The sequence below is a fragment of the Lontra canadensis genome, unplaced genomic scaffold (genome assembly GCF_010015895.1).
Source record: "Lontra canadensis isolate GAN:19392208 unplaced genomic scaffold, GSC_riverotter_1.0 scaffold21, whole genome shotgun sequence".
Taxonomy (NCBI): Eukaryota; Metazoa; Chordata; class Mammalia; order Carnivora; family Mustelidae; genus Lontra; species Lontra canadensis.
Window position 1 is genome coordinate 22,334,742 of NW_022631015.1, and position 72,089 is coordinate 22,406,830.

Consider the following 72,089-nt stretch of genomic DNA (forward strand, 5'->3'; position numbering starts at 1 on the left):
GTATCATCCTGCTGATACAGGCCAGCGTCCCCAGTGCCCTGTACACTCCTTTCTGTGAACGTGTGTGTTACCCAACTTAACCCCATCAGTAGGAAGGTTTGTGTCACCACTGCCATAATCAAGATACAGAACTGTCCCACCAACACCACCAAGGAAATCCCCCGTGCTCTCCCTTTCTATGTAGTTGGCTTTGGAAGTGAAATCACTCAGCAAGGTTTCTTACTATTGGGTGACGGATATTAAGGAGGGCACTGGATGTAATGAGCACTGGGTGTTATGTGCAACTGATGAATCGTTACATTCTACCCCTGCAACTAATAATACAGTATAAGTTAACTAAATTGAATTCAAATTTAAAATTTTTTAAATTTCACTCACTGTAACATGCATGCCAGAAAGAGTACATAAGTGAAAAAGTGATCAACTTACGGAACCTTCACAAGCTGAGGACACCTCGTGACCAGCACTCAGAGGAAGAAACAGAACACTGCCAGCCCCCACCGGTGCCCCTGCTGGAATGACTAGCATTGTTTTGTTGGCAAAGATGTATTTATTATGGAGAGAGAAAGAGGGAGCAGACATGCAAGGGGGAGGGACGGAGAGAGACTCTCAAGCAGACTGTGAGCTGAGCATGTTGAGGGAGGTAGGAAGTGGCCAGCTGTGGGCCTGGACGCATGGTTCTGCGAAGGGCCAGGACCCGCTCCTCTGATGTCCACAGAAGCAGGAGCGAGGGGCGCGCCTTCCGCCATGGCTTTCTTGGCGCACACCGACGTCTCACAACAGCCTTATGACTTCTCCAACCATTTGGAAGCGTGAAAACCGCCACTGGTGCATGGGCCGCACAGGACAGGTCGCGGGCCAACTGGCCGACTCCCACCAAGGGGAGCCCCGCACAGGAGGCATGAAGTACCCCCCCAGCTCCGAGGCGGCGTTACAGAAATACACTTGATTTAGTCTCCTACGTGCTTTCCTGCCATTAAGACCTGGTCTGACCCGGGAAATAACGTACAGCACAGGGCGGCCTGGACCGTCCGGGACCCCCGTCCTCCGGCTGGCGAGCCTCCAGTGCTGCGCGCCTCGCGGATCTTCCATCACAAACACAGCTGGCCTCTTAGCCCCCGGGTCACATCCTCTTGCACTGACTGGTAGGGTCTCGTGGGCAGCCCTCCCAGGAACAAATGGTCCAAAAGGCCTGCCAGGATTTGCTGTCCACCAGCTGAGGGTGGGAGGTCCTTGTGTAGTCAGGGAGGAGGGTGAAAAGCAGGGGCTTGACAGCTTAAAAAACCTGCATTCAGTTCCCAGACCTAGCACTCTTTGGCTGTCACCTTGCACAAGGTACTTAACCTCTCTGGGACTCCAGGTCGTTCCCTGCAACATGAGAATAATCACATCTACTTTCCAAGGTTGACTGGAAGGACCCGATGGGCATCTCTAGTATGTGTATTACGCATATAAACACTGAGCACACGCTCGCTCCCGTCTTCATCACTGCACTCCATCCACCTGCTCTTCCGCAGTCCTCGAGGCCAGAAAGTCCTGGTGGCGCACAAAACCCCCCACTCTGCTCACGAGGCACCCCAGATACTGAGTTTATGAAGATAAATTCTGGCGTAAAAAACATCACACATTCCAGATAGCAGACTGAACTGACTAACAGTGTGGAAAGAGGAAACCTAAGCAAAGAAATTATGTTTTAAATAAAACAGTCTTACACTTACAGTACGTTCCCCAGAAAGTACAAAACTGCAAGCAAGATGATCTCACGAGGATAAATACGACCAGAGAGAACAAAAGCACTTGCAAGCTTCATTTTGTTCAGAGGGACCAACAGGAACTATCTTCTCATTTGTTCCCACCCTGATGGTTTAACACGGGTTGTTTAATCCTCTTGCTTTTCCACTTAATCGTGGTAAAGCCATCCCAGTTTCACAGAAACTTGTGTACCAGGATACTCTTCAGGTGTGTTCCCTCCTGAGGCCACAACACGGGTTCAGATCCGTGATGGGCCCCACCTCTACTCTAATCTCTCCAAAGAATGCTAATGGGCCCCTCCCGGGCCACCCATCTTGGCTGGGTAGAGAACCTACCTTAAGGCTGGGTAGAGAACCACCATGAGCCAGCCACCTCCGTAGGCTACGGTTCACCCCACGTCACTGCTCTGTGGCATTCTGTGATTGGGAATAGTTTTTTTCCCCCAAACATTCAAATAAGATTTGGTTAAAAAAAAAAAAGTTTAATATATTTTTTAAACATATGAGGTGAATGTCTATGTCAATTTGTCACCACGGAAAGAACCTGTAGGCCAATGATCATGAACATACCATCCTAATTAAGACAGACTGTATTTCTGATTTTGAGACTATATACAAAGTTGCTGAGTCATTATTCCTATCTATGGCAATCCAAATGCACGGCCTATGGACATGCTCAATAAATGCTCCATCAGTTAATAATCACTTTTATCATGCCTAATGTACACTGGGGCTAGGAGAGGCTTCAGGGTAGTTTTTTTGTCTAGAAGAAAGAAAAGGCAAAGAATGTTGCCATGCAACCTTCAACTTTAAACCTACAGGTCACTAAGCCCCCACGTCCCTTTCTGTGCCTCTGGTCCTCGTCCTGTGATTCTCACTCAGCTCTCGGATTCCCAGGAGCTGCTGTCCACAGAGGACACAGAAACAGTGGTTGGCCATAGCCAGGAATAAAGGTCCCGGGGGTTTCTGCTCTGTTCGGGTGTCTCGGTCAGCACAGAAAACTTGCTACACAGAAGACAACCCACACCTCCAATAAGCTATTGTAACAGACACAGCAGCCTTGGGACTGTGGGCGCCCGACCAGAGAAACCATGTCTGGAAAATCGTCCTTGAAGGCAATCACAGCTCCCAGGAGAAATGAGACTCTCTAAACGTGTTTAACTTATCTAGAGGTCTGCAGATAGTCGCAGGTGTCCATCCTTACTTTCACAAAGGTACTATAAACACTGTGCCAGCTACAAAGCACAAACTCTTTTAAGTACATACCTCGTATCTCACCCAAACTGTATCCCTATCAGCAAGCATCTCTGCTAAAAGAGCAACGTTAATGTTTTGTTTCATATCTCAAATGCTCCAAGAAAACAGATCTTTTAAACGCAGGGACACACATCCAGGCCGCTGTGAAAGGACCGTAATGCACGATTCTCACAGGAGTTAGCTCTGTGTGTTAACTCCCATTCACCAGTCCTGGATTCAGGGATTCCTGGGGGTAACCTTTGAGTTTACAGCTGCTTCCTTATCTGTCCTTTGAGCAATAGCTGAAGGGAGCGCCATTTCTGAGGGACCCATTCATGGAAACCTTTGGATTCCCTCTTTCCATCCTCTCTCTGCTGAAGATGGTGTCCTGATCACTGTCAAACTCCGACTCGGACACCATCAGGCTGGAGTTGTGCTCCGTGCTTCGGTGTTTAATACCTGGGGAGAAGCAGACAGATGCATCTTGGGGGAAATGGCCTTTTCACTCCCAGCTGCTGTTCTGGTCGTAGGTCCCATGCACCCAGCTGTGCTCTCTGCACCTTCAAAGCAACACTCACAACACGGCAGGGGCTAGAGGCCCTGGTGAGCAGCAACAAGGGCTTTGAGTCAGCCCTGAGCTTGAGCCCAAGCTTTGACACTTACCGGCTAGCTGTGTGGCGCTGGACAAGATGCCTAACCTCTCTGGGCTTTCAGTCTCCAGCACCATCAACACTGGGAGACTGCAGGCACGCACTCCACAGGTTCGGGGTGCAGACTCCGTGAAACAGTGCGAGTGAAGCTGAGGCCCAGCAGTTAGCACTCAGGAGGCGCTCGCTAAGTGAGAGCTGTTAGGGTTTTACGATTTGGTTCCATCAAAATATTTTGGGTAGAATATGTGATTGCCTGTGGTCAAACTAAGAGACAGAAGTGGTAAAAGACGTGACCTCTGCTCTCAGAGAATATCTATTATAGTATCTAGCTAAGTGTTTAAGACAAAGGGTTTAAGACAAAGACTCATGAGAAGACAGTTCAAAATAGGCATAAATGTTGAAAAATCAACCTCACAGGGATCAAGAACGGATACGCGCACACCGATCGGCCGAATTGCTTCAGGCCGGGATTTAGACAGAACCCAGGAGGGCGTGAAGTGTGCCGAGGGGCACCAGAAATACTGGGAGAAGCAGATGGCCCGGCCCTACCTGCCACGGGCCCTCGCTGGCTCAGTCACTCCCGGCCAGTGGCTAAGCTTTCCTATGTCTCAGTTTCCTCTACTGTGAAATGGGGATCATCACAGTACATGTCGCAGAGCCGCTGGCCGCCCTGGGATTAAATGGGTAATGTGCTTGGAACAGGATGTAGTACGTCTGAAACAGTTACAGTTACTGCTCTCAGATCTTGAGGGTCTGAAGGGGTCATCAGAGTGTTGGGGACAGGGGACAAGAGACTAGGCGAGACGGTGGGTGGAGTGGGAACAAGGCACCAACAATAGGTTTAGAGCCCGGCAGGAAGAATGGGGGTTGGGACATGAGAAGGACAAGGTTACTCTAGGAGGAAGGGGGTGACATAATGCAACCTGAAAGTGTGCTGAGAGGCACCTGGGTGGCTCAGTTGTTAATCATCTGCCTTTGGATTGGGTCTTGATCCCGAGGTCCTGGGATGGTTAGTTTCCCATGCTGACCGGTGAATAGTTCATTTATTTCTGTTCAAGTAGGAATATCTGTGTTTATAATGATAAGCCCTGAAGATTTAAATGCTGAATGTTGGAAGCTTAGCAGTTGCAAGTTTACACAACAAATGGGGCAACAGGCCGAAGAAAAGAAAGCCCAGAAGATATCGAGGGTAATTTCTGTCATTTGGCCCCTTAACGATGTTGGGGAACTTAGCAATGGTAGAAAAAAATATTAAAAAAATAAAGATCAACTTCCGTCTTGAATTTCTTTGACTCAGGGTTTTCCTAAAATTTTTGAAACCATAGTTAAACTTGAGGTAGCTACTCAACCTTTATTTTGTAGCAGAGAATTCTAGAGATAGCTATTTTCCTTAAAGCTTTCCTGTGTGGAAGTTTTGGAAGTTGACTCTACTTCATTAATTTTGTGGGTCTGAGATCACTTTTCTGCAAATGGCAGTAAAGCTGTTTTGCTCTTATGTCAGAAATCAGTCCCCACAGATCGGCAAAAGAGCCATTTTACTGCTAAACAGAGGGAGTTTTGCACTGTCTTATGTAAACACAGTTCATGTAAGAAAAATGTGAATTTCCAGTGGTACTGATTAACTAAAGCATTCTATCCAAAAATGCAAACAAAAATAACAAAACACAGATAAAATTAATTCTAATATAAACTCTGTTTTTGGCAACTCAGCACTGATGGCAGATGAGGTATCTTTGCATCTATGGTTATAAATTAAAGGCTAGATTTATACTTATTTTTATATTAAAACATTTATTCACCACCTGCTATGCGTGAAGGACAGTGGAACCTGATCACAGTGATGGCCTCGGGGCTCGAGGTTGACACAAGTGTGGTTTTCAGGTTGTACTCACACTATAGCTAAAGAAGGATCACTAGCTAATATTAGAGCAAGTAGTAATTTAGTGATAGGGGTCTCCAGAGGTTAACAAGGCCATCCATGTGCATTTTAGCTGAACCAATGCCTAAACATCCCCGTGGCTGAGCGTTTCCATATCATGAAACTGTTTTCATAGGGAAGAAGATTCCCCCCTTCACAGATGGTCTAATGCATGCTGTCAGTACTTCCTTTGTTGTGTTTTTTGTTTTGTTTTTTAGATTTTATGTATTTATGAGAGAGAGAGAGTGTGCACGATCAGGAGGGAGAGGGAGAGGGAGAGAGAAAATCTGAACCAGACTCCAAGCTGAGCCCAGAGCCTGATGTGGGGCTCGATCCCATGACTGTGATATCATGACCTGAGCCAAAACAAGTTGTTGTCGGATGCTTAACCAACCGACTGAGCCACCTGGGCACCCTAATACTTTGTTTTGACCTAAAGGCTGTGATGAATGAAACCCTTAAGGACCTGTACACACAAACCACTCTTCCTTTCAAAACTGGTGCAAGAAGGGGCACCTGGGTGGCCTGCTGGTTAAACATCTGCCTTTGGCTCGGGTCATGATCCCGCGGTCCTAGGATGGAGCCCTGCATTGGACTCCCTGCTCAGCAGGAAGCCTGCTTCTCCCTCTCCCACTCCTGCTGCTTGTATTCCCTCTCTTGGTCTCTCTCTCTGTCAAATAAATAAATAAATCATCTTTAAAAAAAAAAAAAAATTAAGCCCTCTGAGCTCTTAGGTCTAAAGCCGCTGTATAAAGCTGGTGTCCCACGATGTGATGAGAGGCGAGCGCACACGTGCACTGATTAGGTGTGTCCTCGGGTCCGTTTCCCTGCCAGAGCCCCTGGCCACACTCCCCGGACGTCAGCCACGCGGACCTCGGTGCTCGGCCAGTCCCGTCCGGGCTGCTGCGGGATCACCCTCTCCGGCCGGGGCTCTGTGCTCCCCTGGGCCTCTCTCCGTGTCCACGCGGAGGGCAGGCACTCAGCATTTACTACGGACGTTTTGCATCTCACGACTCTGAAAGTGATTATGTCCCTCTGAGAGGATGCAGTTACAAATGCAGCTTAGGAAGGACCCATACGAGCGCTAAACAGCCTCCGACGGCCAGGAAGGAGAGCCAGCAAGCTCGCGGGGTGGCCGGGAGGTGGCTCAGAGCATCGGGGTCTGCGCTTTGTGGCGACAGTGTTGTGTGGAAGCTGGGGTTCACCCACATCTGGCTAGTCCGCTAAGGGCAGGACTCCAAGCTGGAGCCTGCCGGTCATCTGGGCGCATCTCTCGGGGAGCAGACCCGCAGGGCACAGTGTTCAGAGGCGAGCTGGTGTGGAACGCTGTCACACGCCCCACACCCCCCACACCCCAACCACGAGAGAAACACCTGCTGGAAAAGCAGTCTTTGCCTGCGGGCATTCGACAGGGGCTCAGCGGACGCGAGGCCTCTCCGTCCCTCACCCGGTAAGGCCTCTAAGTGCGTCACCAAAATCTCACGGAATCTGGATACAACTATGCCGCCGTCGCCTCTCCGTGGGCCAGATGTAGGTGCTTCTTCCCGGAAACTCAGACTCACTGTTCCTTCCCCATTAACTTGCCGGCTCCCGCCCGTCGTTCCGCCTCCCACCAAGGCAGGGCTCATGGGCACCTGCACCCAGTCCACTCAAGGCCCCAGGAAGCATCCCACAGGCCATCTTACCGCGCTTGGGCCTCAGCTCCATTCTCTCCTGCTCGTCCACACTGTCCAGGATGGTATACTTGGTTTTCTTTCTTATTTTAGTCCTTTTTCGTCTGAAAGGAACAACAAAAAGCTCGACTCAGATTCTTAGGGAACCGGGAGCCAGGAGTTAAAACAGTAGAGGAAATGCTCGGCCTTGAGAACGCCGGGCTTGGCACCGGTGGGAACGCTGTGTGCACACGGCCAGGTCTGCGTTCCCGGCACCTGAGGCACCACGCGGGTCCTGAACACACACAGGAGCGGCACGGCCACACCCCCGGCGCCCACCCACCTGCGGGCTCCCGGCTAAGCCCGGGGCTGACGAGTCCAGGCCCCCGAGGGCCGTCCTCTCAGCACCTTCGTGCTGGCACAGCGAGCTTTCCCGTGAGTGATTCTTCGCTCAGAGAAACCTGGATGCCCACGCTGGCCCCCTGAACCTATACTGGCCTAGAAGGTCCAAAGATGCAAAGATGATGGAAACTAGCAACTAGGGGGTAACAAATCAACCAACCAGAAATATAGCAGATTCCTAAAATTAAGTGGCAACAACCCAGGATTTCATTTTCCACAACGCATGAGAACAACTGGGCTGGTCCTTTGTGTGTCATCCCGAGCTTCAGGGGATTATGTGAAAACACACCTCAAAGCCGTGGGGAGGTTATGCTGAGGACAGTTTTCCACAGGCGGGTGACTAAGAGCACGGGCCCCTGAGCCTTGATTGAGTGCTCACCAGCTGTGACTGCAGGTTCCCACCGGTAAAATGGGAGTAAAAACAGTCCCCTTTTGTACGGTTGCTGGGAGGACGGAATAGTGTAGAGAGCGTACCCCTGACAGAGAATGGCAGATACTTAATATTACTTACTAATACTTAAAATGGCCACAGTCAAACACTTTCTTCATCATCACGGTCATCTGCTTAATACATATGGCCACAAAACTGCACAGTGTGTATTTCTTAAATTTTTCATTTATTTTTATTTTTTGCAGAACTTTGGAAGTGAAGCACAGCAGGGTGCCCATGGTCCCAAAGGGCTCGAGAAAGCTTCCTGGGATTTAGGCCTCTGAGTGCCTGTGCTCCCCTTCCCCAGCCTTCTGCGATTCACTACTGGGATCTCCATAGGGAAAGCAATCGCAAATAAAACCAAGAAGATAATATAAGCAGTTTCAAAATATAACTATTAATTACGATCACATCTTTTTTTTTTTTTTTTAATCATTATCTTCTTTGGAGAGCATTTAGTGTTTTGTGTAGGATGGTGGTGTTTTGTGTAGGAGGTCTTCCCGGGACTTGAGCAATCACTGTCCCTACAAATGTCCTCACAGAGGACTGGGCACAGGGTTCTGGAAGATTCAGACCAGGAGGCAGCTCAGAGGCTTCTCGGAGGTCAGCACCCCCCAAAAAGGAAGAAGGAAACACCTAAAGCAAAATTCCTCTTCCATGATCCTACTGCCTGGATTAAAGTTTTGCATTTATTCAACAGGATTGAGATCGAGTCCACTGTTGCGTCACACACAAGAAGCAAAATCTAAATTTGCATTGTACGCTTCTAGAACTCCTCCCTCTCCTGAGGGCTGAAGGGCTACTCCAGGAGTGTCTCAGTGAACAAAGGTGAGACAAAGAAAATAACACTAGACTTGATACAGAATCCCTGAGCCTTCAGGGAAGAGGAAAGCTGCGTAAGGAAAAGCGGCCGCTGGGATTATTGCATTTATCCGCCCCACACCCAACATGGGTCTTGGACTCATGACCCTGAGATCCAGAGTCCCATGCTCCACCAACTGAGTCAGCCAGGCCCCCTTATAAAGGACTCTGAAAGCCTAGTTTGTCTTCATGTAAAAGTGATTGTCAAATGGTTCAGTAGCTTAACAAACCCAAGCCAAGGCTACTACAGCTGTCGAGTCCCATTTCCTGGTGTGTCTTTATCCCATGAAAAAAGGAGCGGCCACGTACCTCCTGCAGTAGAGGCAAAGCCAGGGCACGCCCCCGGTCAGCCCGAGGACAGTGAGAGCCAACGCTGCCACGTAGAACACACTCCACTCTGGAAAACAAGAAAGCCAGAGCAGACACGGTTACACGCTGTTCACAAAACAACTTTATTTCTGTGTTTCACGATGTATATTAGCGAGTTCTTATGACCAAAGGCCATCTGTGGCCTCATTGGTCTGGCTGCAGAGCATAAACAAGGTACAATATAAACAAATCAGGAACAACTTAAAAGTACCCTACTTTTGCCCAACTGGGTCAGGGACCTCCTGGGGTCTATTTCATGCTGACTTAAGGACAGAATTGTCAAAACCAAATTAATTAAAATGTATGCTGTGAACACCCATGTATGACACACCAAAATATTAATTCCATAATCACAAAAAGCACAGCTCTCCCCACCAAAATAGCTCTGGCTCAGTTTTTAAACAGGCAAATAAAATATCTGTCTGGCTGCCTAGGACACGAAGACACTTTTTAGAGCCAGACAGTAATTCACAAACTACCTGATCTGTATTCCTCCCACATTCTCGTACAAATCCAGTGTAAAAAGCTTTGCAACAGCAATTCCGGACAGAGAAACCAAGGGCCCAAAGACAAAGGATTAACTCCATTAAATACCTGCTCCTTGGAAAAACCATCCAAGGGCTGGCTATTTTCAAATTTCTCAGCCATATACGTCCAACCTGGATCCCCACGGCAACAAAATTACTCTTGGAAATAGACTGGCATTAAAATGGATTCCTCCCTAGAGGACACATCAGGGCACCGGCAGGGCCAGCGGAGACGGAGGCTCCCATTGTTGGTGCAGCCCCGGCAGACATCCCGGAGGAGTGGGCCTGACTCTGCTGTTCATCCACGACCAACAGGCCCACACCAGGAAACACTTCACCAGAAGGCCAACCGAGCCCAAGCCAAGGCAGGGGCACCCGGACAACGGCCCCAGAGGCACAAAGCAACGCTCTCAGCAAGGCTGGGTACAGTTAGCCAATTGTGCTCTGCCCAGGGGGGTTTTTATCAGGAAGTTTTATGGAAGAGCCTAGGTCCACAGGCCTGGTAGGTGTGGGGAGGATCTTAATTCACTCCTCCTTGGCTTCAGGTGAGGAGAGCGGAAGGTTTACAGTGGCCGAGTGGGGCAGATATTTCTGGTATTGCAAAAGGCTGTGTCCCCACATTATTCGGCCACAGCCACCCCCGCCCCGGACTCACCGCAGTTGCTCTCCCCATCCTGGAGGTAACGCTGAATCAGGTTCTCCATCCACAGCTGGGAGCACACGCAGCGCTTCGTGATGGGGTCACAGTGGCCGTGGCCTGAGCACTGCAGAAGGCAGCCTGCAAGAGGTGGGCGAGGCTGAGGCCAGCACAGCGGCGGGCAGAAGCGGGGCCTGACTTCCGCCCACTGTGGTTCTGCATTAGCTCGGCCCCGACAGACACATCTTGCCGAGTCAAGAGCCTCTATGGCCTAGAGGGGGCCCAGGGTGTCTCTCCCATCAGGAAGCAAATGGCAGAAAAAAAAAAAAAAAATCCACACCAGGTGACAAAAGCCTTAAAAATGTAGCCAATACATTTTTTTCCCTGGACCTCACACTGGTGTGACCAAGAAAGATGGCCTCTGGCCTAAGAAAGATACATGCTAAGAATTTATACATTCTAAGAAAATAATTGGGGATATACACAAAGATTTGTCTACACTTAGAGCATTATGTATGGTCCGCCTCAAGTCCCCGAGTAGAGGACTGCCTGAGCACACCCAGGATGGAGGGCTCTGCATCCCTAAGTACCCTACTGAGGGACAAATCGTCAAAGATTTGAAAACAATGATCGAGATTTGATTTGAGGTTAAAAAACAGATTAAAAATATTTATCCATTATCCCGATTGTATCACATGTTTCCAGAGATGGACGAACTGGAAGGAAATGCATCAGATACTAACGAAAGTTAGGTTTGGAGGGTGGGGATTCTAGGCTCAAGAACCTAGAGAATTAAGTTTTTTGCCTCTCTGGATTCCAAATTTCCTATAATAAGTAAGGCATTACTTTTGTAGTTAGAAAAAAGGGATTATTTTAAAAATTACGTTAGTGTATGTTAGCCTTACGCACGTCGATTCCGGACAGACATCCGACACAAGCTACACCGTACTGCCCAGCATCGAGTGTCTCTCGTGATGCTCACAGTCCTCGGCGCCTGCTGGAACGGCCGCTTCAACATCATGAGGGATTCACGTTCCTTATAAGGTCGTGACTGAGAACTTGGACAAAGACCACATTTCTGACTACACCCATGGTGCCAGGACAGGTGAGCAAGCAAGGAGCTTAGACGGAGATACAGTGGAAGGCACTCAGAAGTCACCCTGCATTTCCAGCGGTCTATGAAACACCACTGTCACACCAGTGTGAGGTCCAGCGGAAAAACTGTATGAACACAGCTTCTCCGGCCCCTACCACTGTCTTTACCACTGTCCTGACTGCTTAAATATGAAATTTCTGACAATGACCATTATCTGGAGTATAGTTTTAAAAACCCACCCATGACCACTGTTGGTCTTGCTTCCCTCAGAGACAAAGAGCAGTTGGCAAACGTGTTGGAGGAAGCCCACCATAGAACTAAACGTACAACATGTTTCTGGACGCTAACGTGAAAATGGTCACACCTCACTCCTCTTTCCACGCCAGTGAAACTTAGCCATGCCTGGCAAGGCTGAGTCTGATTCTTTTATAATATTCCCAGAGGAATTATCCCATAGGCATATTCTTGGAGGAATGAAGTTTGATATTTAATTTCTAATTAAATCAATATTGGACTTCATGCCCAGTCAGTCCAAAAAGACTATGTGACCTCACCTCTGTCCTGTCAGACTGCAAACAGATCTTAGATCCCCTCCCCCGAGAAATCTGCCACTTCAACCTCAATGGGCATTTAGGTTTCTGTAAGATTCTCGATGCAGTGAATTTGATGGGATGTTTTGCTCAGCGCCACCCAGTTCTGAATAGATAGCCAATATTTATATTACTTGGCCCCTAAAAGAAGGCACATTCCCATAGGAGACATACCTGCTGTGTCGATCCTCAAGACTTTAAAAAGCAAGAAATCAGCCTTCTCTTTTGAGAGCCGTCTGTGCAAATTTCGGACCACATCAGCAGCTTTGAGAACCTTGAAAGGCGGCCCACTCTGGATGTAAAACACAATGATGGTGCTGCAGAAGACAAGGGGAGAGGACAGCCACGCGGTCAGGTGGCGGCCGAGAGGACAGGTCTGCCCTGGCCCTCTGACCAGTGAGCGTCTTGACTGCCCCAGCTGGGTGGGTTGGCAAGGACACAGGGCATCTCTCGTAGGCCAAGGAACTGATCCGTGTTTATTCACAAATACAGACTCCTCATTCCCAGAGCTGTCTAGTCACTGGGTGACAGACACACCTCTAGATTAATGGGGCAATATGCTGGTGTGTGGAAAGAGACTCAGCCGTCCACAGGGCAACGTCAACTTTTATCTTGGACTGAGATAGAATTTACTTGCACCGGCACTCGCCCTTCTCAACGGTACCACTCCGCGGCATTTGCATATTCACTGCACTGGGCCACCATGGCCGCCATGGGACTCCAGAACATCGCCATCCCTTCTGGACAGAACCCTGTGCCCATGAAGGAGCGACCCTCCATGCCTTCCTTTCTCCGGACTCTGGCAACAAATCGTTCTCTTTCCGTTTCTCCTGGTCTGACTGTGCGTTTGCTACACACGTCACGCACGAGGCGCTCTGCTGTTTGCTATAAATGACACACACACAAGGCGCTCTGCGTCCTGCTTCTTCCAGCGAGCGTGCGGTGTTTGCGGTTTATCCGTGTCGTTCTGTGCACCATGACTTCCTTCCCCTTGATGCCAAACCCTAGTCCGTTGTACCGACATCCCTCACTGCATTACCCGTTCAGCCACTGATGACGTTCACACTGTCCCCCCTTTTTGGCTGTATGGATTCGGCTGAATGTGTAAATGTTGGTGTGCAAGTTTGTGTGCGGACACACACTGATCGTTTCTCTTGGATATGGACCTAGGAGTGGAGTCGCTGGGCTGCACGGTAACTGCTCAGCACTGGTTTCTACACCGGCCGCCCAGCTCTGCATTCCCACCAGCAACGCAGAGGGTTCCGATTTTTCCGCATGCTCACCAGTATTGGTTCTGGTTCGTTTTCTGGATTAGAGCCACCCCAGTGGGTGTGAGGTGCTTCTCAAAGGGGTTTCGCTTTGCATTTCCCAATAGCTCACGATCCAGAGCACCTTTTCATGTGCTGATTAGCCATTCCTAAATCTTCTCTGGAGACCTTTCTATTCAAATCTGTATTGGTTTTCGAGGTTGCCATTAAAACTGCCATGAACTGGAGAGCTTATCACAACAGAAGTTTATTTGCAGTTCTGGAGCCTCGAAGCTCAAAATCAAGGTGTTGTCAGGGCCATCCTGTCTCTGCAGGAGCTAGAGGAGAACCTGTCCCACACCCTTCTCGTGGCTCTCGATGGTGGGCGCTCTGTGCTTGCTGAGGCATCCACCTCACCTCTGCCTCTGTTGTCACATGGTCATCTCCCTGTGCGTCTGTTTCTGAGTCTCTTCTTATAAGGACACAGTCACACTGGGTGAAGGGCCCACCCTACTACAGCAGTATGACCTGATCTCAACTATCTCTGTCTGCAGAGATCTTGTTTCTGCAGAGGCTCACACAGGTAGTAGAGGTCAGGACGTAAATGTAGCTTTTGAGGAGACACAGCTTTTGAGGAGCCTACAAGTGTTTGTAGCATGAAAGGCTGCTGGATTTTATCAAATGCTTTTTTCTGTGCCTACTAAGATGATCATACGGCTTTTATCCTTTATTAGAGGACAAAAGGGTTTATTACATTTATTGACCTCCCCTGCATGCTTGGGAAAAATCCCATGTGGCCATGTGTCTACTACTTTTAATATGTTGCTGCACGCAGTTTTTAAGTATTTTTTTGAGCATTTCTGCTTCTATATTCATAAGGGATATTGGTCAGTAGTGTTTTTTTTCCCCTTGGGAATGTCTCTGGTTTTATTTTTAGTTCTTTATTTTAAAGATTTTTATATACTTGAGAGAACGAGCAGGGGAGGGGGCAGAAGCAGAGGGAGAAGCAGATTCCCCACTGAGCATGGAGCCCAACGTGGGGCTCGACCCAGAACCCTGGGGTCACAACCCAAGCCGAAGGCAGACGTTTCACTGACTGAACCCCCCAGGTGCCCTTCTGTCTGGTTTTCATATCAGAGTAAAAACTGACCTCCTAGAATGAGTTGAAAAGTGTTCCCTCCTCTTCTATGTTTTCAAAGAACTTGTGTAAGTGGTGGTAAATCTTTAAATGTTTGGTAGAATTCACCAGTGAAGCCATCTGGTCCTGGGCTTGGTAGGAAGTTAGTGATTCCTAATTTAATCTCTTCACTCGCTACAGGTCCGTTAAGATTTTTCATTTCTTCTGGAGTCAGTTGGTATAGTTGCTTCTTTCTAGGACTGCATCCATTTCATCCAGGTTAACTAATTTGTTGACCTGCAATTGCTCATAGAATAATTCTTTTATTTCTATGTGGTTGGTAGGATTACCCCCTTTCATTCCTGATTTTACTAATTTGAGTCTTCTCTATTTTCTTGGTCAGTCTAGCTAAAGGTTTATCAATTCCATTGATTTTTCAAAGAAATAGCCTCTGGTTTTGTTGACTTTCAGACTTGTTCCATTCAATGTTTGATATTTTGTAAGTAAGGGAAATGTGTGATTTGTTTTGATAAGTTCTATGAAAAAATACAATTTCCCTTTAACTTGGTATTTTTCTAAGTAAACTTCAGTTGTCCAGAAAACAATTCAGAGTGGCTGACAGTAACTGATGGATTTTCTGTGAATGGTAGGTTTTCTTTTCCATATCCTTTCTCTTCTCCCACCCTCCCCTACTACTCATAGACAGGATAAGCATTCAAAAATAAAAGCATAATTAAATAGATAAATCTTGTAAGAAATAAAGGCTGAAGGTTTAGCCTCCTAGACTCTCAGAAGACAGCAACGGTAAGCAATGTTCCCCTCACGCCGAGAGAAGCCTCAGTCCTGGAATGTGGGGCAGAGATGAAGCTGGCCGTGAGACATGCTGTGTGTCAGCCATTCGCATGACCTCCAAAGACAGCAGAGCTAAAGGACCTGTTCTGGCTGACATTTGCTAACTCCTTCATCTGGTACATGCTCAGTCAACATTTACTGAGACCTGAAGGAGGGACCTGGAATGACACTGCCCTTCCTGATGCCCTTTGAGCAAGAGAATGTACGGATGAGATACAAGTGTGTGCAAAACAACAAGCAAAGGAAAGAGACAGGATCCTGCCAGACAGGCGTACGGCGCACACCTGAAGTCTGAGTGGGCCTGGATCCTCTGAACCTTAACATCTGAGTCCAGCACATTCAGCAGGGCCGCCAGCCGCCTCACGAGGGTGTCCTTCTGCTGCTCGGTCAGCTGCCCCACGCCCACCTGCAGGATCAGTTCCACCAATGCACTCTTCCTGGGGTCTGGGAAAAGAGAGCACATGGGGTTTCCGCTTGGAAATCATGCTGGACGATGTAAGGAGCGAGGCCTGCACGAGGGTTTAAAGAGTTTAAAATGATCCCTGGTAACTTCTTAGGAGTAAGGTTGGACTCAGTTTACTGAACAGTACAGTGGCTGCTGTCTGAGAGTGCTTTCTCCTTGTTTTACCCAAGTCTGTGTCTATTAATTTCTTCCCGGAAGATAATCAGGGGCACCTAAACAGCCTGTGGGCTACCTTGAGATTTGGGCACTGCACACTTTTTCCTCAGACTATGCGGCGGCAGCTGCTGCTCTAGCCACAGTGACATGGGGGATACGGGGGTCCCTTGCCAGAGCTGCCCCTCTCTGTGCTCCCACACTGAAGCTCCCGTGGCCACCTCGCATTCCGACAGGAACACAGAAGTGACACAAGATCCCAGCTCACCGTTGTGGTTTGGAGGCTGAGTCTTTTGGGGGTAAACGGCGAACAGGAGGGAAAGCCGTGCCGTGGCTCTGGCCAGGAGCCAAAGCCAGCCCCAGGGGCCACCCCACCCGGGGGGGCCCCTGTCCACTGCAAAGAGCCCAAAAGCGGGCCGCCCAGATTACAGACCAGCACGTCAGCCCAGGCGCACCTGGCCGCACTTCCACGGTGGCTGTGTCCGTGTCCGAGGCCCCCTGACCATCAACGACTTGCAAGTGGAACGTGTAGACGCCCTCCACCAGATTGGCAAGCTGCAGGGCCACGCTGCGGTCGGAGCCGCCGATGACATCCTGCAAAATAACGTCCGTCGCCAGCCAACGCTCCCAACCTTGGGCCCCCTGCTGATCCCAGACCTCGGAGGCCCATCTCTTTCATGTGTGCATGACCGTAAGGGGCAGCCTGAAGAGGGAGACAGACGGCTGGCGGGTCAGCTGAAGAGAGGGGCTCCTCAGCAACTCTCCCACAGAAAGCGCCGGGGCGCTCAGATTCTCAGCCGGGAAGTCTGAGCTGCACTTACCGAGGGCCGTCTGTTCAGTTCCTCCAACAGAGGGAAAAACCGTTGACGTGAGGGTCAAGCACCCCTAACACAGTTTTACAATAGTCTCAACTTGGGTTCCCTCCTAATGTATCACATTTACCTTCTCAAATGACCCAAGAGCCCAAGGAGAGTATTTCTGCTCCTGGGGGTTCCCAGCTCCAAAGAATTAGAGAAGAACCCTGGACACTCCTGGTCTGCACTTGCTAAGAGAAGGGGACCCTAAGCAAAGGTAACACGTGCTCTGAAAGGAGAACCTTCATCCTGAGAAGCTAATCCCCCCCTAGCTGAAGAGCACTCATTCCAGAGGTGTTTCGGAAAACATAAAGCACGTTCAGTTCCCTCCTTGTGAAGATTTCCTTTATTATTTTTTTTAATTTTATTTATTTATTTGACAGAGAGAGAGATCACAGGTAGGCAGAGAGGCAGCCAGAGAGAGAGGAAAGGAAGCGGGCTCTCTGCTGAGCAAAGATCCCAATGCGGGGCTCGATCCCAGAACCCTGGGATCATGGCCTGAGCTGAAGGCAGAGGCTTTAACCCACTGAGCCATCCAGGCGCCCCTTATTTTTTTTTTTTAAGATTTATTTATTTGAGAGAGAGGGTGAGGGCATGCATGCGAGAGCAGGGGGAAGGGCAGACCGAGAGGCAGAGAAGCAGACTCTGCTGAGCGTGGAGCCCGACAAGGGGCTCGATCTCACAACCCTGAGATCATGATCTGAGCCGAAATCAAGGGCCAGACACCTGGCTGACTGAGCCTCGCAGGCACTGCTCCCCCAGCCCCCACGACCACTTCTTTGGTGCATATCCAAGAGCACATCTGTAACTCCGAAGTCCTTAGCAACAGCACGAATGAAAATGCGCCTACATTTATAGCCTAAGGAGTGGAGGGAGCTAATGGGGAGAAATGTCTGCCAGGAGCTAAAACTTGGGTCTGTCTGGTCTGATTAAGCATGACTTGGTTGACCTTGTCCAAGACATTTTTCATCTCTGCATCACGCCTCCTGTACTTGTGAAAGGGGAATGGCAATCCTTGGCCAACTGCCCCATCTGGCACAATGAGGAGAAAAGGAGAGAAGCCACTCGGACCCAAACAGGAACAGCGGGGAAGCCGAGGAGCAGAATGAGTCCCAATGGAGACTCCACGTCCAAGTCCCCCGGGCTATGGTTTCCTACCCGACCCAAAGTCTGGTGGGAAAACATCAGAGAGGGCTTCTGCCTTTGTTTGAATCTAAGAGCAGCTTGCTGCCTCCAGGCCTCCGAGGAAACCAAGAAGCATAAACACCTTCGTGGGGAGCACAGAAAGGGAGACGAGGCCCCAACAGAAATGCTGTCTAGCACTGAGCTGTGCCCAGGCCTTCACACTCATCTGCTGAAGCCCCAGCCGCTGGCGGGGCTGACTGTGCTCGAAACAGGGCCTGTGAGGAGGTAGGGTTACACAAGGTCACAGGGTGGGGTCCTGATTCCACGGGATTAAAGTCCTGGAAGGAGACACCCCAGACGGCCCTCCCTCTCTGCCATGTGGGGACACAGTGAGAAGTAAGACACCTGTGAGAACTCTGACCAGCAGCCAAATCGTCCTGAGCCTTAACCTTGGACTTCACGGCCTTCAAGACTGGGAGACATGTCTGTCTGTCATGGAAGCCGCCCAGCCTGTGCTCTTTCCTCATAGCAGCCCAAGCAGACTGATTCCGCATGATGGAAGTGGGACGACTCTGGTCAAGCACTCACCCCAGCGGCTGGGCTCTGGCCGTCCCGGACCCACAGGTAGGACACAACTCCCTGGTCATCAGTAGACCTCGAACCATCCAAGGTAATGCCATTACTGGGCAGCACAAGCACATGGTGGCCACCAGCATGGGCTCTGGGAGGGCTGTTGTTTGCTGCGTCAAAGACAGCAAAAACGAAAGCAGAGACAGATGTGACATGCAGGTGGCAGAAGTGGGCCATGGACCACCCGCGATGGCTCCCCCTTGCACATGTGTAGATCCGCAGTGTCCGAGAGGCACTGCTTCCCACCTGTCATGTAGAGACTTCCTTAAAGCTCGGTTTATGCATGGTTGTAATTTCGCAGCCTGTACCCTGGGGAGGTTTCTAATACCATGACAGTTTTCCTATTTTTGAAAAAGAGACAATGACCTTCCTTAACAAGGTCCAGAAAGTGAAAATATTTTAGTTTAAAATATATTCTGATTCATTATGTCCTGGTCCACACTATCTGGCCCCAGAAATACTTATTTCTACAAGTGCCACCTCTTGCTTAAGTCATTAAAACTTGAGTCAAAAATAATCAGGGCTTCACTCCCCCTATGGGGTGTTAAACAAGCACGAACAAGGTAAGAAGAGCCATTTCTGATACAATCACCTCAGGAGAGGGGGGCCCCAGAGAGAATGGGGTGCGGGGAAGACCAGAATAAGGCACAGCTCCACTGTGAGGACAAGGGAAACTGCTGTGAGGGAAATCCTGCCTGTTCAGGTGCCCTCTGGGACCCTACGTGACCCCTTGCAAGTCAAGCAAAAGTCATGGGGTAAGGATATCCAGACGCTGATCCAAGGGAGCAAGGAGCACCCCACCAATCACCAGTCACTTTCCTCCAGAGAAAACAGCCCAGAGGTTAGAGTAGAGGTACCTGGTACCATTAGCAGCGTTTCCACACTGTTCACCACACACCCCTTCTGGGATGACTTGTGGGGAGAAACTGGTGTTAAGGAGGCTTAGTTCTGCTGTGGACCACGGGGAGGCTGGAAACCACAGAAACAGACCCCGGCAGACTGCCTAAGCCCGAAACTCCTTCTGTGAGAAATGATTACGAGGCCTTCTCTTGCTTCCAGGCTGGACGAAAGCAGCCACTCCCTTCCATGCTTATGTCCCCGCCATCTTAAACACTGTCAGGAGGCTCCCCGGGCACTCTCCGGACAGACCATTGCTGCAAATCCGCTATGGCCAAACTCAAGTCCCCTGCAAACCCGCAGCCGCTCTTCTCTGGACAGAGGCCAGAGCACGGCGCCCCTGCCCACCCGTGCACTGAAATCACTGGCCCTGAGTCACCGAGACACCCACCGTCTTTCTTCCCCCCAGAACCACCGTAGCATCAAGTCCTGGGACTTCACCTCTAAAATGTCTTTCTGGTCAATCCCTTCGCCTCTGCCCTCCCTGCTGCTGACCTCCCTTCCCATCAAACCTTTTGTAAAATTCCAACCCTCTCAGGTAAAATGACATGGTGCGAGGGTTTGCTTTAAAATACTCCAACCAAACTAAAAGAAAATATGAATGGCTAGATGAAACAAGATTGGCAAACTGCTCACAGCTGTTGAAGCTGGGTGACGGGGACATAATGGTCCACTGAGCCTTGTTTCTCTGCTTTTACATACGGTTGAAAACGTCCACCATAAAACATCTGAAAACATCCCCATCTATGTCCTTTGCTGATAAAACTGCTCCAGCCATTCCCGCCTGGCCAGCGGATGAAGGCCCCCACCTCCTTGGCCTGACACTCAACCCTTCAGAAGCTCGGGCCCTCCCCAGCACCCCTGCATGGGGCTGCTCTGCCGTCCTTGACTTTCTCTGTCCAGCGCGCCCTTGGACAGCTCTGTGCTTCCACACATCATGACCCTGCGTTCATTCGCATGCGCATCCCTTCCTTCCAGCACCCAGCATTTGCGAGCTGCCATGAGCCTTGCACAGTGACACACAGGACACAGAAATGTCTGGAACAAAGGTCCTCAAGCAGAGTGGCACGGGACTAGACCACAAGTTAAGAAACAATATGGAACTCAAAAACATCTCTGCTCTTCGACTCCCAGTTTGGAGAGAGCATAGTGCCGTCATGTCTCACGGCCAGTGGTCACAGAAGGCTCACTCGACACACAAAAGGAAATGCTGTTTCTCCGCAGACGGAGGCTGGACACAGCAAGCGTGCACAGAGGAAGAATGGCGTTTTCTCCGCCAACCTCAGCTCGGCATGTGCTGCAAACTGATCAACAGCCGCGCTCCTGAACGGCCGTGCCTGAGGGTCCTGTGAGACGGGAAAGCAGGAGGAGCCCGCCCGCCGCGGTGCCAGGACTCACCCTTCCTCACGGCCATGGTGAGGGTGCTCGTGCCGCTCAGCCCCTGCGGGTCCGTCACGGTCACACGGGAGCGGTGGGCACCCGCCTGGAGCGCCCGCACGGCAGCTACGGCCTCATCGGGATCGTCCACCTGCCCGGTGCCGGGGCCTCTGTGAAACAGGGAGGCAAACAACAGACGGAGCGGGCACGGTGTTCTGACTACGGCAGGCACGGTATCTGTGTCCTTATAAAAGCCCCATTTTGCAGCTAAAACATAGCCTCCAGGGAGTTCTAAGATGAGTTTTTATCTACTTATATTCTCTAGTTCAGGTTGTAGGTCAAAGTAATGCCTACTTTAGACAGCCTGCAGGATTCCTAGGAAGAGGATTTGGGGGTTTTTTTGTTTTGTTTTTTAAAGAATGTATTTATCTATTTATTTTAGAGAAAGAGAAAGCACACAAGCAGGGGGAGAGGCAGAGGGAGAGGGAAAACCTCAAGCAGACTCCACACTGAATGAGGAGCCCGACGTGGGACTCAATCTCAGCTCCCTGAGATCGTCACCTGAGCTGAAACCAAGAGTCGAACACTTAACTGACTGAGCCACCCAGGCGCCCCACTGTTTTGTTTTTGTTTTTAAATTGAGCTCTCAATGAAATGATCTCTTTGGCAAACGAAGTCTTAGAAACTACTCCCATTTCCTCTGAATGAAATTAGGTTAAACCCTCATCTGTCTTGACAGAAAGTATGGGAGAGGAGGGGATGAGCCAGACCAGGGGTCACCTCTGGGGAATTACAGTGTGGTCATTAAGATCGTGGGCCCTGTCGTCAGAAAGACCCAGCTCCCCCCTTTCTGTCCAGACAAACCTAGGCTAGTGACCTCACCAGGCTCTGACAAGCAGAGCAGATGGTCTGAGTGAGGGTAGACAGGAGGCCTCATGAGAGCCTCACACATGTCTCCCAGCCCCTTGTGTGTCACGAAGCTCACCCACACCCAGACGGCCCCATCCACCTGGCATGGCACCACCTCCCCCTACTGCCAGTGAACATCTATCTTGTCCATCCACACTCGATCCACTCTTCAGCAACAGTGCTCCTGACTCTCCAGTGTGCTCGAGGTGAGTGTTTAATCTGGACCCTCCAGAGAGCAGGCAATGTTAGCCCTGGGCCAGGGGTGTGAACCCGACGGCTCAGTGGTAAGAAAGCCTACCTGACGTGCTCCCAATGGGAGAGGGCGATGCCCTGGTCGTCCGTGCTCCTGCTGCCGTCTAGCGTGGTGCTCTCCACCGAGAAGATCAGCTCCTTGTCGGGGCCAGGCACAGCCACCGGAGGCCTGCTGCTTTCTAGAATTACAGAAATGATGTGAAACACTATTATCTCTTTGCATGAAGCCTGTGATCCCCTGATTTCTTGATTGAAGCAAATTATTCCTACTTGGATCAGGGGGCTACTAGAGTGTGCGGCGTCCTGGGGAGAAACACTGCAGGCTCTTGGCTGAGCGAGGACTTCAGTGTTTTGGGATGAGATCCAGGGGATCCAGACCGCAGGAGATATTGTTCCCTAATACATACATGTTTGCTTTCCTTAAAAGACCTCAAGGGGTGCCTGGGTGGTTCAGTCAGCTAAGTGTTTGACTCTCGATTTTGGCTCAGGGCATGATCTCAGGGTTGTGAGATTGAACCCCCATCACATCAGACTCCACACTGAGTGGGGAGTACGCTTGAGCTCAGCTCCCCCCTCATGCATCTGTGTGCATGTGCACTTTCTCTCTCCAACAAACAAATAAATAAAGAAAAGACTCAAAAGTCACGGAGTCAAGAGAGAAGGAAAAGGAACAGCATGGACAGATACAGAGAAGAAGGACTAGGGATAGAGTGGGGGGAGGCAGGCAGGCAGGAAATGGAAGGAAGTGAGTCGACAGTTGCTTTTTCAAGCAGGACTTACTCCCTTTTGTCTTTGTAGCCCCAGTGCCTAACACAGGGCCTGGTAAATAATAAATGCATTTATAAACCATTTCAGTTAAATGTTGAACAATAGTAAATGATAGAAGGGACGCCCGGCTGGCTCAGTCAGTAGAGCACGTGACTCTTGATCTCAGGGTTGAAGTTCAAGTCCCACGTTGGGTATAAAGATTACTTAAAAATAAAATCTTAGGGGCGCCTGGGTGGCTCGGTGGGTTGGGCCACTGCCTTCAGCTCAGGTCATGATCTCAGGGTCCTGGGACCGAGCCCTGCATCAGGCTCTCTGCTCAGCGGGGAGACTGCTTCCCCCCGCTCTCTCTCTCTGCTTGCCTCTCTGCCTACTTATGATTTCTCTCTCTGTCAAATAAATAAATAAAATCTTAAAAAAAAATAAAAAATAAAATCTTAAAAGAAAGATTAAAAAAAGTAAAAGATACAAAGTATTGCTGATATTGATACCAGAACTGAAATGGTCAAATTTTCTGTTAAAAAGAAAGTCGCAGAGTCAAACACTGAAGCAGCTAATACTCAGTATCTCAACCACGTCCAAGCCTCACTGTGCTGCTCAGCAGAGCTCAGTGGTCCCCAGTTTCTCTTACCCTTGGGATACAACACTCACACGACCACCACCACAAAGCCCTTGACGTGAGCCCCTGCCTCTCTCCACAGCATCTCTTGGCCTTCTGATCCCTGTGCCTCACACTCCCTCGTCCTCACTGCTTTCTCTTTCCCACCATACTCTTCCTCATTCCTTCAACTACCAAACTCCCTTTCATTCCACGGCTTTTATACGTTGTTTACTTTGCCTAAAAACCTCTTCCCCTTGCCCTTCTCTCCCCAGATTCACCTGGCCAGCTGCAGACCTGAGCTCAGGTAAGACTCTGCAGATGCCTTAAGCCCAGGTAGGTGTGTCCTTTTGCAGGCTGCAGCGGTTCTATCTTCATCCCCTAGAAATGCTCGGATCTTGTGGTTTTGTTTTTTTTTTTAAGATTTTATTTATTTATTTGACAGACAGATCACAGTCAGGCAGTGAGGCCGGCAGAGAGAGGAAGGGAAGCAGGATCCCTGCTGAGCAGAGAGCCTGATGCGGAGCTCGATCCCAAGACCCTGGGATCATGACCTGAGCCGAAGGCAGAGACTTAACCCACTGAGCCACCCAGGTGCCCCGATCTTGTGGTTTTTCAGTGGACTTCCCCATGAGCCCTGGGAGGACGGAGACCAAGTCTTTCTTGTTTAATTCCACATCCTTGGGTCTAACCACTAACCTTTACTACATATTAACTGAATAAATAAAATAAATAAATGTATCGCCTATAAGTTGAATATATTTTCAGTTGCCAGTATATTGGACAGTGACCAGGATCAGCAGCATCTTCTAGAAAAGTTCTAAAGCAAAGAGCACTGTCAAGCAAAAACCTAACTACCCTTAAGGTTATTTAAATCTGCAAGAAGGCAGAGCCCTGGGTTTTCATGAAACCATTAACGAATTGGGAGCTGATCTGGAGTCAAGTGTCCATTTGGCTATGAACCATGGAGCTACCAGGCCACACATCATGACCAGACTCTTCAAGAAGGCCCTGGAGGTCTGCAGCAGGGTGGGACACGTGGGGAACTGTCTACCTGGCAAGTGGAGCCCGCGAGGGGCCCTGAGGATGTCCGTCTGGGTCTCCATGCCATGGTTTCAAGACACAGTTAACACAAGATTTTGAACCACAATAGAAACCTGGCTTTGCATTAAGAGCCAGCTCCTCCAGCCCCGATTTTCTGATAGTTAAGAGATTAGAGAATTTGCCTCCAAATTTGGCTTGTCTGAAGCCCAGAAGCCCAGGTGTCATTTCTGCCTTAATCTCTGGGGCCAGAGCCCTCTTCCAGCTCACCCACCGGGCTGGACAGTCACAGCGACCACAGCCGTGGACTGCTGCTTTGAAGAATCCGTCACCGTCAGGTGGAATGTATAGTCTCCTTCCTGCAGGGCAGACAAATGAAGGTATGGAGTCTTGACGCCCTAAGTAATAGCAAATAGAGATGAAAAAGAAAAATAGTTTTAAAAAGTAAGTAGTATAATGTAATGAAAAACGAATGCTTTTGCTAAATATGGAGATCCTGCCTGAAAAAGAAATGTGTGTGCCCCAGGAAAATGCAAACTAAAGGTCGGTGTGTATCCTCCTATGCTGCTGAAGCAGTATAAATTGATCTGGACTTTTGGAGGCCCATGTGGCAACATCCAGTGCCATGGTAAATGAGCACACTCTCCCCAGGGATTCTACATCTAACCACCTACCGTAGAGAATGCCCGTGCACACAGGAGCCTCACACCCGGATGCTAACAGAAGCCTTGGTGGAAACAGTCTAACTGTTCAGTAACAGTGGGGCACCTGAGTGGCTCAGTTAAGAGTCCAACTCTTGACTTCAGCTCAGGTCAGGAACTCAGGGTCATGAGATCAAGCCCTGTGTTGGGCTCCACACTCATCAGGGAGTCTGCTTGAGTTTCTCTCTCTCTCTTTAAATAAATGCACACATGCATACGTACATACATACATAAGTAAATGCTCATCAACAGGGCATGGCCAGACTCACCATAATACACTACAATGCTAGTTTGGGGAAAGTTTAAAAGAATAAGGTAGATTGATACATACTGAAATGGAGTGGGGACTCCATGCTAGGAGTGGAGCCTACTTAAAAAAAAAATGTCTGTAGCTGATAAATAACGAAATGCAAAGATGCCAAAGACATATCATCAAGCAAAACGAGAAAGTTGCAGAATGATGCACACAGGGGGGCAGATATTTCTCTGCGCACATATGCATACCCACAGAACACATAGAAAAGATTCTGTAGGATAGACATTAAACTGATAAAAGTAATCACCTCCATAAGAAGACTGGGGTACGGTCAAGGTGCATTTGTACTTTATCGGGAGTTAACTTTTTTTTTTAAGATTTTATTTATTTGACAGGCAGAGGTCACAAGTAGGCAGAGAGGCAGGCAGAGAGAGAGGAGGAAGCAGGCTTCTCGCTGAGCAGAGAGCCCAATGTGGGGCTGGATCCCAGAACCCTGGGATCACGATCTGGGTGGAAGGCAGAGGCTTTAACCCACTGAGCCACCCAGGCGCCCAGAAGTTAACTTCTTTTAACTACAAGAAGCAATTCATGAATTACTATTATAAGTAAAAATATTTTTTTCAAACTCTTAAGACAATACAATTTTTCAATAAGATTTTTTTTTCAATTGAGTATATAATAGCTACACTTGTCTCCAGGTTAATAACCTTTCCCTTTGTTGCTATCGTGTTGCTGTCAGTAACATTTCCGATTACTGCTTATGTTTGAGATTCATGGCATCATGGAAAGGATTTTTAAACGTAAATCCTATTATTATTTATTTACTTTTAGAAATCCCAAGATTGTCTAAGGATAAATGTATCTGCATGTGTTTGCTAAAGGTTTTAATGGAAAACTGAAAAAGAAAACTGATAGAAAATCAATTGCGTTATCACAAGGGGAACTTGTGAATCTTGAAATACACACTTTTAAGAACTTAGAGAAGGTGATTTTCCTTACTTTGAAATAAAGCAAAGTATTTTGCTATGAAAAACTCCACGAAATTATAATTTCCTAGTACTTACTTCACAATTAATGTGGTTACATAAATGCTTATGCACACGGTACAGGGAATGTTGTGGCAAATGGGAAGCGGGCAGAATCACACACATCCCCAAACACCCTCAAAGCCACCATACCCTCCAGGTAATAGCACTGAACTTCCCCCAGGTCTCAGCAGGACGCCCTACATGATGTTTAGACCAAGATTCCAGTTCACAGAGTCATCTTGGTGATTGCCCCAGTTAATAAAAAGATCACTCCTTTTAACATCTTCGTCGATCAGTCACAAGGCAATGACCTTGTTACTGTGGATAATCTCAGAGTGTCTGCTGCAGAAGGGTAGGTGTGGAGGAGCTCGGACACATGTCAGGCAGATGTGCATGAATTCTGGGATGTGAACTTTGGGCACACAATTCTCAAAAACTAAAGGAAAGAAAACTCTGGTTTTTTAAAAATTTTATTTATAAGTAATCTCCACACCCTATGAGGGGCTCTAATGGACAACCCTGAGATTTAAGAGTCGCACACTCTTCCAAATGAGCCAGTCAGGTGTCCCTGGACTATTCTTTTAACCAAGGAAATACAAAATATTCCATCCTTCTGTTTTGCATCCAAAGCCCTCTGAATCAGAATTCGCAGCCCAACAGAAGCAAACAGCACATACGACAACCCTTAGACAGAGGTGGACACTACAACATGGACCTCAAGTTCCATAAACCCAACCAGTCATTTTAAATTCATCATAATTGCAAAATACTGTCCAGAAATATCAGAAAGGAAAGTAGGTAAGCGTTCGTGGGATATCTGACTTCATCTAAAATTTTAACAAGAAACTGATGTTGGACAGATGAGATGGAATCTGAAGAAGTACAAGGTGGCAATATAACAATCTATCTTTTTCCCATTAAACTTCCAAATAGTAAAGAAAAATATCTGCATAGTCCTTGCAAGTAGTTTAAACTTCCAAATAATAACCTGAAACTAACATAACGCTGTATGTTACCCGGAATTAAAATACAAACAAAAAGGGTGCCTGACTGGCTCGGTCAATAGAGCATGAGACTCTTGCTCCTTAGGTCGGGAGTTCAAGCCCAGGTGTAGGGCTTAGATACACACACACACACACACACACACACACACACACAAAATAAATAAAAAAAGAATAAAGTGAAAATTGTCAAATAATAGAACAACTTAAAAATAGCAAGGTGGTTAGCAAAAAATCCCAAATAGTCTGGCCATCACCAAAAGAAGAACCAAATAGCTTATATACAGTCATGTGCACACATACCACTCATGGCAAAAGCGTCTATGATAGGTAGTACGTCTTTAGACAAATATATTTAAGATTTGAGCAAATTAAAATTTAGATACTAAAAGCTCTTAAAAAGAAATCACTAGATCCAAAAATTTCTGGATCTATTTTAGAAATGAAGTTTCTAAAAATGTGAGAAATAAAATAAGGAAAATTCCCTGATGATAAAGTTTATGTTGGATTATTTCTAAATTTTCTCCCAATAATAAAATAATATTTCTGTAGCAAATGTTGGGTCAGACTTTCCCCAAACTAGCTTCGAGATCAAGCTATCAACACAGGACCCACTTAGTTTCTATTCTGTGCTAATAGAGAATGGGTGAGGGGGAAGGATGTATGTTTGGGAGATCTATGACTTTTAGGTGTTCTTCTAACAGTTGTAATATATCAAACAATCTTATAATCTTATAATCATATATTTTCTGGATCTATACCACATAACAATAATTTAAGTAGATAGGAAGGTAGATAGATGTGTGAACAGTTTTAAATGGATGGACAGATGTACAGATGGATGGATGGTTGGTTAGATGAGTAGGTAGGCGGATGGGTGGATAGGTAGATCGATGGATGGGTAGTGGGTGGGTGGGTGGGTGGAAGGATGGATGGGTAGGTGGGTGGATGAATGGATGGGTGGGTAGGTAGATGGGTAGGTGGTTGGTTAGATGGGTAGGTGGGTGGGTGGGTGGGTGGGTGGGTGGATGGATAGACAAGTAAAAGTCTGAAGGCAGGATAGAGAACTTGCCTGCATGGCCACCTCTTTGCTCTCACTCCCTGGACCCAAGGACCACTCATAGACGACAATCTGGTGATCATCACTGCTCTGGTTTCCATTCAAAGTGATGGAGTTGTGGGGCAAAGTTATGGTCTGATCTGGTCCTGCATTAGCAACTGGAGGATGGTCCACAGCACTGTTGACTATGAGGGCTGCAGTTGTGGAGTTAGTGGCTCCATCCGAGTCTGTAACAGTCAGTCTACAAAAAGGAGAGGAAGCCATCATGCTGCAAGAAGATGCCAAGTCTTACGACAAATTGTCCATTTAGTCTGCCCACAATACACTTCTCAGAAAAACTCAGCAGAGGTGTAAACAGAAATTTGAGGATGAGTCCAAGAAAGAACAGAGCGCCTGAGGTTTTTGGTTTTTTGTTTTTAATTTGCTGCTGTTGGTTTATTTTTAGCTAGTAATACAGTCACATGATGGCATTTTCTCTTATATGGGTTTCTGACTAGTCTTGTGGAGATGCCAGATGAAGAAGTCTTCCTCAACCAACACGGGAGCCTCCCTCTAGTACCTGAGACAAAGAATGTGTTGGGTTTAGGTCCTGCCTTCAGGTCTGAGCACATGGAGATGGTACATTACTCATCAATTTTCATCTACAAAGCTTTTGAATTTTTTTATTCTAGAGGACTTAATACAATCATGCTTTCAGAACACTCCCTGCAGATACTCCTTGAGGACCTCCTATGGTAAACTCACTGCTGATGAGGTCACAGATCAGGAAATATGATCACTTCATCCGTCTGGGGTAAAGATGCCAGTTCTGAACAGTGATGAAGTCTACACAGGTGTTAATAGGAATATGACAATGAAGCTATGGGAAGAACACAGGCCTTACGTGAAGTGAGGTCTGTGTATGGGGCATGTGCATTCTGTGTATCCTTTCACACTATCCCACACACTCCATACAACCAAGATCCAAACTCTGGTTCTGGCTCTGACAGCAAACCAAGCATCTGAGGTCGTTTCTCCTCAGCCAGGCTGTCAAGACACATCCCAGACCCCTAAGGGAATTTCTTCATGGTTAAATGGGGACAGCAGCAGTAACTTGACTCAACCAGATGATGAATTAAATAAAAAGGAAATGGGGAGGAGTTAAGATGGCAGAGGGGTAAGGGTACCTTATGCTTGCCTTGTCACTTGAACATAGCCAGGTAAATATCAAATCATTCTCAACACCCAGGAAATCAATCTGAGGGCTGAGAGGACAAACTGCCCAACAAGAGGGAGAAGAGAGGTCACATCTTGGAAGGTAGGAGGTGCAGAGATGTGATGTGGGGGAGAAAAGAATCTTGGGTGCTGCAGAGGGTAGGGAGCCCTGATCACAGAGGGGGTAGGGAGAGAGAGAGAGAGAGCGCGCGCGCAGCGCACAGGAGTTTGAACAAGAAAAACGCTTCCCCAAAGCCAATGACTGGGAAAACGAGAGAGGCTGCTTATTGTGAGTTTTTACAATTAACGGAGCTCGAAGACTGAAGTTTTAGAAGTCTGCCTACAGCCAGAGTGGAGCCTGGGGGCACAGCGGTGCTCCTGTGGAGGAGGCCAGAGGCCCAGGAGTGGGCAGTGTGGTCTGAGGACCCCCTGCATCGCACTGGGAGGGAGAACCCCCCCTTCTTGGAGTGCACTTGGGAGAGGCGGCACTGCCTCGAAAGGGACAAAGAGATGGTGGGTGCCACTGCACTGCCCCACTCATTAGCACAGGGGCAGAGGCACCTGCTGATGGCAGCTAACCTGGATGCCAGCTCTTTGCTGTGCTTTACTCCAAACCCCAAGCACCTGTACATTCCTGCAACTGCCCTCCTGGGACAAACCCCTACCAGCCCCAGTGCCCCAAGACCCCCCTCCAGAGGATCATCGTGGGTCCTGGCAGTGCTGAGTCCCCAAAATTTGGAGTTTTGAAACTGCCAGGTGCCAGAAGTAAACATAGAAGCAATGTGCCACTAGGTGGGCAGACAGCTCTGACGCAGACACGGTGAAGGCAGAAATCTGAGGGATACCTGGCACATGAGGGGAGATTCTTCATTCTGTGTGGGCTTACTGAACAGTGGGGTGCAAATTCACCTGTTGCGGACCAAAGGAAAGGGTAGATACCATTTTTTTTCCTCCACCCAACAGCACCACTGGATTTCAGTGAGCAACAGAGTGCCTCCCTCCTCGTCCCCCACCCCCCACTGCCAGGGAAGGCTGGAGCCACTTACACCAAGCCCCACCCCCTGCCCTCTGCAGGTGCTTCAATGCTAGAGCAAGTATGCCCAAGAGTCAGGGCAGCAGGTCTCTCCCGCAGAAAACCAGCACAAATTCCCCGTATGTACCAAATCCACTGATCAGAGCTCTGCAAAGCTGCAGCTCTACTGGAAACAGGATCTGGCCTTTTTTAACAAGCAGATCAAAGCATACCTAGTTAAAACTTGACACACACTGGACAAAGTCCAAACACTCCTTAGTGCCGGCAAAGAAAAACTCAGCAGAGGGCTTACCTGGGGGAAAGAGAAGCCAAAATACAGCAGCAGAGTGCATGTAGCACAGACCAGACACACTTTCTGAAGCACCAGGCCCTGGACAGTACATGACCTCTTCTTACAAAGCCATTACTCTCAGGAGCAGGAAACATAACAGGCTTTCCTAACACAAAGAAGAAGATACAGACCTAGCCAAAAATGCCAAGACAGAGGAATTCATCCCAAAAAAAAGAACAAGAAAGGGACATGGCCACAATCTAATCAATATAGAAACAAACAATATGCCTGATCCAGAATTGAAAACAACAATCATAAGGATACTAGCTGGGCTTGAGAAAAGTATAGACTATATCTGGGAATCCCTTACCACAGACATAAAAGACCTAAAAACTACTCAGGCCAAAATAAAAAATGCTATAACTGAAATGCAAAACTGACTAGATGAAATGACCACAAGGATGGAAAAAGCAGAGGAGAGAATAGGTGACATAAAAGACAAAATTATGGAAAATAATGAAGCTGAAAAGAAGAGGGAAAGAAATATATTAGATCATGAATGTAGACATACAGAGCTCAGCAACTCCATGAAGCACATTATCATTTCACATCATAGGAGTCCCCTAAGAAGAAGAGTGGGAAAGGGGACACAACGTTTATCTGAGGAAATTATAGCTGAAGACTCCCCTAATCTGTGGAAAGAAAAATACATCCGATCCAGGAGGCACAGAGAACTCCCATCAAAATCAAGAAGAGCAGACCAACACTAAGATATATCACAGTAAAATTTGCAAAATACAGAGATAAAGAAAAAATCCTAAAAGCAGCAAGGGAAAAGAAATCTCTAACATACAAGGGAAGACAAATATGGTTAGCAGCAGATCTACCCATAGAAACTTGGCAGGCCAGAAGAGAGCAGCATGATACATTCAACATGCTGAATGGGAAAAATACCCAGCCAAGAATACTTTATCCAGCAAGGCTGTCATTCAGCACAGGAGAGATTAAAGAGTTTCCCAGATAAACGAAAACTAAAGGAGTTCATGAATGATAAACCAGACCTACAAGAAATATTAAACGGGACTTTTTTGAGTGGGGAAGAAAGACCAAAAGCAACAGTGGGAAAGAAAGACCAAAAACACCAAAGACTAGAAAGGAGCAGAGAAAATCTCCAGAAACAATGACTCTACAGGTCATTAACTGCATATCTCCCAATAATCACTCTGAATGTAAATGGACTAAATGTTCCAAAAAAGAGAAACAGGGTATCAGAATGGATGAAAAACAAGACTCATCTATATACTTTCTATAAGAGACACATTTTAGACCCAAAGACACCTCCAGATTTAAAGTGAGGGGATGGAAAACCATGTATCATGCTAATGGACATCAGAGGAAAGCCAGAGTAGCAATACTTGTATCAGACAAACTAGATTCTAAAACAAAGACTATAACAAGAGATGAAGAAGGGCACTATATCATAATTAAAGGGTGTAACCATCAAGAAGATCTAACAACTGTAAATATTAATGCCCCCAACTTAGGATCCCCAAATACGTATAGCAATTAATAACAAACATAAACTCATTGATAACAATACAATAATAATAGAGCCTTGTTGGCACTAAGTAGTGTTTGGACTTTGTCCACTTAAATCAATGGACAAATTGTCTAAGCAGATCAACAAGGAAACAATGGCTTTGAATGACACAGAGAACCACATGTACTTAACAGATATATTCAGAATACTGTATCCTAAAGCAGCAGGATACACATTCTTCTTGAATGCACATGGAACATTCTCCAGAATAGATCACATACTGGGTCAAAAATCAACCCTCAACAAATACAAGAAGATTGAGATCACACCATGCATATTTTCAGACTACAAGATTATGAAACTTAAAGTCAACCACAAGAAAAAATTGGGAAAGACCACAAATACACAGAAGTTAAAGAACATCCTACTACAGAATGAATGGGTTAACCAGGAAATTAAAGGAGAAATAAAAAAAAATACATGGAAGCAATTGAAAATAAAAACATGACAGTCCAAAACCTTTGGGACGTAGCAAAGGCAGTCCTAAGAGGGAAATATATAATAATGCAGGTATTCCTCTAAGAAGCAAGAAAAATCTCAAATATACAACCTAACTTTACACCAAAAGAACCCAGAAAAGGAAGAGCAAATAAAGCCTAAACCAGCAGGAGAAGGGAAATAAAAAGATTAGAGCAGAAATAAATGATATAGAAACTTAAAAAAAAAAAAAAAAAAAAAAAAAAAAAAAGGGAAAAAAAATTAATGAAACCAGGATCTGCTTCTTTGAAATAACTAATAAAAAAGATAAACCCCTAGTCAGACTTACCAAAAACAAAAGAGAAAAGGTCCAATTAAATAAAATCACAAATGAGAGGGGAGAAATAACAACCAATTCCAAAGAAATACCAAAAAAGTGTAAGAGAATGTTGTGAAAAACTATATGCCAACAAACTGAACAACCTGGAAGAAATGGATAAACTCCCAGAAACTTACAAATTACCAAAACTGAAACAGGAAGAAACAGAAAACTTGAACAGACACATAACCAGCAAGGAAACTGAAGCAGTAATTACAAATCTCCCAACAAACAAAAATCCAGGCTTCCCAGGGGAATTCTACCAACATTTAAAGAAGGGTTAATACCTATTCTTCTCAAACTGTTCCAAAAAATAGAAAAAAGAGAAAACTTCCAAACTTACTCTCTGAGGCCAGCATTACCCTTGTAGTAAAACCAGATAAAGATCCCGCTACACAAGAGAACAGGCACTATAAAAGAGAAATCAGCACGCAGAAGCTGTCGCATTTCTATACACCAATAATGAAGCAGCAGAAAGAGAAATTAAAGAGTCAATACCATTTACAGTTGCACCAAAAACCATATGATACCTAGTAATAAACCTAACCAAAGGGTAAAAGACCTGTACTCTGAAAACGATAGAACATTTATGAAAGAAATCAAAGATGACAGAAAGAAATGGAAAAACATTCTATGCTCATGGATTGGAAGAACAAATATTTTTAAAATGTCTATACTACCCAAAGCAATCTACACATTTAATGCAATCCCCATTAAAATAACACCAGCATTTTTTCACAGAGCTAGAACAAATAATCCTAAAACTTGTATGGAACCACAAGAGACCCCAAGTAGCCAAAGCATTCTTGAGAAAGGAAAGCAAAGCCTAGTGGCATCACAATTCTGGACTTCAAGCTCTATTACAAAGCTGTAATCATCAAAACAGTATGGTATTGGCACAAAAGCAGACAGATCAGTGGAACAGAATAGAGACCCCAGAAGTGGGTCCTCAACTCTATGGTTCACTAATCTTCAACAAGGCGAAAAAGAATATCGAGTATAAAAGGACAGTCTCTTCAACAAATGGTGGTGTGAAAATTGGACAGCCACATGCAGAAGAATGAAACTGGACCACTTTCTTACACCACGCACAAAAATAAACTCAAAATGGATGAAACACCTAAATGTGAGATAGGAATCCATCAAAATCCTAGAGAGCACAGGCAGCAACCTCTGTGACCTTGGCCAGAGCAACTTGTCACTAGGCATGTCTCCGGAGGCAAGGGAAACAAAAGCAAAAATGAACTACTGGGATTTCATCAAGATAAAAACTTCTGCACAGCAAAGGAAAAAGTCAATAAGACTAAGCTACCCATGGCATGGAAGAAGATATTTGCAAATGACATATCAGATAAAGGGCTAATATGCAAAATCTATAAAGAACTGATCAAACTCAACACCTGAAGAACAAATAATCCAATCAAGAAATGGGCAGAAGACATGAACAGACATTTCGGCAAAGAAGACATCCAGATGGCTAACAGACACGTGAAAAAGTACTCAACATCACTCAGCATCAGGGAAATGCAAATCAAAACCACAATGAGATATCACCTCACACCAGTCTGAATGGCTAAAATTAACAAGTCAGGAAAGGACAGGTGTTGGCGAGGATGCAGAGAAAGGGGAACCCTCCTACACTGTCGGTGGGAATGCAAGCTGGTGCAGCCACTCTGGAAAACAGTGTGGAGATTCCTCAAAAAGTTAAAAATAGAGCTACCCTACGACCCAGCAACTACACTACTAGGTATTTACCCAAAGGATACAAAAATACTAATTCAAAGGGGCACATGCACCCCGTTGTTTATAGCAATATTATCAACAATAGCCAAATTATGGAAGCATCCCAAATGTCCATCGGCTGATGAATGGATAAAGCAGATGTGATATATATACAATGGAATATCACTCAGCCATCAGAAAGGATGAATTCTTGCCACTTGCAATGATGTGGATGGAGCTTGAAAGTACTATGCTAAGTGAAATAAGTCAGAGAAAGACAAAATTATATGATTTCACTCATATGTGGAATTTAAGAAACAAAACAGATGGACATAGGGGAAGGAAGAAAAAAAAATTAAGAGAAAGGGAGGCAAACCATGGGAGACTCTGAACTACACAGACAAACTGAGGGTTGCTGGAGGGCAGGAGAATGCGGAGGACGGGGTAACTGGGTGATGGGCATTAAGGAGGGCACGTGATGTAATGAGCACTGGGTGTTACATGTAAGTGATGAATCAATGAATTCTACTCCTAAAACCAATATTACATTATATGTCAACTAATTAGAATTTAAATAAAAAGTTGAAATTTTTAAAAAAAGAATCAAAAGGACCTCATAAAGTGGCATGAACATTGGTGAAGTTACAGACTGAGTATCTGTGTCCCCCCTGCTTAAATTCTTATGAAGAAACCTAATCCCTAATGTGACCGGTACTTGGAGTGGGACCTTCAAGAGGTGATTAGTTAATGAGGGCAGAGAATGGGATTAGCGCCCTTGTAAGAGACCTAGGAGACACCCCCACCCCTCCTGCCATGTGAGGGCACAGGGAGAAGACGGCCACCTATAAACCAGGAAACTGGCCTTCACCACACACCCAATTGGCCAGCACCTTGATCTTGTACTGCCCAGTCTGCCCTTGTACTGCTCATGAGAAACAAATTTCTGTCATTTAGAAGCCACCCAATTTACAGTATTTTTTTTAATGATTTTATTTATTTGAGAGAGAGAGAGCGAGCGAGCATGAGAGGAGAGAGATCAGCGGGAGAAGCAGACTCCCTGCCGAGCAGGGAGTCTGATGTGGGACTCAATCCCAGGACTCCAGGATCATGACCTGAGCCGAAGGCAGTCGCTTAACCAACTGAGCCACCCAGGCGCCCCCAATTTACAGTATTTTTGTTATAACAACCCAAACAGACAACGAGTGTACAAGTAATTCCACGGTGGATGTGTGAGGAGCTGACACGCTATTCTCCACACGGGTGCACCGTTTTACTTTCGCACCAGCAGCGCCCAAGTGTTCCCATGACACCACATCCTCACCAACACTTATTTTCCTTTTTTTTTTTTTTTTTAAATAATGGCCATCCTAATGGGGTAAACTACTTCTTATGCTGAGATTTCGAATAAACTAAAACAAACATTTTCATGACACGTGTACAACATAAAACACTCCAGAGCACCTCTGTGAACTGTTTAGTCAAAGATGAATCCAGTCAGAAGCTTGGGAGTTTCTAAACCTACGCAGACTTCGGGAGATTCATAAATATATGGACGCATGGACAGGTGGGCTGCTCTGAAACCAGTAGATTCTTAATTGAGTATATGAGACCTTAAAAATATAGTTAAATCAAAATATGTAGGATGCAGTTAAAGAGTACTTAGAAGAAAATTAAAGTTTTAAAAGCTTTACAGACATTTAAGAACGATCTAATATGAATGATCCAAGATTCTACTCTAAGAACTTAGAAGAACAAAGTGAATCAAAAGTTAATAGAAGTAAAGAAATAATAAAGATATGAGCAGAAACCAACAACTTAGACAAAATTAACACAGCTCTGGTTGGGGTTCTGTGGAAAGATAAACAAAATTAACAAAATTCATAATTAGATTGATCAGAAAAGAGATAACATAGGTCACCAATAAAGTAAATGAAAAAGGGCTTATCACCACAGTTCTAATGGGTATGAAAGGATAATATGAAAATACTATAAAACCCTTTGTGCCAACAAATTTGACAAATTAGATGGAACAAATTTCTTGCAAAATACAACTTACCAAAAACCTACACAAGAAAAAAAAAAAAGCAACAGAAAATATAAATAGCCATACAACTATTTTAAAAATTGCATTTCCTATCAAAAACTTCCCCAGAAAGAAAACTCCAGACCCAGTGATTTCACTGGGAATTCTATCAAACATTCAAGGAAGAAATACTACCAGCTGTTCACAAATGTTTCAGAAAGTAGAAGAGGATCGATCACAGGTCACCTTGTTTCATTAGGCCAGTGTGATCCTCATACCCAAAGTTGACATAGACATTGCAAAAAAAAAAGAGAGAACAGCATTAACCAATATCTCTCATGTAGACAAAAAATCCTTACCAAAATATTAGCAAATTTAATCCAATGCTATATAAAAAGGATATCATGAGCAAATACCATTTACCCCATGAATGCAAGGTTGATTAAACATTCAAAAATACCACACAATACATAAAAGTAACTCAAAAGACATCATAGATCTAAATATAAAAACCTAGAACTATAGAAGTTCTAGAAAAAACATAGGAGGAAATCTTTACTATCCTAGGACAGGCAAAGATTACTTAATTAGAACACAAAAAACATGAAAAAGAAAAAAAATTGATGAATTAGACTTCATCAAAACATAAAATTCCTGCTCTTTCGAAGATTAATAAAATACAGTTGATCTTAGCCAAAAGGTTGAGAAGCTATTGAAACATTAAAAAAATAAAAAAAAAATCATATACTGGCAGGAAATATCCACACATATATAAAATAATGGGCTTGTTTCAGAATGTATAAAGACTTGGGGCGCCTGGGTGGCTTAGCCGATTAAGCCTCTGCCTTCGGCTCAGGTCATGATCCCAGAGCGCTGGGATCGAGCCCCATGCTGGGCTCCCTGCTCAGCAGGAAGACAGCTTCTTCCTCTCCTTCTGCTGCTACTTCCCCTACTTGTGTGCCCAATCTCTCTCTGTGTCAAATAAATAAATAAAAACTTTTAAAAAGAATGTATAAGGACTCTTAAAACTAAATAAGACAAACAATGCAATTCTTTAAATAAGGAAAGGGGGGGCACCTGGTGGCTCAGTTGATAGAGCATGTGCGATCCTTAGCCTTAGGGTTATGAGTTCGAGCTCCATGTTGGGGTAGTTCACTTAAAAAAATAAAGGGAACATTTAAAAAAATAAAATAGGAAAGGGATACTTCACAGAATAAGTATATGAATGACCAATAAGCAGCTGAAAATATGCTTAATATCATTAGTCATCAAGAAAATACAAATTAAAACCATAATGAGATACTACCACTCATTAAATTAAATAAAATAAAAAAGACTGACTATATCAAGTATTGGTGAGGACATGGAGACTGGAACGTTCATATACTGAAGGTGGGAATGTACTTTGGTGCACCCACCTTGGGAAAGAGTTTGGCAATTTCTTAAAATGTTAAACACAAACTTACCTTAGAACCGGACCTTCCCACTACTCCACAATTTACCCCACAAAAATGAAAATATCTGTCCATGTGAAGACTTAAAGGTCAGTGGTGGCTTTATTTGTAGTAGTTCAAAGCTGCAAACAGCCCAGATGTCCATACTGGATGGAAGGATAAATAAATTGTGGCACCCACAGATAGGAATAGTACTCAGCAATAAAAAGGAACAGACTCGATAGAGACAACACGAATGAATTGAAATCATTTGCAGAATGGAAGACAACACGAGTAAAAAGGAGTACATATCACATGATTTCATTTATGTAAAATTCTAGACAGTACAAAATAATTTAAACTGACAGAAAACAGTTCGGGGTTGCCCAAGGAGAGAGTGGAGAGAGAGACAGAAACACAAGGGGCGTGAGGAGACTTCCGGGTTGAGGGGCATGTTTCTTATCTTGATTGTGATGATGGTTTTCCGGATATTCCCATGTCAAAACTCATCAAGTGTTATATTTTAAACATGCACATTTTATTACACTTCAGTTGTATCTTTAAAAGTTATGAAAAGAAAAAGATTAAGAAACACATAAATCATACAACCCTGCCTCACTTTGAAGATATACAATTTCTGTCACATAACAACACAGCAAAAAGATGCCATCCATGGACATTCCTGACAACCAAAACCAAATGTTTCCAACAAACAGGCACTTCCAATCCAGAATCATCCATGAGCATGTCAGTCGAAAGTGGCTGTCAACCAAAACTCCCAAGGAAACGTAATGGCCTTGACCTCTTGGTCACAACGAAAAGAAGCCCAGCGTAGGGCAGAGGCATCAGTTTAAGCAAAGAGCCACAACACAAGTTTGGAAAGCACAGCAAAGGTAGGGAAACCACTTGCCTGAAAGTGTAGTTTCCAGGGATGAGGTTAGACAGATGGAGGACAGGGGAGTCGGCTGGGGTCTTCTCCTCTCGGGAGGGGCCGCTAATTTCTTCCCAGCGATAACTCACGATTTTAGTGTCATCTGTACTTTCTAGAAAGATTTAAAAATAAGTGAAGGCTAATCATATGATCTCTCTGATATGAGGAATTTGAGAGGCAGGGCAGGGGGATGTGGGGGGCAGGGAAGGAAAAAATGAAACAAGATGGGATCAGGAGGGAGACAAACCATAAGAGACTCTTAATCTCACGAAACACACTGCGGGTTGCTGGGGGGTGGGGGGCTAGGGACAGGGTGGCTGGCTGATGGACACTGGGGAGGGTATGTGCTATGGTGAGTGCTGTGAACTGTGCAAAACTGATGAATCACAGACCTGTACCCCTGGGGCTAGTAATATATTGTATGTTAATAAAAATTATTTAAAAAATAAGTGAAGGCTAGAATGAGATGCCACAACAGTTAAACATAAATTTTGTAATTTATAAACTTCATGCTTAAATTTGTTTTTGCATTAAATTATTTAATTACATAGATTTCAATGGATATGTCTTATGTGCTAGCAGGAGGACTTCTTCTCCCTAAACTGTCATCACTATATTCCTCCTGAATTTCCATCAGATTTGAGTGAGGCTGTTTTCACTCAGTTGTGAACTAAAACAAAAAAACAGAAAAACAAAAAAACCACAGTGCCAGGCGTTCTTGCTTTTTTAAGAACAGGAGTCAAGCAGATGTACCACATTGAAATGCTACTTCTACTCATCTCAACAACACAGGTGATAACTTTCTAGCATTTTCCAAAGGTATCTGAACTGACAGACTGATAAAGAATTAAGAGATGTGGGGCGCCTGGGTGGCTCAGTGGTTAAGCCCCTGCCTTCGGCTCAGGTCATGATCTCAGGGTCCCGGGACTGAGTCCCGCATCGGGCTCTCTGCTCAGCAGGAAGCCTGCTTCCCCCTCTCTCTCTACCTGCCTCTCTGCCTACTTGTGATCTCTGTCTGTCAAACAGATAAAATCTTTAAGAAAAAAAAAAGAATTGAGAGATGCTTACATATAAACATAATACACCTTTCCTACTGACATCAGTAAAGTGTAAATCCACAGAAAAGGAATATCCTACAAGAAAACCTCCCTTTTGTGCTTTAGAAGAGAGCAAAAAAAAAGTGTTACATAGAGGCACAGAGACAGAGCTGGAAGGGAGCCGGCTCCATCTAACTCAGTTAAAGAACAAACTAGTTCAAGTGACAGATTAATCATCCCAGTGTCCTGTACCTAAACCGTCCGGCGTTAGAGAAATCAAAACGTGCTACGTTTCCTCATGTATATATTTTCATCTAAACTATGCTTTGTCTCCATGCTGTAGGGAGGAAATGTAAGGAAGCCATTTATATCTGAATGGGTGCAGATGATCACGTCAGTGTGACTTCTGTGTGTCTGCAGACTGCGAAGCGGAGCAGCCCCAGCAGCGGACGGACAGGTGCCCTTCTCCCACCGACCAACGCAACTACTCTGGAAGCCACAGGGTGTGGTAGTAGCTTTGTGGTTAAATGTACATGAATGGAGAGACCGGGTACACTGAGACCGAACATATCTTGTGGTACACGGTCATAGATCTGCATCTGTCTATATTGACATACTGTCAAACACAGGGAATGTTTTCATCCACTCTCATGCACACAGACGCCCGGAGTCAGACGCAGCCCCTCTCACACGGAGGAGAAGGAATGATGTCCGACTGAAGGAACAAACACTGCCCACCCAAGACGAAGGCAACCATTCTTCTGTTTAAGTGATTTTCCCATTGTTCATCACATATACCTCATCAAAAGGAGATTCTCTAAGAATTGCTTTACTTCCAGATCAAACAGCTAGGCCCTGAAGAAGTCTCCATGGACAGCTGGGACACAGGTGACTGCAAGGTGAGCACGGGGCAGGGGCTGTGACAAAGGGGCCCAAGGGCTGTGAGCCACACGCCCAACGACAGAGATGCCCCTGTGTCCGCACAGGTGTGTGAGCCCTCCCAGCACCACGAAACCTTGCAGCACGCAGGGCAGAGAGGCCCTGAGTGTCACAGATACCCACGGCTGCCGTCGATGAAGGCTGACGTCAGAGGCAGGGTGAGCGCTTGCGTCTGGGGAGACACCACTGCTGTGGGGGGCAGGTTGACTCTTCTGGCTGTGTGAGAAAGAAAAGGACACTGACTGAGCACAGATCATAACCCTGTTAAATCATCTGCTTTTTAAAAGTTGGTTATAGGGACGCCTGGGTGGCTCAGTGGGTTAAGCCTCTGCCTTCGGCTCAGGTCATGATCTCAGGGTCCTGGGATTGAGCCCCACATCGGGCTCTCCGCTCAGCGGGGAGCCTGCTTCCCCCTCCCCCTCTGCCTCTCCACCTACTTGTGATCTTGCTCTGTCAAATAAATAAATAAAATCTTTTTAAAAAATAAATAAAATAAATAAATAAAAGTTGGTTTTAAACATCCTGTCAGAAGGTGTTTATCCTGGGGCGCCTGGGTGGCTCAGTCGCTTAAACATCTGCCTTAGGTTTGGGTCATGATCCCAGGGTCCCAGGATCGAGTCTGCATGGGGCTTCCCATTCCGCGGGGAGTCTGCTCCTCCCTCTGCCCAGTCTCTCTTGCGCTTTCACTTTCCCTCTCAAATAAATAAAATCTTTGTTTTCTATTTTATCTTATTTTATTGTATTTATTTGTCAGAGTGAGCACACACAGAGGGGAGGGGTTAAGGGAGAGGAACAAACAGACTCCTTGCTGAGCAGAGAGCCTGATGTGGAACTCGATCCCAGGACCGCGGGACCAAGACCTGAGCTGAAGGCAGACGCTTAACCAACTAAGCCATACAGGCGTCCCAATAAATAAAATCTTAAAAAAAAAAAAAAAAGAAAGAAAAGAAAAAAGAAAAAGACATTTATCCTACCTCCACAGACCTCAACTGTGGAGATTATTTTCCAAAGTTCTGGAACCTTCCTGTTAAGTTTTAGGGGCTTGTCTGAAGATTTACTTTCCCGCAGGCAAGCGCAGGCTCAGGAGCCATGGGTATTAATAACACAGGGCATCATCACAGACCATGAGTGGTAGCTGCAGGCGAGGAGGAGCAGAGTACGGTTCCAGCTCCTAGGACGGTCACCTGGGGCTTAACTCTTCGACCGCAGGTACCCCCACCCCACCCCAACACCACGCTCCCGGCGGAGTAACACTCAGGCGGAATGTGCAAAGCCCGAGGGCTGGCTGGGAGGCAGAGCAGGCAGAGGTGGGCCTCCTCGGGTGTGCAGGCTGTGCCCACCCGCGCTAAGGGCCCCTGTGTCTAGTTCATACAAATGCACTGTCCTGTGGGCAGGTGGCGGCCTGAGTGCTCACTGCCCCCGAGGGGCTCAGCTGACCGTATCTGCCGCACCGCACCCCTGCGGAAGGTGAGGCAGGGTCACTGGGAAGGGAAACAGAGGCACCTCTCCTGCTCTAACACGCCTCTCGCCTCGAATCCTCAGCAACACGTGACTTTGAGTCCTGACTGACGAAGGCTCATTCCTGTGGTCAGTTTCCCACGTTTTCCCTCCACTTTCAGCTACTTCCGTAGGGTTGAGTGCTTATGAGCACCAAAGCCTCGTCCGCACCCTCTGGCCCTCGGTGGCGACCTCTTGCCGTGCTGCTGAGTAACCCTCGAAGATGGGCGGAGGGCGCCCGGCTGCCCGGCCCCCGCTGTCACTGAGGGGAGGCAAGCTCTCACCTGCAGGCGGCGCGGGCACGACAGAAGCCTTCAGTTCCACCTCGCGCTCCGGCAAAGTCACGATTCGATTCTCGCCAGCCCACACCAAGAGTTCTTTCACTGCAAGTTGATTGGAAACAGTACAGTCCTTTATGCACAATAATGATGTTATATTACTGCCCGACGACAGATGTGTTACTTATTTACTCATTTTTTTAAGATTTTATTTATTCACGAGAGACAGAGAGGAGAGGCAGAGGGAGCAGCAGGCTCCCCACTGAGCAGGCAGCCTGACCCGGGGCTGGATCCCAGGGCGCTGAGATCATGACCTGAGCCGAAGACAGATGCTTAACCCACTGAGCCACCCAGGTGCCCCTAGATTTTTTTTAGATAAGATAACAGAACATATTTTTGTAATCGTTCTCTCTCTGATTTTATTTAAGACACATCCTTCCTCTGGCTAGTAACCATACCATGACCTATATTCCATTGCAGGCCAGATTTCGTAAATTTTCATTCATCCATGGGCATTGACAAAGTGAAGAAAGTGATTTGGGTTGACTGAGCACAGTGTTGGGTAACAAGGGTCCTTTGTGGGTTGGCTCTCTTTTCTCACTTACCGTCAGCACTTCTTGACTCCCTGGTATGTGCTATTTTCATTTAAAAACTGAGTGTAATCGTGTTTCTCTATCATAAGTCACATGCTGCTCATTTCTGATAGCAGCCTCGTGAATTACCGCGGCCGGCTTTGCTCTTGGAAGCTTTCCAAGAGAAAACCCAGCCAGCCTCCATAAAAAGGGAATTTTAACTCAGGCCATGGGACATTCATTCTCGTCCAAAGCACTTACCATGAAAACAGCTCTCAGGACCACATTCATTCTCCTTCCCTATAACCAGCAGAACGCTGCTGTGTTCAGCTGGCTTCAGTCTCGCTTGTGAAATACAGTTGGGACATGTCAAGACATTACCCAGAGAAAAGCAGAGTTTTGCTTTGGTTTCTTCTGTTTTTTAAGCAGAGTGCTCAAGACGTCTCAGCTCGTTGGAGATGCTGGGGAGCCAGGTGGCTTGCTTAAGCCTGCTCCTGTCCTCAAAGTCGGTACCCTATCCTTCAAGTACCTTCCTGGGCCAGCTGTAGGGGCCTCCTGGGTGTCTCGGGCTCCTTTCTCCCAACTCTTTGCCTTGAAATACAGCAACTGTCCACACAGAGGCGACACTGGTCCCAACCTATCATTTTACAGATGAGAGAACCGAGCCCTATAAAGGTCAAGTAATTGCTCAAAGTTATACGAATAGCTAACAATAAGAGACCCACCAATAATTAATTTAAATGTATTTATTTCAACAAACACACATACCAGATTACACTGTGCCAAGCTCGGCTCCAAGGACTTTAAAATGATCGCTTCTGAGCTTGTAACACCTCCCTGAACAGGTCCTATGAGAACCCAAGAATCCTACTTCCCAGGCTGGTTTCCTTCTCCCTAAACACCACACAGCTTCTCTTCTGCTATTACCTTTCTCTGTACACTAGCTCAGGATCAAAGTAAATCAACACAGCAGAGAGGGTCATCCCCACAGAACGGCTTGGGAAACAGGTCTCCAGTATCGCCTTCGTTAGTAACTCTAATGGGAGCTCCTCAGTGCTGCCCATGGTCTCTGCGAGCCCTGGCTCTTTCATGACACCTTCCTACATGGAAGCCTCTCTCCTTCCCTCAGCCCATGCCCTCCTCCTCATGTCCAGCCTCTCTGGCAAGACCACTCAGCCAGCTCTGCAGACTCCTTCTGGCCCTCTAGCTCCTGATATAATGACATCTTCCAAGTTCCTGCCCAGGCCTCTCTCGAGCTCACCCACCACCATCCCCGGAAGGTCCCACGTGTGCCCTAAGCCTTCAGTCATCGCCTCTGTGCCGATGACGCCTGGTCCTCCATCTTTGGCCTGCTGCTCATCTAGCTTCTGGTCCCACACACTCACTGATCTCAGAGTCCTCGGGTCCTGCCAGTGAGCCACTCACCAAATCCTAGTGATTGCAGCCCCATGAGAGCTCTTCGGGCTGCTTCTGTCTCCCCATCCTTGCGACCACTCCCCTCTAGTCCTAATGCATCTTCTTGTCTCCAGTCAACTCCACATTATTTTCTTGAAAACAAATCTCATCATTTCATTTTCCTGCTTAAACTCATTCAGAGATTGTCCACACTTACCCGATAAAGCATAAATTCCTTAGTACACATTACAGGTCTTTCAAAGTCTTACCCTTACCACTCCGGATTCACGCCTTGCCCTTCCCTCTCACTCACATGCCCAGCTCCAGCCAGACTGACCTCCTGACAGCGCTCCCAAAAATGTCACAGTGCCCCGCGCTCGGTGGGTCCTCACCGACTAGAACCATCATTATTGCTTTAACACATCGCTGCCCTGACCTGAACAACACACCAACCCCATGTCAGCTGGCTTGTTCTATCCAGTATCAATGCCTCTGGAAAGGCTTTTCTGGCCCTTCTGAAAGGTCAGGCGGGGTGTCTCCCTCCACTCCCATCGCACCTGTCACAGCACTTACCACAGGATATGAAAACCAGCTATTCGCCTGTCACTCGCATTTGCTGCCTTACAGATCACTGAGGGAAAAGGAAGTTCGTGTTTTCGTGGCTGGTGTGGAGCACTGTTTCTAGCACAGGAGAGAGGCTTGACGACGCGCTGGGAGGGAATGAGCAAACCTTACCGTTGCCCTAGTGTAATCTGACAGCATGGTTTGCTACTTTTCTTCCAGCTGTATTGTTCCCACAGTTACCTGTCCGGGGAGCAGTGGTCGGAGATGCAGGTTGCTCTGACGGGGTGGGCTCAGCAGGGGTGAGGCTAGCAGGACGGGTTGGGGAGCCATGATCTGGGCTCCTTGTGGGGACTGTGAGAAGTGGGCTCTCCTCAGTAGAGGCTGGGCTGAATTCCAGTCTGGCTGGAGAAGGATGACGGGAAGGCATTAGAACCTAGAAGATCAATCACAAAGACAAACTGTTAAGAAAGAAAGAAAAAAACCAAACCAAACAAAAAATTGTTGACCTCGTTGAGCAACACAATGTCATGGACCTTTTACATAAATGGTCTTCAAAATACCATGTCTACTATCACAGAATGCTACCATCTCTTTCTTTTTTAAAAAAAAGATTTATTAATTCATGAGAGAGAACAAGGATATGTGCATGTGTGTGTGAGTGGGGGTGGGGAGAGGAGAAAGAATATCAAGTAGATTTCCCACTGAGTGCAGAGCCTGACACAGGGCTCGATCTCGGGACCCTGAGATCATGACCTGAGCTGAAACCAAGAGGTGGACGCTTAACTGACTGAGCCCCCCCAGGCATCCCTAGACCATCTCTTTCAAATATTCTCTCTGCTATCTATTTAAAAAAATGTAAGAAAACTGTGGGGTAGACAGTTATTATAAGTGAATACATACAGGCAATCACTCGAGATGAAAGAGAGAAAATAACTGTAGTGGGCTTCTAAACTAGTCAGTAAGGCAAAAACTGAAGGCAATCTGGTAATTCAACAACCAGGCTTCTAGAGTAAATAATCTCTATTTGTACCGTCTATTGTGTATAAACTGTAACTGGAAGTTCTAGTTCTAGTTAGCCAACTTAGAAGGTTTTTTCTTTTTTAAAGATTTATTTAATTATTTGAGTGGGGGAGGGGTAGCGGGAGAGGTAGAGAAGAAGATTCCACTAAGCATAGAGCCTGATGCGGGGCTCAATCCCACAACCGAAGATCATGACCTGAGCTGAAACCAAGTGTCAGACGCTTAACTGACTAAGCCACCCAGGCGCCCCAGCTAACTTAGAGTTTTTAAATTATATACGATGTGCCGGAGAGGAAAGTTTCATCATATGATAATAAAATGCTTCTTCTGAGGTGCATCTGTCAGGGACCACAGGGCTAAGGAAGTGAAAGTCAGGCTAAGAACACACGAGACCCAGGGGGCAAGGTGCGGCGAGAAATCACAGAGAGCAGAGCTCTAAGTCCGACGTGCGCCAGGGAAGGGGCCAGTGGTGTCCACGGAAATCGCACGCTGGTGACCCTGCTAAAGCTGAGGGACGTGCGGACCCAGCACACCTCCTGTGACTGGACACCTGGTCACTGGCGTCACTGCAAATACTCACTGGATACCAGACACCGCGGCTCCTAAAGCGCCAGGGAGGACCAGATAACTGGTAAAACCGTCCACAGCAAATTCCGGGAACAACGGAAGCCTGAGTGAGGTAGGAGGGCCAACAGTGACCCCCAACCCCCGGCTGAATAGGCAGGCTCCAAGGCGAGCCACCCGGAAACATCCATAAGCCCAGGTGACCAACGGGCTACGAACACATGAACACGGGTACCAGAAAGGGAAAACTGCATCCGTCCCCACACCTCCCCGTGCCCTCCCCACCCTCCCCTGTAGCTACAGCCCCCAGCACTGCTCTGCTGTCCTGCCCCCCGCTCCCCTGCAAGGCATTCAGTAAACGTCCACCCCCTCTGCTCTACTCTGCGTGACTTCGTCACTGCCCAGGCCCCGGCCTCCACCTGACCAGCCTGCCCCACTTTGGTGGCCCCCCTATCCAATCGGGAGACCCCACAGCCTCTGTAAAGATAAACCAGTTCTGTTTAGTTTTAGAGAGTCCTGAAAAATTACCACCAAGTTGAAATAAAGAACAGAGTCCACAGACAGTGGAGGGAAACATTAAGGTACCTCTCGAAGGGTTCACAGCCACCACCAGGTCATGGCTGAGGGGACAACAAGTCCACTCCTGCCTCCAGTCCAGACCACTTCCTTCCCACTCATGGCGCCTCTCTAGACTGGAAGACCTTGCCAGTTCCTCACGCACTCCTGGGCCCTGTCTCCGTGACCTCCACACAGAGCTTCTGAGTGGGCCATCAGCACGCAGGTCCTCCTTGACATACCCCACCCAAAGAAAACAGATCCTCTGTGGAAGCAGTGGGTCCCCCCACCCCCCATTTTGGCCTTCAGTTTATAGCCTGGCCCCGTCAACAAGAGTCTCAAATGTCCCATTTCTTTTTTCTATTCTTAATTACTTTTTTTTTTTTTTAAGATTTTATTTGACAGAGAGAGATCACAAACAGGCAGAGAGGCAGGCAGAGACAGAGAGGGAAGCAGGCTCCCCGCCGAGCAGAGAGCCCCATGTGGGGCTTAATGCCAGGACCCCGAGATCATGAACTGAGCCGAAGGCAGAGGCTTTAACCCACTGAGGCACACAGGCGCCCCTCTTAATTACTTTCTAAACAACTTCTTGTACATGCATCTGTCTGATCTTGCCTACTTAAAAACAAAACTGCAGGAAACATCATTTATCCTCTACAAATTTAATCTGCATTTGTTTCAAAGTTCTTGAGTATGTTCTACTTGGTCACACTATTTTATGAATGCTGCTGCTACGCGTCCTTGTATGCACAAATGTTTCCGTTCCTATTGCGTAAAGACTTAGAGGTTGAATGGCTGGGTCATACGGTGACTCTAGGTTTATCTTTTTTTTAAGGTTTTTGTTTTGTTTTGTTTTGTTTTAGAGACAGAGAGTGGATGTGCCAGCAGAGGCTGGGGAAGGGGGGAGGGAGACGGAATCAGAATCCTAAGCAGAATCCATGCTCAGCACAGGGCCGCTGGCTGGGGCTTGATCTTACTACCTTGAGATTAGGACATTCCGCCAACTGAGCCGCCTGGGTGCCCCATTAAGTTTATCTTCCTGAAGAACTGCTGGACGACTTCCCACGGGGCCTGTACCATGTTATTCTCCCACCAGCAGTGCCTGAGGGTTCTCATTTCTCCATCCTTACTAATAGTTGTTCTTTTTCTTTTAAATTCTAGCTACCCAGGGGAAGGAGTATCTCACTGTGGCTTTGATTTGCATTTTCCTAAAGATCAATGCTGTTAAGTTAATTAAGTAAAAGGAAGCCATTCTACCAAAGACAAGGAGAGATGCTGGAGGTGGGGGGCAAGGTAGGGATCTAAATTCAATTTTTGTACCGGAATATCCAGTTGTCCTAGTACTGTTTGTTGAAAAGACTATTCTTTACCCCATGGAATTTTCTGGGCACCTTTATTTAATACAATTGTGTTATTTTAAATACTTTTTTGGTGAGAGAAATCTTTGTTTTTGTCATTAATTCCAAGCTTCTTACTTTAGGAGAATAAAATTATATTTCTTATGCTGCAGATCTAATGTTTATCAACACGAATTCAAGGATTATTTACAACTCCCTTCAGTTCAAAAAAACTTAATTAGAATGTAGGGCAAAATTTGTATTTCAGTGTAAAATAAACTACTGTCTATAGGTTCTCCCAGTTCTCTGGTTCTAGACTTTCTTGTATTTGAGCTATTGTACAACTTTACCAGTTGTAGGTAACTGATAATACTGCAAAATAACTCTTGTCTATAGACATGTAGACTTTCTCCTAGAAAAACCAGTTCTACCTCCATTTGCATATTTATTTCAATGTTCTAGATCTATGAATCTGGGGTTCAGTGGACTCGCTTGTAAAACAATTATAACTGATTAAACTCATTAATTGTTGGGGGAGTAGAGACAAGGGAAGTTTTCCAAAGGATTGTCAGAACTTAAAGAAGACTCCCAGGGTCCTGGGGGCCAGCCTAGCCTCAAGCTAAGGTGGTTTTTGACTCTAGCACTAGCCTGAAGACAGTTGGGAGCTTCCTGGAGGATTGTCACACACTGCCCGCCTCCAGTATTGTCAGGGGCTGCAAGAGGTAAGGACATTGAATTTTACATGAATTTCCTTTTGCCTCTGTCCTGCACACCAAGAACTGCCGACCGTCTGGACCACAGCCCCCCATTTGACTGGAGCCCTTACCCTGGTTCGGGCCCAGGGGCAGCTATAGCCCCCATGGGCTGAGGTCTGCCGGTCGCACCCCTTCCCCAGCCAGGGTTCCACATTGGGAGATGTTGGAATTGCGCCCAGGACTTCTCTTGGCTGGGACGCTGCACTGTCACCTGCTCACTGAGGCTCTAGTAAGGCGTGCGCATGCTCGTCTTGTTCTGAGTGGACGCGGCCTGGCTGAAAGACAGGGGGTCTCCACATTCGGAAGCGCTGGGTGCACAGGGCACACCTGCTGCTCGCGTGGAAGGACTACAGCCCCGAAGTCATAGTCGCCTCTGCCAATGGCAAACTCTTACCAACACAACCCCCTTCCAATCCTTTGGAAAACTTCCTTTGTCTCTACTCCTTCAACTTCAAAGTCTATTACCAATGGCTCTTCACAATCCCAGTGCAGCTCCTTCTGCCCAAGGGTCCTGTCCCAGAATTTGGATAAAACCACCTCTTTTTCACTGAAAATATCTCAAGAATTCTGTCTTGATGGTTTGCTCTGGGACCTCACAGATCACATCAGTTCTCAGTGTGGGGCTAATGATTCCAAACAGACAGGGAACTTTGGAAAGCAAGTGAGATTGGGAGCTTAACACAAGGAGAGCCGAGTCCAGACCGAGGGAGGCTCTCCTGAGGCCCTGGGGAAAGGCAAGAAAGAGAACTGAGAAAGGAAGGGGTCCACAAGTGCCATGGGCCCACAAGTGCCACGGCTGTGTTTCTCATGGTCCCTGAATGCCGTCAGCAGGGCACTTTGGGCCCCCAACCCTGTGACTGCCGCCAAATCTGTTAATTAACAATTCCAGGTTTCCAGCTGGCTCAGCAGTGGAGCATGTGACTCTTGATCTCAGGGTTGTGAGTTCAAGCCCCACATTAGGTGAAAAGATTGGTTAAAAATAAGATCTTAAAAAAAATAATAATAATTCAACCAAGTATGTTTTTGAGATCTAACTGGGCTTACTGAATGATTCATGAATTGGGCAGCGCCCTATCTAGCAATAGTAAGCTCTAAAGGGTTACAGGAAGGAGAAGTTTTTAAATGCAGGACAAGGCAATTGTAAACAACAACAAAAAGGGATTATTTCAGGGAAGGTCTCCTCCCTTTGGGGAACCAGAGGATCTCATTAGGGGCTTACCTCACTGGTGCAGGCTGGGAAGTTGCAGAAGGACCAACTGAGACTGCGTCCCTGGGGAAGGCTAACCGCAGTCAGGCTGGGTATTAAGCCCTGGTTTGGGGAAGGGGCCCTGATGACTGCACTGGGAGCCTGGGAGTTTTCTCTGGGGAAGTGTGCCGTGTCTACAGACCGCCTGCTGGGACGTCTGTAGATCCTTATTCCCTGGGGATACTGGGAGAGGCATCCCACGGGAGAAGTGCCGAGTCATCATCATGAGATGACTGGCTTGTGAGAGCAGAAACACAGTTCTTTTTCACACTCTGGTCCCGAAGGCGCAGCAGAGGAACAAGATGCGTCTGGCTCCCGGAGGCTGTGAGGGCTACATTCTGATGTGTCCAGCCCCCGGCCTCCCGCCCGCACATCCCCTCCACGCACCGCCCACCCTGAGCTACCCGGCCCACCTCTTCCCCAGAGCCACTGCTGGGTGCGTACTGGAGCCCAATGGTCTCCTTTCCCAAGGCCTCTCTGGAAGGTGGAGCTGTCACCCAGGGCGACGTCCTGCTCTCCGAGGATTGTTTTGGGGTCGGGGTCCGTGCTGACCCATTCAGCGGACGGAGCACAGGATCCTTCTGCTCCTCGGCGGCCCCGGGCAGGGCTTCTTCAGCAGAGGGGCTGCCCGGGAACAGGCCCCAGTCTGTGTACTCGGCACTGCCTCTGGGCTCCTGCTTGCTGAGGGGCTGGAAGGCGTCCTGCTCAGGGTCCCTGTAGTCATCGGAGTACTCCGACATCTCCTCTGGGCCCCACTCAGGGTCCTCCTGCTCCTCGGTGGCCCAGGGCAGGCCATCTCCAGCAGAGGGGCCGCCCGGGAACAGGCCCCAGTCGGTGTACTCGACACTGCCTCTGGGCTCCTGCTTGCTGAGGGGCTGGAAGGGATCTTGCTCAGGGTCCCTGTAGTCATCAGAGTACTCCAACGCCCTTCTCAGGCGGAGAGCGGGGCCCAGAGGAGACAAGTCCTTTCTGAGACCCTCAGGAGAGTCCCCCCAGAGTCCCGAGCGGGACCTCCTGCGGAGCACCATCTCCCTGTAGTGGAGCAGCTGCAAGGGCCTGCGGGCCGGCCTGTGCACGAAGGTGAGGTAGGACCTGACAGAGCCCATCTCCCTGGGCTCACAGCTCTCGGAGCGAAGGCAGCTCACCAGGTAGCAGCGGCCCTCAAACCACCAGGCCAGGTCACAGAGGGCCAGGTCACAGCACGCGGCCATGCAGTCCGCCACGGGGCTGGTCTGAGGCACCCATGCGATTCGGGTAGTTTCCAGGTTTGGTGAAATGATGGCATTGGCGAATGTCCTCCCCTCGCTGCACGGGCCACAGGCACAACCTGCAAAGGACACAGTCTCTGATGAGGAAAGGAGCCAAGTTGTGTCTGGCCAGCCCATAAACAACCAGCATTTCCAGCAGAAATTCCCCTGCCGTACCTCACAGTCCCCCCCATTGCCACACCCATCCACACGTCCTCCTCCCGTCCGGCCCCTCCACCCCGCACCTGTCCTGACGCTCACCCACCTGCCCAATGGATGCTCCATCCTCTCTCTCTCCATGTTCTCTCACGGGGGGCCCAGAAGCATCCTTTTCCATCTGTGTGCTGCTTTTCTATTATTTATAATATTTTGCTCCTCACCCAAAATTCTGTTATAAAGGTTTAGTTTAGGGATATCACATTATTGCTGTTGTTAAACTGATTTCTTTAAAGGATTTTACTTCTTTATTTGACAGAGAGAGACACAGCAAGAGAGGGAGTACAAGCAGGGTGGGAGAGGCAGAAGCAGGCTTCCAGCTGAGCAGGGAGCCCACCCTACGTGGGGCTCGATCCCAGGACTCTGGGATCATGACCTGAGCTGAAGCCAGGTGCTTAATGACTGAGCCACCCAGATGCCCCTGATTCTTTTTTTTTTTTTAAATCTCACAGCTTATTCTGATGATAGCTCAACTGACAGGGAAATATCAAAGGAGAGAAAAATTTGTCCTCAGTATAGGTCTATAACAACTAGTCTTTTGGTTTTCTTTTTTTGCTCCCCCTCTAGAATTTTTAAATAATTATTATTTTTTATTATGTTAGCCACCATATAGTACATTAGTTTTTTTTGTTTTTTTGTTTTTTTTTTTTTAAGATTTTATTTATTTATTTATTTGACAGACAGAGATCACAAGTAGGCAGAGAGGCCAGCAGAGAGAGGAGGAAGCAGGCTCCCTGCTAAGCAGAGAGTCCGATGCGGGGCTCGATCCCAGGACCCTGGGATCATGACCTGAGCTGAAGGCAGAGGCTTTAACCCACTGAGCCACGCAGGCGTCCCACATCATTAGTTTTTGATGTTGTGTTCCATGATTCATTATTTACATATAACACCCAGTGCTCCATGCAATACCTGCCCTCCTTAATACCCATCACTGGGTTTACTTTTTATTTAGCAGAGAGGGAAAGACAGAGAGCACAAGCAGGAGGAGCAGCAGAGGGAGACAAAGAAGTGGGGCTCGATCCCAGGACCCTTAGACCAGGATCATGACCTGAGCTGAAAACAGTTGCTTAACCGACTGAGCCACCCGGGCACCTCTGCAGCAACTAGCTCTAATCAGATTCTAAATAGCTACAAATATTTCCAGTCAGCAAACTGGGCAGGTGTGAGGGCAATGCTATCCCCCACCCCAGCTGTGTTCTGCAGATGCAGTGGTGCAGGCCCATGAGACACAGTGACAGCAAGTGGCACTTTCAGAACCTTCTGCAGCAGTCTCTCATTCCCCGAAAGCCAAAGGCAAAGTCACTTTTATTCTTTGTTGGTAGAGGTCTCTTTACTTGTGAAGGCTCGTCACTGACAATTTTTTAAACTACTGTTACTTTCCTCATAGTGACAATCAGAGAGCACTTCTAACTGGAGGGAAGAGAAATGGAGTCCCTTTTATTTTTACCTGTGTACACATGAGCATCATTATACACTTTTAAGAATTGGTCAGTGTCAAACACTGACTCTATAGGAAAGTCTAATTGGTCCAATTTAAGAGGAATTAGATGTAATAGATATGCATCTTTCCAAATGAATAAGCTAGCAACGAACTATTTTAATTCAACTGGAAGGATATTTTCTCAAATGCAAATCTATTTAGTAGTTTCAGCTTTTATTTTCTAACAAAAAGCTTAATATCAGATATAGAGAGGGAAAAAAGACCTCCAGCTGAACATAAAAAAAAAATCTCTAATTAAAACCAAGTGATGAAGGGTGTACAGCAGACAGTTAATCTCTGACTCCCACCTATACTCTCAAAAATACTGCCTTTATTTGTAAAGATACCACTACATATCTGAGTGGCCTTTAAATGAAGACCCACGCTAGAAACTTCTTTCAAACACACATGGTAAGATGTGCTTCATTTCCCTGGAAAAATTGTGAGGTCATCTTCTTTTGGACAGTGTGAGCCACAGAAACGGCCTTGTTTCATTTCTGGTGTTGGCCACCAGGCAGCTCAAAAGCTACTTATAAAACTGTCAGAAACCACTATCCAGAAGGCAGGTTTTGCTCCTAAAGCAAGCAAACTGTTTCAGTGTCTACAGAGAACTGGCCATGGCAGAAGCCTTGGAAGAGCTTAAAGCAGTTTTCAATCAGGTGGAAACTGCCATACACTTCTGGGAGTACATAATCCCTTTGTTTTGCAAAAACATCACCTGAATGATGTGTATGGACAGAAGTACCTAACGCAGAGGTCTTAGTGCTCAATGAAGAAGTCTGAGAGGGTTTCTAACAACTAAACCATGCTCCTCTTGGGCCAAGTGGCCGTAATTACTTCAGACTCTCTCAGACTCACTCCACAAAAGCTCTTGAAGAGACCAGAGAAGACTCACCCATGTTCATACCCTCTACCATTGTCCCCGCCCAATCTAGGATCATAGTCACTCCATGATTGCTGACAAATCGGTAAAATCATTGGTTAGCATTTTGTTAAAGGTAGAGTGGACAGAGAGGGAAGACAGGCAAACTGCCATAATGTTACTAATAAAGTAATTCAAGAATTTTAAATTAATGGAAAAATCACAAGAAAAAGACAGAAAGGAATGAAAAAGTGGGGATTTGGGAGGGGGAAAAAAGTGTTCAAATATTAGTAATCTCTGGGGGAATGACAGGGCTTCTCCAGTGGCAGGGTTTTCTGAGGGGGCCCCTCCATGTTCTACAACAGTGCTTCTAATGGTGTAGCTGCTTCGGACCCCTGAGCCACGCCTGCTAGGCGTTCTGGTTCCGTAGGCCTGGAGCAGAGGAAACTGCATTTTAACAAAGATCACTCTCCGTGTTAAAAAGAAACAGGCCCAAAATGGAATCACTTACGTTAAGCTCTACTGAGATGACCTATTTGTAACTGCAGATTCTGCCGCTTCCACGAATGCAACTGAAACTCCTTAGTCCGGACAGTGTAGATCCGACACCTGAGGTCATCTGCATGGTAAGACTCTCTGACTTCCCCTGAGAAAAAGTGACCTTGCCTACTTCTCCCTGTAAAATCATTCCATTTTGTACAGCTCCTTCAAGCTCCCTTCTACCTTCTCAATGGAATGCTGCCCAGGTCACGAATCCATGAATAAAGCTAATTAGATCTTTAAATTTACTCAGTTGAATTTCTGTTTTAACACAGGTAAGCCTCATTATGGCTTCACCACACTTGGATAATCCCCGTGCACAAACTTAGTTTCCCCGGCCCTATCTCTACTCTCAGTCCTCGGTAAATTCAAAGGGGCCAAGCCAGGACACCGATCACCAGCACAGCAGCTCACCAGTGATTTCCTGTCATGGGTATTTCCACACTGAGCAAGCAGAGCGGAATATATGAAAATAAAGATTTATGATAAAAGAGTGTGGTCATTTGCTTTCCAAAAGATCTACTATGCAATTATTTTAAATAAATATATAAAGTTTTCCTAGTATATACAAACTGTGACCTTATGTTTTCAAAAATCATCATGACAGGTGTGCCTGCGTGGCTCAGTGGGTTAAAGCCTCTGCCTTCAGCTCAGATCATGATCCCGGGGTCCTGGGATGGAGTCCCGAACCGGGCTCCCTGCTCAGAGCCTCCTCTCTCTCTGCCTGTCTCTCTGCCTACCTCATCATGACAATAAAAAAACTATTTAAATTCCCGTTTCCAGAAAACCACTGGTGCATGAGGTTGGACTTTATGCCTTTTACATGTAAAATAATTCTGTTGGGAAGCAAACACATAGCACCTTCATTTCAGGTTGATCTGAGTTGTTTCGTTGTTTATTACTTTCTGAAGTAGAGGTCAGTGATCCATCCGTCTTAACACCCAGTGCTCATTACATCATGTGTCTTCCTTCATGCCCATCACCCAGTTACTCCATCCCACCACCCCCAATCCCTCCAGCAACCCTCAGTTTGTTTCCTATGATTAAGAGTCTCTTATGGTTTGTCTCTTTCTCTGATTTCGTCTTATTTTATTCCTCTTTCCCTTCCCCTAGGTTCATCCCCTAGGTTTTGTTTCTGATCTGAGTTGTTTAAGCCAAAGACAGGAAGCTCATGTGTGATGCTAGGGTCTCCAGGGTGAGGGTTTCCTACCTGCAACAGTGGCCAGCAGCAGTAAAGAGGAGAGCACACTGGTGGGGGGTGCCATTCCGTCTCACACAGTGGATGGAGTCCAGCTTCCAAGGAGACCCTGGGAGGCCTCTGGTGCAGGCTTCCTTTGATGTTTCTTAGGAACTGGATTTGAACTTAAGAACTTCAAAGGAAAATCAGAAAGCAGACAGGAAGAAGAATAAATAAATGAGATAAAAGAAAAAGAATAGGTAAATGAGGAAACACACAAGATAATTTCTATGACTTATCCATCTCACTGGGAAGCCTATCCTGTTAACACCGCAGGGTCATATTCCAGGCAAACAGTCCACTCTAAGTTTGTGCAAACAGAAAGGACACTTCCTGGGATGAGGCAGAGGCTTTCACGCTTTTGTAGGGTCCAAGGGCAGGCAGCCCCAAAATGGGCCACTTGTGCATGAACACTGTTTTGAGTTAAAAGCAATCCAAACCCAGCAGATTCAGGAGAAACTCTATCTCCTCTCAACTGCCTACTTGTACCAGGAAGACAGCTATTTTTTTTTAAGATTTACTGATTTATTTGGGAGAGAAAGAGAGCAAACACATGTACACAAACACACATGTGTGTGAGCAGGGGAAGGGGCAGAGAGAGAGAGAGGGAGAGAACCTCACGCAGACTCCCCAGTGAGCACAGAGCCTGATGTGGGGTTTAATCCCACAACCCTGGGATCATGACCCGAGCTGAAATCAAGATACTCAACAACTGAGCCACCAGGCACCCCAGGAAGAGAGTTATTAACAAAGATTGCTCTTTACCTAAGAAATTTCTCTACATTATAGGGCGCCTGTGGTTTCCAAACACCACCTTTCACCTTCCTGCTAGTGGTCTTTCTCCCTTGGTATTCTCAGATCCCTTCCCCTCTCTTTAGCTCATCATATAAGCCTCATACTGCCTGACTGTCTTTGGAATTTCCATGCCTGTGTGGATTCCCCATATGTACATTATTAAATTTGATTTCCTCCTGTTAATCTGCTTCCTGACAATCTGATTCTTAGTCCAGCTAGAAGGACCTTAAATGGCAGAGGAAATTTTTTGTCCCCAACACTTGCTGCCCTTACAAACCCAAACCTATGAAATAAGATGAAATCAGTGACAGTACTATATTTTGTCAATTCTAACAGTTACATATTTTCATACTTGTAGTACCCCTGGAATCAGGATGTCTTAAGTTGGCCAAGCACTGGGCAGGAATAGACGCCAGTGCTTGTGCGTACATATTGATTACGCAGAACTGGTAATCTTGGCTTGGAAGAAAGACAGTATGAAGCACTCTTCTAAGAAATATTGCATCCCCAGTGCTCACGATGATACACAGGCAATGTTGTGTGGGAAAAACTCTGATAGCACTAACTGCCTTAACAAATGATTCAGCAGCAGTAGATCAAGACTGTAGGGAAATTTAAGAATACCTTAATTTATATTCACTTATAGTTCCTTTTTACCAATGTACAAGGATGATTTATTATAAAAATCTGTCCAAATAAATCTGTTTCAATGTGAAGAAATTTTCTGACAAGAAAATGATGTGCTGTGGGTAACTGACAGAATTTTCTTCTTCCCTAGTGGTATTTAAAATAATAATCACTACCATCATAGTGTCAAAAAAAAATGTAGTAATATTGGTACTTTTTGTCTGGCACTTTCTTCAGTGTGATCTTCATAACAACCTAGGCAGTATTATTATCTCTGTTTTAAAAATAATGAGGGGTTTCAATGCTTGGGTGGCTCAGTCAGTTAAGCTTCTGCCTTTGGCTCAGGTCATGATCCCAGGATGCTGCGATCGAGCCCTGCATTGGGGTTCTTGCTCAGTGGGGAGCCTGCTTCCTCCTCTGCCTGCTGTTCCCCCTACTTGTGCACTCTCGTGCGTGTTCTCTCTCTCTCTGACAAATAAATAAATAAAATCTTTGAAAAAAATGATGAGGGGCGCCTGGGTAGCTCAGTCAGTTAAGCATCCAACTCTTGATTTTGGCTTAGGTCATGATCTCAGGTTAAGAGATCAAACCCCATGATAAGCTTCACACTGGGCACAGAGTCTGCTTGAGATTTTCTTTCTCCCTCTCCCTCTGCCCTTCCCGCCACCTCCGTCTCTGAAAAAAAAAAAAAAAGGTTGAAATTGAAGCTTAGAAAAGTTCACTGAGGGGAGCGTGGGTGGCTCAGTTGGTTAAGAGTCTGAATTTGGCTCAGGTCATGTTCTCAGGGTCCTGGGATTGAGTCCCCTGTCAGGCTCCCTGAGCAGGGAGGCTGCTTTTTCCTCTCCCTTTGCCCCTCCCTCTGCTTGTGTTCTCTCTGTCAAATAAATAAGTAAAATCTCAAAAAAGGAAAAAAAAATAAGTTCACTGATTTGCCCAAGGCTGACAAACCAGTACTAGCGTTACTGGTCATCACTAACTCGGGAAAAAAATGGATAAGGCCTGCTGTCCTGCTTCCACTGTCGCCTCCCAGGCAATCTCAAGGATGCTCAACAAATAGAAAGCAGAGCTCCTGGCTGAGCTTTCCAACGAGGCTGCTGAACAAACTCAGGTAAACTTACCGCAAGAGAAGCAGTCAGGAGAGAAAGGTTTGGAAAAGAGAATGGAAGAGGTTTACTTTGGGTGCTGGCAGCAGGTGGAGGTGGCAGGCTTAGGCCTTACCACCTGACCTCTCCACCAGCAGAAGAGACGTCTCTTCATGGGGCGAGAGCTTCAGGGGGTATTTCTAAGAGAGCAGACAGCGTGTGGTCATAGACAGGGGTGGGCAGATGTTCAGCACACGATCATGAGCAGGAAAGGGAACGTGTGGGTGTGGAGTAGGGACTTCTAGGCATTATATCACTTAGAGCTTTTCTGGCCTGGTGGCTGGAATGTTCCAGTCACTGCAAAACATCTTAGTCAATGTCTCAGAAATAAGAACAATGGGTCTCAGGTAGAGCATCAGTTAAGGGGTCTTCTCTACTTCTGGTTTTAACTGTTGGGGTGTATGGTTGAGCAAGAGGCTAGTGACACAAGTACTTGCTATTTCGAGTACGTCAAAGGCTTCCGGGAGTAAGCGCACCTGGGTAGAGGCTTCCTCATGAGTGTGTCAGAACCTTGCTGTGGTGCAGGTTGCTGTGTTCTCATCAAGGAGACTGTAGTTGCGCTGAAAACCATTCTTTTCCCACCCACACCTTAGTTCCCTCCCCTTTTACTCATAGACCCGGCCTTTTAGGAGACTGCAAGACTCCTTGCTTCCCCTCCTTGCACCATCCGTTCTAGAAGCAACCCAGAACATTTCGAAATTTTGGAGTGTAGGAGGAAGGGGGAGGAATAACAAAGAGTGGGACATGCCCCAACCTAGACTTCCTGGCCATTATTCAGGACTGATGTGGTAATCTAGGGGACACGAGAGGTTCAAATGACAAAGCTAGAACAAGTCCAAAGTGAGCCTGAGGGAAAACAATCCACGGGTTGGGGACATGCTGTGCCTCGCCATCACTGGGCACTCTTCCCGAGGGCTGTGGGCAAAGTGAGCCTGGAGAGTGTAAAGGGGAGAACTGGTCATCCCAAAGCATGCCATTTTGGCATGAAGACTTTGAGCTAAAGGTAATCAATGCCCAGAAGATTCAGGAAAAGGTGTATATCTCCCCCTCAACTGCCTACAACTACTTTGGAAAGGCAGCCCTTCCAGGAAGAAAGCTATTACTAGAGACAGCTTTTTACCTAAGAAACTTATCTGTAAAACAGCACAAACTTTGTTTTTCAAACATTCTCTTCTTTCCTGTCAATGGCCTTTCTCTACTGCATATCCCTAAACTGCTCCTCTCTTCCTTAACTCAGGATGTTTTATATAAGCCTTAACTACCTGGCTTTGCTTTTGGGTCTCATATTCTCATATTTTTGTAGGGATCCCACACATATGAAATTAGTTTTTCTCCTGTTGATTTGCTTTGTGTCAATTTGATTATTAGCGCAGCCAAAGAATCTAGAAGGCTAGAAGGAAAATTTTCCTGCTCCTACAGGTATTAGAAGAGGCAACAAAAGAAGAGGGCACGACTGGCTAGGAGATGGGGGATACCTTATAAGGCTAGCAGGAACTATTTTCTAGGGTCAGGTAGGCTCACTAAAGCTGTTGACCACGACTGGCATATGTTAGGTGTCCACGACAGATGTTTCCGTAAGTGCAGGCTGACTTAGGGTTAGATTTGTGATGGCCTCGGCCACTGGGCAGCCTCCATTTGTGGGTCCTTAAAACAAATTTACTTTACCAGATGCACCTGGAAAGGACAAGGAGTCTGTAAAAAAAACTGAACACAGCATTCTATGGAAGGAAGGTTTTGGAACTGCCAGAACTTGCTTTTGAGTCTTTATCAGGAAACAACTCAAATTACAAGAATACCTCCTGTTCGACTTTGCTGACAAGCTCTGCCATCGACCCCTTGGAATATGGCTGCTGCCCACCCTGCAACCATCACTGGCCCAGGCCCAGGGGAGGCCAACGAGGGCCTCAAAGGGCCTTGTGTTACTGAGTTGACATAGACTAAGAAACAAGAAAGGAGTGCAGGTGATCTAAGGACAAGTCAGGAGATGGCTAACACTTCTCCGAGTCACAACAAGAGAGGCCATCAGAACACTGACTTCCAGAAAGTGAAGCGGGGAATGTCAGCATTCAGTAAGAGTCCCATAAGCTTCCTACCGAAGACCCCAGAAGAAGAAAACCTGATCGTGCAAACAACTTGCCACCAATAACTTCCTTTCTGTCCAGCAAGGAAAGTGTGGTCTGAGATGGCAAGAGAATAGAAGGGAAGACTGGCCATCTCCCATTGGCAGTAACTGACCACTATCTACCCAAAAGGCAAGCGAAGGGTAGCTGGGTCTTGGGGAACAGCATTCAGTCAGCTGCCCCGGATGCCGCCCTAGATGATACCAGTGCCGCTGCCAGCCAGGCAGAGCTGCTCAAGAATCCCATGGATAAAGGCCAGTCCTCCACCAGACCTTTGGGCACCTTTGGCCAAATTAAGAAAAAGTACTGCTCTGGGCAGCACCACTCCAAAGGTTCACCACCTGGCAAGCAGATGGTGTGCCAAATTTCCAACCCCTCAGCACTTCGGCAGATACACTTGCACAATATACTTTCACAATTACATGGTACCTGGACGGCAATCCATTGTCATTTTCTCAGGGCAAACGGTTCTCAATAACAAGGTTGTTTCCTAGTCTCAGTACCACAGCTAAGGGGCTCTTTGTTTAGTACATTAATATGAGCAAACAATGGGCCTCCATTTCCTCAACATTAACAGGCACATGGACCAGCTGTTACCAAGTCTTTTCAGCTCTGACACGTTATAAGTTTTGCATTTTTAAAATACATAGGTAGTACTTTGTGGGTTAAATTATGTTTTGACATATCTTCCTATTTGGCCCACAGAACAACCCTCTCTGAACTAGTTTTTATTATTTCCATTTTACATGAAAGGAGACCGAGTTTCAGAGTCAGAGCACAAGCCTGCCCTGCAGCAGCCCCTGGCCATATCTGTGTTCTGCGAAGTAAACACATTCCTCTCCAGGTTCCTTGAAAAGACTCACTGATTTATTCAGTCTCTGAATTGCCAATTCCCTTGATAAGGGTCATGCTCTCTCCTGCTGCTTGCCTTTTGCCACCTTCCTGTTGTTTTATGTCCTCAGTAAAGGATACCTTCCAAAAAAATTTCCGTCAAAGGTTAGGTTGTATAGTGATAAAACAGGACTTTTAAAAGAAGGCTTAACAAGTTCAAAACGTTATAAATAGTACAAAACCACATAACCTTACAAAAACTCTGGATGGATCAACTTAATACACCTAAAGATCTGAAAGAAATGCCCCTCCCAAGGTGAAAATTGGTGAGAATAATTTTCCTCTTCCTTTCTTACCTATATTTTCTTTCTTTTTCCTAAATCAAACACATCTTACCTTTGCATTCATAAGACAGAATTATAATTTTCATTTTTAAGGAAAGCTTAGTATTTTGACATAGTCATTCTAACATGGTAGCTATTTAAAAAGTATAGAATGGGGGCGCCTGGATGGCTCAGTGGGGGTTAAAGCCTCTGCCTTCGGCTCGGGTCGTGATCCCAGGGTCCTGGGATCGAGCCCCACATCGGGCTCTTTGCTTAGTGGGGAGCCTGCTTCCTCCTCTCTCTCTCTCTGCCTGCTCCTCTGCCTACTTGTGATCTCTGTCTGTCAAATAAATAAATAAAATCTTTAAAAAATATATTAAAAAAATAAAAAGGATAGAATGGATATTTCTTTTTCTTCTTTTTTTCTTTTAAGATTTTATTTTTACTTTTTTCTCATATACATTATTTTTATTATGTTATGTTAGTCCCCAAACAGTACATCATTAGTTTTTTTTTAAGATTTTATTTATTTGACAGAGATCACAAGTAGGCAGAGCAGCAGGCAGAGACAGAGGTGGAAGCAGGCTCTCCACTGAGCATAGAGCCCAACGCAGAGCTAGATCCCAGGACCCTGAGATCATGACCTGAGCCAAAGGCAGAGGCTTAACCCACTGAGCCACTCAGGCACCCCAGTACATCATTAGTTCTTGATGCAGCGTTCCATGATTCACTGTTAGCGTATAACACCCAGTGCTCCATGCAAACTGTGCCCTCCTTAATAACCATCACCGGGCTCATCCATCCTCCCAACCCTCAAAACCTTCAGTTTGATTCCCGGAGTGCATAGTCTCTCACGGTTCATCTCCCCCTCTGACTTTCCCCTTCATTTTTTCCTTTCTTCTCCTAATGTCCTCCTTGCTATTCCTTATGTTCCACAAATAAGTGAAACCATACGATAATTGTCTTTCTCTGCTTAACTTATTTCACTCAGCATAATCTCCTCCGGTTCCATCCATGTTGATGCAAAAGCTGGGTCTTCATCCTTTCTGATGGCTGAGTAATACTCCAAGGTATATATGGACCACATCTCTTCTATATCCATTCATCTGTTGAAGGGCATCTCAGCTCCTTCCACAGTTTGGCTCTTGTGGACATTGCTGATATGAACATTAGGGTACATATGGTCCATCTTTTCACTATGTCTGTACCTTTGGGGTAAATACCCAGTAGTGCAATTGCTGGGTCATAGGGTAGCTCTATTTTTAACTTTTTGAGGAACCTCCACACTGTTTTCCAAAGTGACTGTACCAACTTGCATTTCCACCAACAGTGTAAGAGGATTCCCTTTTCTTTTTGTATGTAAGAAATCTCTTCCCTCTCACTGCTTTCAAGATTATTTCCTTGGCTCTAAGATTTACAAATGTATTATTATATGTCGTGGCAGTGGTCTGTTCTCATTCATCTTGGGGGAGGTCCTCTCTGCCTCTAAGACACAGATGCTTATTTTCTTCCCCAGGTTAGGGAAGTTCTCAGCTACAGTTTGCTCAAATATATCTTCTAGATATCTCTCTCTCTCTCTTTCTCTCTCTCCACTCCCTCAGGGACACCAATAATTCTGATATTGGAACATTTCATTCCGTCACTAATCTCTCTGTTTGATTCCTTGGGTTTTAATTTGTTTTTCCCACACCGCCTTGATTTCCATCTTTTCTATCATCTTATCCTCTATCTCACGAATTTGTTCTTCTGCCTAGTTTACCCTGGAAGTCAGAATATGCAGCTTAGACTGCATTTCATTCATCACATTTTTAAGTTCGGCCTGATTAGATCTCATTTCTGCCCTTAGAGATTCTATATTGTCGTTAATATTTTTCTCAAGCCTAGATATCACCTTGATAATTGTTACTTTGAAGTCAATTTCTGACATCTTGGTTATATCCATATCCAGTAGTTCTGTGGGAAAGGCCACTTTTTCTGGTTCTTTCCTTTGTTGGAGGTTCCTCCTCTTAGTCATTCTGTTGAGGGATGGTTGAGGGAATGCACAGTCCAAACTTCTGACCACAACCCAAGCAAGATGCATCTGTTTTATAGGGACTTTAGGGTTGTCTGCCTCTTGCTCTTTCAACCTGTCTTCTGGGGGAGGGGTCTGCCGCACTGTTACTCAGGCAACCCTATCTGGGCAGAGCTGCCCTGCCCCTTGTGGTGGTGGTGGTGGGGGGTGGACAGGCTCAGTGAAACCGATTTTTTGTTTTTTTGGTTTTTTTTTATTTGACAGAGAGAGACATAGTGACGGAACACAAGAAGAGGGAGTGTGAGAGGGAGAAGCAGGCTTCCCACTGAGCAGGAAGCCCAATGTGGGGCTCAATCCCAGGTCCCTGGGATCATGACCTGAGCTAAAGGCAGAGGCTTAGTGACTGAGCCACCCAGGCACCCATGAAAACTGGTTTTGGGGGCTTTTGTTCTCTAGTGGCTTTCCCTGATGGCTTTCTATGTCTCTTCCAAGAGTCAGAGCAGAAATGACCATATCCAATCCTCCGTCTCAGAACAGAGAGACTGCAGTCTGACCTTCAGTGAGCCCTCCAGGCCATGCTGACTCCACTTCTGTCTGTGCTGCTAAGAACCACAGGGTCCTGGGTTGTGCATCCCACAGCAGCACTCTCAGCCCTCACTTCCAGGTCTGGGTATGTCTCTGTTCTTTGTGCTTCTAAAACCACCAACCGCCCCCAGTTCACACGCAAGCCTCCACAGCTCCAGGTTTCAGTCTGGGGGGCTGTCCTAAACTCCTTTCCCCGCGGCTGCTGGTCTGCGAGTCTGTGCCTGGTCCCTAGCCCAGGAGGCTTTTGTGCTCCTGTGTCATTTCACCTTCCTGGCTCAGGTGCCTACAGCAGCTCCTGCCCCCTTCCGTTTATCTTCCGATATCTGCCTGCAGAATCACGGCTCTCCACTTCATACCTGGAGAACAACAGCCGGAGATATTTTGTTTGTAGTGATCCAAATATATCTTTTTACATCTCAGGCTGATTTTGTGGGTGTTCAGAATGGCCTGGTAGATATCCAGCTCAATTCAGGGAACTGGTTGAAACTGGGTCCCCTAGTCTTCTGCCATCTTTCTCCTCTCCTAAGGTTTTATTTTTAACTAATCTCTACCCCCAACCTGGAGCTGGAACTTACAACCCTGAGATCAAGAATCGTGAGTTCTACTGAGCCAGCCAGGTGCTCCTAGACAGTTATTTCTGACCCTTGATATTTCTGGCCTCATTCTGTTCCCTCCTTCTCTGAGTGTTTGGTGTCTATGACCACTAGACCATGCTGAAAGCCTTGCCCCAAATACATTCTTTCTCTCTGGGTGATAGTGATGACTCAGAGATAAGGTTAAGTAAGGCTCAGGAATAGGATCAGAGAATGAATGAGATGTAGGAACAGGGTGAGCCCAAGCACGGGCAAAGTACAAAGTACTCCCGTGGCCAGCCCTCTGCAACCATGAAGAAACCTCAAGAATGTTAGCCAGTGCTAGATAGAAGGCATGAATGTGGAGTTGCCAGAGCAGCCCGGGCTGCCAACCTTTGAGTTTTTCTGAGGAGAAATAAAATTTTATCTCCTTTAAGCCACTGCCTATCTTGAACTACTATAAGGACCTAGATGTCATTCTAGTTAATAAGTAACATTACTCAGGCTTTTTTGTTGTTGTTCGGTTTATAGGATATAAAATGCTTAGGTACAGATAAGCTCACAGCAGAGACACAGTAACAGCTGCTTTATGGAATGTCAAGTGACAAAAATAATACAATTTAGCAACAAGTCTGAAGTCCTTTATTCAAGAAAAAAAAAATCCATGGATTGGAGGAGTACAGTTCCCCACAAGCAATGGAGCATCCTTCCTAAGAGATTTTGGGCAAGAGCCAGTTTTACTGAGTATTAGAAGCAGCAATGCATAAAAGGTCATGAGAAGCTGGGAATCTGGCTGGGAGGTCCGCATCTCCTCCTACAGCTAGCAGGTCCTACTTCCTAGGTGAGGTAAGTTAGCCAAAGAAGAGTTGGAGTACTGCCATTTGCATGCATTAGGATTCTTTGACAGGTGTTTTCTGTAACTTAGGTTTAGATTTGTAATGTGGGCTGGTCCAGAGGGCAGCCTCCATTTTCCGGTCCAATATATTAATTAATTAACTTTATCAGAAGATTTCAAATATGGGGGTCTGGGTGGCTCAGTTAGTTAAGTGTCTGCTTTCAGCTCAGGTCATGATCCCAGAGTCCTGGGATCGAGCCCTGCACTGGGCTCCCTGTTGGTGGGGAGCCTGCTTTTCCCTCTCCCTCTACCTCTCCCCTCACTTGTGCTCTCTTTCTCTTTCACTCACTCTCTCTCTAATAAATAAAATCTTTTAAAAAAATTTTTTAAAAAAGAAGATTTCAAATACTATTAAGACTAAAACTTTATGAGAACTTTTAGTAATTTTTTAAAGTGGCTGATAGAATTCTGAAACCACTTAGATGCTAGGTAGCATATGCTTCTTTATGGGGGCAATCAATTTTTTCAGACAAATGTGTATTTTTTTAAAATTTAATTAATTAATTAATTAATTTATTTATTTGAGAGAGAGAGAGAGAGAGCATGAGAGGGGAGGTCAGAGGGAGAAGCAGACTCCCCATGGAGCTGGGAGCCTGATGTGGGACTTGATCCCAGGACTCCAGGATCATGACCTGAGCTGAAGGCAGTCGCTTAACCAGCTGAGCCACCCAGGCTCCCTGTCTATTTTCTCTCCAACTAAATTATAAACTTCTTGAGGAAAGAGGTCAATCTTAAAACTTAAGTTGATATATTCTGATCTCTAATTTAAAAATTTCTCACCTATTAACATTAATGATTTTAGTTTTTTTAAAAGCTACTATTTACTGTAAGCACACATTTTAAATAAAAATATGGATATTTTAGTTAAAAACACTTAAGTAACAGACGATTTCAGGGCTGCTGGTATACATAACAAATAACTTTGCATTCCCCCACAGTGAACCAGATGACTATATAGTAGAAAGAAGACACATAATTATCTATTTTTAAACCTCAAAAAGCCAAAGGTTAAATTAAAAAAAATCAGAAGATTAAGTTTTATCTAGTTTTTCTTAGAATTTTCACCATTCATAATAACAAGTTAGAAGAAATAATGGGAAACAGACATTTCTGCAAAGAAGACATCCAAATGGCCAACAGACACATGAAAAAGTGCTAAACAGTACTCGACATCAGGGAAATACAAATCAAAACCACAGTAAGATACCACTTCTCACCAGTCAGAATGGCTAAAATTAACAAGTCAGGAAACAACAGTTGCTGGCAAGGATGCACAGAAAGGGGAACACTCCTACAATGTTGGTGGGAGAAACTCTTCATCTCAGGAAACAAACTGAGGGCTGCTGGGGAGCAGGGAGGGATAGGGTGGTTGGGTTATAGACATTGGGGAGGGTGTGTGCTATGGTGAGTGCTGTGAATTATGTAAGACTGATGATTCACAGACCTGTACCCCTGAAGCAAGTAATACATTATACGTTAATTTTTAAAAAAGAAGAAGAAGAAATAATGGGAGAATATAGCAACAAGAAAAGAATATAAATGGGTTGCCTAGGTGGCTCAGTCAATTAAACGTCTGCCTTCAGATCAGGTCATGATTAGGGTCCTGGGATCCAGTCCCACATCGAGCTCCCTGCTCAATGCGAAGTCTGCTTCTCCCTCTCCCTCTGTCCTCCCCAGCTTGTGTTCTCTCTGTTTCTCTCAAATAAATACAATCTTCAAAAAAATCTTTAAAAAAAGAAAAGAACATAAATGATATAACACAAAAGTGCAGCAACAACAGCAAACAAACAAAATAATAAAAAGCAGAAGACCCGGGAATGAATTCACCAAGGTATTTGCCCACTTTAAGACTTAAAAATGGGAAGCTATGGGAAACTCAATAAATAAATGCAGAAAAACATGAATAGGTGTTCTTGGATAGATAACCTCAACATCAGAAATGTCAATTTTTCCTAAATTAACCCATTCATTTCTATGTTTCCAATAAGAATGATGCTGGCAGAAATTTTAATTGGGGGAATGGGAAACTAGACAGAACTGGTTACAAAGTTCCCATAGAAGAATAAACAAGAAGGGGAGGAAAGAATTTTTTGAAAGAGAAGAGAAATAAGGGGAAATTACTCCTACCAGAGAGTGAAACATACTATAAAGTGACAATCGTTAAAACAGATTGGTATAGGTGCAACGATAGATACCTAAATAGAACAGACACTCAGCAATGGGCAAACAGTTACAAGACTAAAGGACATGATTAAGAATGGCATCTCAAATCAATGGAGAAAGATTAATTATTAAAGTAAATGATATGGGAAAAATGGCTAGCCACTTAAAAAAAATTGTAGTTGTATACCTGCCTCACACCTTATACTAAGATAAATTCCAAGCATAAGAAACAACCATAAAAGCACTCTAATAAACCACGGGATTGGCTTTTGACAAAGGTATCAGGATAGTTCAGTGTGAAAAGAACAGTCTTTCCAACAAATGCACTGCAACGACCAGGTATCTATATGTGGAATAGTGAAATTTGACCTCTACCTCCTAGCATATACAAAAATCAACTCAAATGAACCAAAAACTGAAATGTAAGAGCTAAAACTATAAACCTACTAGAAGGAAACAAAGGTGTAAATCTTTATGACCTTGGACTAAGCAATGGTTTCTTAAATATGACACCAAAACAAACAAAAAAAGAAAAATATAGATAAAATGGACCTCAAAATTTAAAATCTTTTGTGATTAAAAAGACACCATTAAGAAAGTAAAAAGAAAATCCATAGAATGGGGTAAAATTTTTATAAATTACATATCTAATAAGGAAACTGTATCTAGAATACATAAATAACTATTATAATTCTATAATAAAAAGACAATTTTTCCAATAGACAAGGATCTGACCAGACAGTTGTCCCGAGAAAATATATAAATGGCCAATAAGCACATGAAACCATGGTTAACATCATTAGCTATCAGGGAAACACACATCAAGAGGACAAAGAGATACAACTTCACACCTAATAGCACGACTCTTCTCAAAAAAGCAATCAATAAAACCTGTCGCAGATATGGAAAGACAGAAACTCTCACACATTCCTGGTGCATGTAAAGTGACATGGCCATTCTGGAAAACAGTCTGTCGGCCCCTAAAACAGTTAAACACACTTACCATATGATCCGGCATTTCTACTCCTGTGTACACATCCCAAGAGAAATGAAATGAAATGAAATGAAATGAAATGAAATGAAAAGAAAACATGTGTCCGCATAAAAATTTGTGAATGAGTGGGCACGGAATCATTAAGCACAAGAGCCAAAGAGTAGAAACCATCCAAATCGCCCACTTACTGAAAACTGGATAGCATGCTCTATCCACAGGTGGAGCATTATTCATCAATAAAAAGAAATGAAGTACGGGTCTATACTACGAGACAGATGAACCTTGACAACATTATGCTAAAAAATTAAAGCGTTATGCTAAATGCAAGAAGCCAGTCAGAAACCACCACCAATTAAATAATTCCGTTTATACAGAATAAGCAGAAGAGACATCCATACGGACAGAAGGTAAGTGAATGGTTGCCTAGTTTGGAAGACTGGAGTAAAATGAGGAGCGAATTCTAACGTGCACAGGATTTCCTTTGAGGTAACGAAAAAGTTCTAGAACAGACTGTGGTGATGACTGCACATCTTTGTGAATATAGAAGAAGTTACTGAGCTGCACCATTTCAATTGATGAACTGTATGCTACATGAACTATCGTTCAATAAAGCTTTTGTTTTTAAAGAAAAACAACAGGAGACTACATATAATTATGTAACTATATAATGTTCAGTGAGGAAGGCTTAGGAATGATGTGAACTCAGAAGCCACAACAAAAAATAGGAATAAACTGATCCATTAATAAAAGGTAGGGATATAAACAAAAATTTTCATAGAAACATCACCATATATAAAGTCAGTGTCAACAACAAAGTGGGCAAAATATTTGCAACTCACATTACGAAGACTAATTTCCCTAGTAAACAGGAATGGCCTCAAACCAATAATCATCCAATGGAAAAAGTCCATCAACAGACAGAACACAGAAAAGAAAATATAAGTGCTTTTTAAATACCCCAAAAGATGCTCAAAATCAGGAATAAAAAGAGGATACAAACTAAAACTAAGAAATCTCATTTTTTCACCTACGTGATGGTCATATGTGAGAAAACCTTCCCACGTTCTTCTGTTGGTGAGAGTCTGCCCAACCCACCCCCGCCCCCAGGCATTCTCAGTCCCTGCTGATGGAAGTGTAATTGGTACAGCCTCTCCGGAGGGCAGGTGGCACCGTGAACTCCCGGCAATCCCACTGGTGGGGATTTGTGGCACAGACAAGCCTGAGCGCTCAGGAGATCATATGCACAGTAGGTTACTCCTGGGTACAATCCTAGTCCTAACCAACAGGCTGGAAGCAACCAAACCTCCGTAAGCAGGGAATCGGTTAACTAAGTTACAGTCGACTCCTATTGTGAAACCCCCTGCATTTGTGAAGAAAGAAAAGACGCTTAGCGTGCTGGCACTGAGCAAGGTCTATTCTGACATAAAGAAAGAAAATGCAGAATGGCGATTATGGTTTTACTATTTATGCAAAAAGAGAATGGGTTGGGAGGAAATATAAATATGAATTTGCTTGAAAATGAATTACCCTCTGGAGGAATAACAAGAAACCATTAATATTTATTGTGCCCTCCGTAGAGGGCAGGGACAGAGACTTTTTCTCTTTTTTTAGCAAATAGCCTTTTGTACCCTTTGAGTCCCGTGAATGTTTTTAATATCTTATAAATAAATAAATAACTATTCTTGCTATTATGCTTGGTCACTGGAGGCTTAGATCCACTCGGCATCAAGAGCCGCAGTAAATCCAACAGCAACAGAGAGTCCGCGTGAGGTTACACTCGGGAAATGGATGTGACACACTAAGGGAAAGGGGATGAGCAGAGCAGTCGTTCTTAACAAATAAGCATACAGGATTCCCAATTAAGTGCAAAATTTGGATAAATCATTTTTTCTATCATGCAATATTTAGGACATATTTACACTGTATTTCATCAGACAACTCTAGCTCTGAGAAAATGCTTAGGCTGCACTGGACAGCTAATCAGAAACACGACTAGCATAGGTCCCTCTCCAGAAGAAGGGTCCACATGCCACACTGTCCAGAGAAAGAGCTGACATGGATTCTTCACTCACGGAAGTAACAGCTTGACCCGTCATCGTCCCGAATCCCCACTGATGTATGAGATCATTTAATGCAGGCATGAGCAGCTTATGAACAAAACACGGAGCACAAGGAGTTACCATCTTCCAAGAGAAAGAGAAAACCAGAGTGAGGGAAAGACTTAGAAACCCAGTCCATGAGG

At 45.9% G+C, this 72,089-nt stretch overlaps 1 protein-coding gene across 1 annotated transcript; it reads right to left on the reverse strand.

Moving 5' to 3' along the window:
* Positions 1 to 2,230: 2,230 nt before the first annotated feature.
* KIAA0319 (KIAA0319 ortholog) lies at positions 2,231 to 56,922 on the reverse strand. The gene is made up of 17 exons (XM_032861768.1): positions 56,763 to 56,922; positions 51,621 to 52,534; positions 45,971 to 46,163; positions 43,093 to 43,304; positions 42,876 to 42,882; positions 41,548 to 41,640; positions 39,428 to 39,560; positions 28,458 to 28,686; positions 24,674 to 24,797; positions 18,519 to 18,670; positions 16,407 to 16,545; positions 15,620 to 15,779; positions 12,294 to 12,436; positions 10,452 to 10,574; positions 9,210 to 9,297; positions 7,241 to 7,332; positions 2,231 to 3,446 (listed from the first exon to the last, which is right to left on the reverse strand). The coding sequence occupies exons 1-17, from the start codon at positions 56,815 to 56,817 to the stop codon at positions 3,268 to 3,270; spliced, it is 3,036 nt and encodes a 1,011-aa protein (XP_032717659.1). The 5' UTR covers positions 56,818 to 56,922; the 3' UTR covers positions 2,231 to 3,267.
* Between the last annotated feature and the right edge of the window lie 15,167 nt (positions 56,923 to 72,089).

Bases quoted from the DNA above. Each gene is read 5' to 3' on its own strand.
- KIAA0319 (XM_032861768.1), bottom strand. From the start codon at position 56,817: ATGGCACCCCCCACCAGTGTGCTCTCCTCTTTACTGCTGCTGGCCACT. The intron at 24,798-28,457 runs GCAAGTTCTCTA...GCTATTACTTAG, and splicing joins GCAAAGAGGTGGCCATGCAG to GGCGTCAAGACTCCATACCT. The intron at 3,447-7,240 runs GTAAGATGGCCT...GCTTCTCCCCAG, and splicing joins GGAGCTGAGGCCCAAGCGCG to GTATTAAACACCGAAGCACG.